General features: G+C 47.5%; 1 protein-coding gene across 1 annotated transcript; it reads left to right on the top strand.

Moving 5' to 3' along the window:
• The first annotated feature begins 25,847 nt into the window (after positions 1–25,847).
• On the top strand, positions 25,848–32,730 carry LOC144508743 (poly(A)-specific ribonuclease PNLDC1-like). Its single transcript, XM_078237052.1, has 5 exons — positions 25,848–26,002; positions 26,816–26,871; positions 28,389–28,453; positions 30,405–30,458; positions 32,684–32,730. The coding sequence occupies exons 1-5, from the start codon at positions 25,895–25,897 to the stop codon at positions 32,728–32,730; spliced, it is 330 nt and encodes a 109-aa protein (XP_078093178.1). The 5' UTR covers positions 25,848–25,894.
• Positions 32,731–72,089: the final 39,359 nt, after the last annotated feature.

A 72,089-nucleotide genomic window follows, 5' to 3' on the forward strand; every position in this document is an offset into this window, starting at 1 on the left:
AACCCCAGGCTTTTTACTCTTATGTGAGGAATAAAAGAATGATGTGGAGATGCCGGCGTTGGACTGGGGTAAACACAGTAAGAAGTTTAACAACACCAGGTTAAAGTCCAACAGGTTTATTTGATAGCAAAAGCCACACAAGCTTTCGGAGCTCCAAGCCCCTTCTTCACACCTGAAGAAGGGGCTTGGAGCTCCGAAAGCTTGTGTGGCTTTTGCTACCAAATAAACCTGTTGGACTTTAACCTGGTGTTGTTAAACTTCTTACTGAATAAAAGAATGACCAGGGTGAGGTTAGGGCCGGTCAAGGACAGTAGTGGGAATTTGTGTATGGAGTCAGTAGAGATAGGCGAGGTGATGAATGAATACTTTTCTTCAGTGTTCACCAAGGAGAGGGGCCATGTTTTTGAGGAAGATAAGGTGTTACAGGCTAATAGGCTGGAGGAAATAGATGTTCGGAGGGAGGATGTCCTGGCAGTTTTGAATAAACTGAAGGTCGATAAGTCCCCTGGGCCTGATGAAATATATCCTAGGATTCTTTGGGAGGCAAGGGATGAGATTGCAGAGCCTTTGGCTTTGATCTCTGGGTCCTCACTGTCCACGGGGATGGTAGTCACGATGTGGAGATGCCGGCGTTGGACTGGGGTAAACACAGTAAGAAGTTTATCAACACCAGGTTAAAGTCCAACAGGTTTATTTGGTAGCAAAAGCCACACAAGCTTTCGGAGCTCCAAGCCCCTTCTTCAGGTGAATCTGAAGAAGGGGCTTGGAGCTCCGAAAGCTTGTGTGGCTTTTGCTACCAAATAAACCTGTTGGACTTTAACCTGGTGTTGTCAAACTTCTTACTGAATAAAAGAATGACCAGGGTGAGGTTAGGGCCGGTCAAGGACAATAGTGGGAACTTGTGTATGGAGTCAGTAGAGATAGGCGAGGTGATGAATGAATACTTTTCTTCAGTGTTCACCAAGGAGAGGGGTCATGTTTTTGAGGAAGAGAAGGTGTTACAGGCTAATAGGCTGGATGAAATAGATGTTCGGAGGGAGGATGTCCTGGCAGTTTTGAATAAACTGAAGGTCGATAAGTCCCCTGGGCCTGATGAAATATATCCTAGGATTCTTTGGGAGGCAAGGGATGAGATTACAGAGCCTTTGGCTTTGAACTTTGGGTCCTCGCTGTCCACGGGGATGGTGCCAGAGGACTGGAGAATGGCGAATGTTGTTCCTCTGTTTAAGAAAGGGAATAGAAATGACCCTGGTAATTATAGACCGGTTAGTCTTACTTCAGTGGTTGGTAAATTGATGGAAAAGGTCCTGAGGGATGGGATTTACGACCATTTAGAAAGATGCGGATTAATCCGGGATAGTCAGCACGGATTCGTGAAGGGCAAGTCGTGCCTCACAAATTTGATAGAATTTTTTGAGGAGGTAACTAAGTGTGTTGATGAAGGTAGGGCAGTTGATGTCATATACATGGATTTTAGTAAGGCGTTTGATAAGGTCCCCCATGGTCGGCTTATGATGAAAGTGAGGAGGTGTGGGATAGAGGAAAAGTTGGCCGATTGGATAGGTAACTGGCTGTCTGATCGAAGACAGAGGGTGGTGGTGGATGGAAAATTTTCGGATTGGAGGCAGGTTGCTAGCGGAGTGCCACAGGGATCAGTGCTTGGTCCTCTGCTCTTTGTGATTTTTATTAATGACTAAGAGGAGGGGGCTGAAGGGTGGATCAGTAAATTTGCTGATGACACCAAGATTGGTGGAGTAGTGGATGAGGTGGAGGGCTGTTGTAAGCTGCAAAGAGACATTGATAGGATGCAGAGCTGGGCTGAAAAATGGCAAATGGAGTTTAACCCTGAAAAATGTGAGGTGATTCATTTTGGTAGGACGAATTTAAATGTGGATTACAGGGTCAAAGGTAGGGTTCTGAAGACTGTGGAGGAACAGAGAGATCTTGGGGTCCATATCCACAGATCTCTAAAGGTTGCCACTCAAGTGGATAGAGCTGTGAAGAAGGCCTACAGTGTGTTAGCTTTTATTAACAGGGGGTTGGAGTTTAAGAGCCGTGGGGTTATGCTGCAACTGTACAGGACCTTGGTGAGACCACATTTGGAATATTGTGTGCAGTTCTGGTCACCTCACTATAGGAAGGATGTGGAAGCGCTGGAAAGAGTGCAGAGGAGATTTACCAGGATGCTGCCTGGTTTGGAGGGTAGGTCTTATGAGGAAAGGTTGAGGGAGCTAGGGCTGTTCTCTCTGGAGCGGAGGAGGCTGAGGGGAGACTTAATAGAGGTTTATAAAATGATGAAGGGGATAGATAGAGTGAACGTTCAAAGACTATTTCCTCGGGTGGATGGAGCTATTACAAGGGGACATAACTATAGGGTTCATGGTGGGAGATATAGGAAGGATATCAGAGGTAGGTTCTTTATGCAGAGAGTGGTTGGGGTGTGGAATGGACTGCCTGCAGTGATAGTGGAGTCAGACACTTTAGGAACATTTAAGCGGTTATTGGATAGGCACATGGAGCACACCAGGATGATAGGGAGTGGGATAGCTTGATCTTGGTTTCAGATAAAGCTCGGCACAACATCGTGGGCCGAAGGGCCTGTTCTGTGCTGTACTGTTCTATGTTCTATGTACTGTCTCATAAACCTTGGGGATTAATGTGAAGGCTGAGGAGTGATCCCACCGAGGTCTTTAATACAATGAAGGGGTTTGATAGAGTAAACCTAGGGAAGGTGTTTCCTTTTATAGGTGAGATCAGAACCTGGCAGCCATAATAAAGGATAATCACTAAGGGATTCAGTAGGGTATTCAGGAGAAACGTCCTTACCCAGAAAGTGGAACTCGCTAGTGCAGGGAATGGTTGAGGTGCATAGTTGAGATACATTTAAGAAGAAGTTAGATAAACACGAGGGAAAAATAAATCGGAGTTGTTGTTGGGGTGAGTTGAGGAAGGGTGGGCAAAGGATTAAGTGGAAGGCACCAAAGCACCCAGAAGGAAAAACCAGTAAAACTTGTGAAATGATTGGTGCTGGTTCAAACTGGATGTCCAGTTCAAGGTTTACAAGACCAGTTCAGACAAATAGCATCCATTTCCAAAGTTTTGCTGATTTTCCATTCTGGGCTAGCAGGTACTAAGTGGGCCGAATGGCCTGTTTCAGTGCTGTAAATACTATGCATCACAGGATCTCCTCAAGGCTTATGAGACAGCACCTTCCAAACCCACAACCGCTACCATCTGGAAGGACCAGGGCAGCAGACACATGGGAACACAACCACCTGGAGGTTCCCCCCATGCCACTCACTGTGAAAAGCACAGTGATTTTAAATGCTTGGGTAATCCAAAACCCAGAAGGGAACTCGAGCTCCTGCCCTCAGTTGTATTTCGCAATTTGGTATAATGGGAGTAAAAATGTAAACGGCAATGAAAGCTGTCCCAGACTCTTTTGTGATAATTTTTTAAAAATAAGTGCTGATTAAATAGAAAAACACACAAGAAAGTCAACTAAAATACACATTCATGGTTATCCACAACATCTTTAAATTTACCCTGTTCCCACCCCCTCTATTTTCCCAGCCTCAGAGCTAAGCCTCCCCAAACAACATCCAAAAGGTTTTAAAACTATAAGCAAAATCCAGCAATTGATACCACACCAGGCACCAAGTATCTTTTGGTGTTGCTTCCAATTTAGGATGGAGACAATTTGCTTCTCAAAACAGGCTTTTTTCAGACATAGCCTGTTGGGGGTGGGCACAGTTTCCTCCTGCTGTGGGCTCAAAACAGCTCCCTTACATAGGGGTGAACTTGCCTCTGACTAGCTGTTTTTCTCTTTGGATCTTCCATTATCTGAACTAACTTTCTCAGAAATCCCTCTTGATTACCTTTATTACATGAGCTCAACTTTTGGAATATAAATGTGAATTTCAGCTCATCTTCTCTTTTGAAGTTTTACTATCTCTACTTTAACTTTTGACACTCCATACCTATTGTTACCAATTTGTCTTTGGTAAACATTGATTCACAGTGTTGCTAACCTAATCAGCACATCAAAGCCTTAGTTCCATCCATCCAGCTGATCTGTCTTTTTTCCCATTTCCATTTTGAAAAGAGCTTGTTTTTGCTTTAAAAAGACAACCACAAGAATACGTTGGATTTCTTAAATTTCTCATTTATCACAATGTCCGAACACTCACCATCCTGACTTGGAAATATATCAGCCGCGCCTTTACTGTTGCCAGGTCAAAATTCTGGAACTCCCTCCCCAGTAGCACTGTGGGTGTAGTTACATAGTAAGAAATCTCACAACACCAGGTTAAAGTCCAACAGGTTTATTTGGTAGCACAAGCTTTCAGAGTCTCGCTCATTCTTCAGGTGAGTGAGGAGTTGTGTTCACAAACAGGGCATATATAGACACAAACTCAAATTACAAGATAATGGTTGGAATGCGAGTCTTTACAGGTAATCAAGTCTTAAAGGTATAGACAATGTGAGTGGAGAGAGGGTTAAGCACAGGTTAAAGAGGTGTGTATTGTCTCCAGCCAGGACAGTTAGTGAGATTTTGCAAGCCCAGGCAAGTCGTGGGGGTTACAGATAGTGTGACATGAATCCAAGATCCCAGTTGAGGCCGTCCTCGTTTGTGCTATCAGTTTCTGCTCAGCGATTCTACGTTGTCGTATGTCATGAAGGCCGCCTTGGAGAACGCTTACCCGAAGATCAGGGACTGAATGCTCGTGACTGCTGAAGCGTTCCTCAATTGGAAGAGAACACTCCTGCCTGGTGATTGTTGAGTGGTGTTCATTCATCCGTTGTCGTAGCATCCGCATGGTCTCCCCAATGTACCATGCCTCGGGACATCCTTTCCTGCAGCATATCGTGTACCTGGTGGATGGTGTTCTCACGTGAGATGATGGCATCCGTGTCAATGATCCAGCATGTCTTGCAGAGGTTGCTGTGGCAGGGCTGTGTGGTGTCGTGGTCACTGTTCTCCTGAAGGCTGGGTAGTTTGCTGCGGACAATGGTCTGTTTGAGGTTGTGCGGTTGTTTGAAGGCAAGAAGTGGGGCTGTGGGGATGGCCTTGGCGAGATGTTCATCTTCATCGATGACATGTTGAAGGCTCCGGAGAACATGTCGTAGCGTCTCCGCTCCGGGGAAGTACTGGACGACGAAGGGTACTCTGTCCGCCGTGTCCTGTGTTTGTCTTCTGAGGAGGTCGATGCGATTTTTCACTGTGGCGCATCGGAACTGTTGATTGATGAGTTGAGCGCCATATCCTGTTCTTATGAGGGCGTCTTTCAGCGTCTGTAGGTGTCTGTTGCGATCCTCCTCATCTGAGCAGATCCTGTGTATACGGAAGGCTTGTCTGTAGGGGATGGCTTCTTTAACGTGTTTAGGGTGGAAGATGGAGTAGTGGAGCATTGTGAGGTTATCCGTGGGCTTGCGGTACAGTGAAGTGCTGAGGTGACCTTCCTTGATGGAGATGCGTGTGCCCAAGAATGCAACCGATTCCGGAGAGTAGTCCATGGTGAGTCTAATGGTGGGATGGAACTTGTTGGTGTCATCATATAGTTGTTTCAGTGATTGTTCACCATGAGTCCAAAGGAAGAAAATGTAATCGATGTATCTAGTGTATAGCATCAGTTGAAGGTCCTGTGCGGTGAAGAGGTTTGTTCAAACCTGTGCATGAAGATGTTGGCATATTGAGGTGCGAATTTGGTCCCCATGGCTGTTCCGTGTGTTTGGATGAAGAACCGGTTGTTGAAGGTGAAGACATTGTGGTCCAGGATGAAGCAGATGAGTTGTAGAATTGCATCTGGAGATTGGCAGTTGTCGGCGTTCCATCCCACCATCAGACTCACCATGGACTACTCTCCGGAATCGGTTGCATTCTTGGACACATGCATCTCCATCAAGGATGGTCACCTCAGCACTTCACTGTACCGCAAGCCCACGGATAACCTCACGATGCTCCATTTCTCCAGCTTCCACCCTAAACACGTTAAAGAAGCCATCCCCTACGGACAAGCCCTCCGTATACACAGGATCTGCTCAGATGAGGAGGATCGCAACAGACACCTACAGATGCTGAAAGACGTCCTCATAAGAACAGGATATGGCGCTCGACTCATCGATCAACAGTTCCGACGTGCCACAGTGAAAAACCGCACCGACCTCCTCAGAAGACAAACACGGGACACAGCGGACAGAGTACCCTTCGTCATCCAGTACTTCCCCGGAGCGGAGAAGCTACGGCATCTTCTCCGGAGCCTTCAACATGTCATTGATGAAGACGAACATCTCGCCAAGGCCATCCCCACACCCCCACTTCTTGCCTTCAAACAACCGCACAACCTCAAACAGACCATTGTCCGCAGCAAACTAGCCAGCCTTCAGGAGAACAGTGACCATGACACCACACAACCCTGCCACAGCAACCTCTGCAAGACGTGCCGGATCATCGACACAGATGCCATCATCTCATGTGAGAACATCATCCACCAGGTACACGGTACATACTCTTGCGACTCGGCCAATGTTGCCTACCTGATACGCTGCAGGAAAGGATGTCCCGAGGCATGGTACATTGGGGAGACCATGCAGACGCTACGACAATGGATGAATGAACACTGCTCGACAATCACCAGGCAGGAGTGTTCTCTTCCAGTCGGGGAACACTTCAGTAGTCACAGTAGGGTATTCAGCCTCTGATCTTTGGGTAAACGTTCTCCAAGGTGGCCTTCACGACATACGACAACGCAGAATCGCTGAGCAGAAACTGATAGCCAAGTTCCGCACACATAAGGACGGCCTCAACTGGGATCTTGGGTTCATGTCACCCCATCTGTAACCTCCACGACTTGCCTGGGTTTGTAAAATCTCATTAACTGTCCTGGCTGGAGACATTACACATCTCTTTAACCTATGCTTAACCCTCTCTCCACTCACAGTGTCTGTACCTTTAAGACTTGATTACCTGTAAAGAGTCGCATTCCAACCATTATCTTGTAAATTGAGTTTGTGTCTACATATGTTCTGTTTGTGAACAGAACGCCCACTCACCTGAAGAAGGAGTGAGACTCCGAAAGCTTGTTTTTTTTTTATTTTATACTTTTCCAATTCAATCAAATCAAGTCCAATTCAGAGTCTCAACAAGTTGAGACATTTCCGATCCAAGCTGCATGTTCTCCCTGAGTCTGTATTGGGTTTCCTCCGGGTGCTCCAATTTCATCCCACAGTCTGAAGATCTGCAGGTTAGGTTGATCAGTGGTGCTAAATTCTCCCTCAGTGTCCCCGAAGGGATGCCAGAGTGTGGCGACTGGGGGATTTTCACAGTAACTTCATTGCAGTTTTCACGTAAGCCTACTTCTGTCACGAATAAATAAACTTAAAACTTAGCCAGAGACGCCCACATTCCATGAATGTACAGAAACAAATGTGAAGCCTATCAGGGTCAAATGTCCCTTTGCATGGAGGAGGGGGCGTTCAGGGTGGTGCCTATTCCACCACAAGTGGGTCTGGTTGGAGAATGCTTCTGACAGACAGACGCCCCTTTAAATCCGCCTGTGGCTGACCCTGGCCTAAGCCCCGCCCTTTAGACTATGTTTGGGGGAGGAGGGCGGGGCCTGGGGAGTCGAGCGCTGATTGGCTGTTCCCGCGCGTGTCTCCATTCAGGGCAGGCCGTGACGTCTGAAAGGCGCGGCGGGACCACGTGGAAGGGCAGAGCCTGAGACAGAGTGAATTGGGAAAGTTACCATGTGTGAGGTGACAGCAGCAAATTTCCAGCTGATGTACCCTCAGATCAAGGAGGAGATTGCAAATTGTGACTTTGTAGGTGAGGATCCTGCAATTAAGCAGGAACAGGGGGAGAATTCATTCCCTAGCTACATTCCGGTTCTGTTTTCAACGAAGACACTTCCAAAGCTTGTCTGCAATAATTTTTCTCTCAGTTGTCTGTTGTATGACCGCACCACTGGTTCTCTCAAAACCAACAGGACTCTTACAGACCCGCCTGAAATGCTGCTCTGAATGAGAGTCATTTTCACTGTTAGGATCTGGTTAAATCAGACTTTAAACTTGTACAACAGGCAGGATAGCCAGAAGTGTTGTGTGTTGCAGCCACCAGACCAAGCTGGTGAGGGATAGGAAAACCTAATTTTGTTTTCCAGACCACACAACTGCAAAGAAAGCTTGGAGTCCAGATTCAGAGCTCTCTGTTTGGGAGTTATGAATGCAAGTCGCTGAGCTGCCACTTGCATGTGGTGTGGCTTTGTTTATTTCCTTCCAGGACTTGCAAGTTATTTAGGAAAACAAGCTCTAACAGTGCAGCACTCCCTCAGTACTGACCCTCAGACAGTGCAGCGCTCTCTCAGTACTGACCCTCTGACAGTGCAGCGCTCCCTCAGTACTGACCCTCTGACAGTGCAGCGCTCTCTCAGTACTGACCCTCTGACAGTGCAGCATTCCCTCAGTACTGACCCTCAGACAGTGCAGCGCTCTCTCAGTACTGACCCTCAGACAGTGCAGCGCTCCCTCAGTACTGACCCTCAGACAGTGCAGCGCTCTCTCAGTACTGACCCTCAGACAGTGCAGCGCTCTCTCAGTACTGACCCTCAGACAGTGCAGCGCTCTCTCAGTACTGACCCTCTGACAGTGCAGCATTCCCTCAGTACTGACTCTCTGACAGTGCAGCACTCCCTCAGTACTGACCCTCTGACAGTGCAGCGCTCCCTCAGTACTGACCCTCTGACAGTGCGGCGCTCCCTCAGTACTGACCCTCTGACAGTGCAGCGCTCCCTCAGTACTGACCCTCTGACAGTGCAGCGCTCCCTCAGTACTGACCCTCTGACAGTGCAGCGCTCCCTCAGTACTGACCCTCTGACAGTGCAGCGCTCCCTCAGTACTGACCCTCTGACAGTGCAGCGCTCCCTCAGTACTGACCCTCTGACAGTGCAGCGCTCCCTCAGTACTGACCCTCTGACAGTGCAGCACTCTCTCAGTACTGACCCTCTGACAGTGCAGCACTCCCTCAGTACTGACCCTCTGACAGTGCAGCACTCCCTTCGTGCTACACTGTAAGGAAGCTGCATTGAGCAATAGGTTGTGTGTCCTCGCTTTGCTGAACAGTTTAATGGCCAGGAAAAAATGTGAAATCAGTCATTGACTGACCAGCTTTACAACAGGAGACATTTCGACTATGTGCAGACCTTCTCTGATGAATGTTGTTGGGTTTGTTTAAACCTTGCGAAAGAAATGTTTAACTGATGTTATCTAACTGGAATGTGTGTCGTTTATATCTAGCGATCGACACGGAGTTGACAGGTTTGCATTCCAGCAGCTCCCCCACTGGACAGCTGAGGTAAGGACTGCTCTGGTCGTTCAAGCTCACTAACCTGGAAGGACTTATGGAAGCTGAGATTGTTTCCTTGAGAACATGATGGGAGATTTACCAGCACGGCGCCAAGAATGAGGGAGCATCAGTTCGTGCCGGAGAGAAGCTGGGATTGTTCTCCTCTGAGCAGAGAAAGTTAAGGAAGAGATTGAATTGAAGCGTTCAAATCTTGGGGCAGTTTTGGATAAAGTGAATGAGCAGAAAGTGTTTCCAGTGTCAGGAAGGTGGATAACCAGAGGGGACACAGATTAGAGAGAATCGGGAAAAGAACCAGAAGGGGAGATGAGGAGAATTTGTATTTAAACGCAGCGAGTTGTTGTGACCTGCAAGGCGCTGCCTGAAAGGGCGGTGGAAGCAGATTCAACAGGAACTTTCAAAAGAGGGATATACTTGAAAAGGAATAATTTACTGAGAAATAGGGAAGCGTGGGACTAACTGGGGCGATGTATCACAGAGCTGGCACAGGACACGATGACCAAATAGCCTCCCTTCTGTATAATTTGATGATTGTTTTGCTACTTCTGACTGACTTGAAAGAAATCAGTGACTTGTGTAACAACAAAATCAATAATTAACATTTGCACAGTGCTTTAACATTCTAATATGCTGTAGCATTAAAGCAGACAATGGAACAGAATTACAACATTGCCTTTCACCATCACAAAACAACTCAAATCACATTACAGCCAATGTAATTTCCATTGTAATGTTGGAAACGCAGCAGCTATTTCACACAAAGAAAACTCTCTCAAACAGCAATGTGATAGTCATCAAGAATATATTATAGTGATGTAGCCTGATGGAGAAATACTGAACCCCAGGCCTCCAAGGAGAATAGTGGAACTGGTGGCATCCTTTTTGTCCAACGGAGAGGGTGCAGAGAGTGCAGCACTCCCCCTGTGCTGACTGTCTGACAGTGCAGCGTGGCACATCCTCAGCGCTGACCCTCTGACAGTGCGGCGCATCCTCAGCGCTGACCCCCGGACAGTGCGGCGCATCCTCAGCGCTGACCCTCTGACAGTGCGGCGCATCCTCAGCGCTGACCCTCTGACAGTGCGGCACTCCCTCAGCGCTGACCCTCAGACAGTGCGGCACTCCCTCAGCGCTGACCCTCAGACAGTGCGGCGCTCCCTCAGCGCTGACCCTCTGACAGTGCGGCGCTCCCTCAGCGCTGACCCTCTGACGGTGCGGCGCTCCCTCAGCGCTGACCCCCTGATGGGGCGGCACTCCCTCAGCGCTGACCCTCTGACAGTGCGGCACTCCCTCAGCGCTGACCCCCGGACAGTGCAGCACTCCCTCAGCACTGACCCTCTGACAGTGCGGCACTCCCTCAGTACTGACTCTCTGACAGTGCAGCACTCCCTCAGTACTGACCCTCTGACAGTGCGGCACTCCCTCAGTACTGACTCTCTGACAGTGCGGCACTCCCTCAGTACTGACCCTCTGACAGTGCGGCACTCCCTCAGTACTGACTCTCTGACAGTGCAGCACTCCCTCAGTACTGACCCTCTGACAGTGCAGCACTCCCTCAGCGCTGACCCCCGGACAGTGCAGCACTCTCTCAGTACTGACCCTCTGACAGTGCAGCACTCCCTCAGTACTGACCCTCTGACAGTGCGGCACTCCCTCAGCACTGACCCCCAGACAGTGCGGCACTCCCTCAGCGCTGTCCCCCCTGACGGGGCGGCGCTCCCTCAGCGCTGACCCCCTGACGGGGCGGCGCTCCCTCAGCACTGACCCCCTGATGGGGCGGCGCTCCCTCAGCGCTGACCCCCAGACAGTGCAGCACTCCCTCAGTACTGACCCTCTGACAGTGCGGCACTCCCTCAGCACTGACCCTCTGACAGTGCGGCGCTCCCTCAGTACTGACCCCCAGACAGTGCAGCACTCCCTCAGTACTGACCCTCTGACAGTGCGGCACTCCCTCAGCGCTGACCCCCTGACGGGGCGGCGCTCCCTCAGCGCTGACCCCCTGACGGGGCGGCGCTCCCTCAGCGCTGTCCCCCCTGACGGGGCGGCGCTCCCTCAGCGCTGACCCCCAGACAGTGCGGCGCTCCCTCAGCGCTGACCCTGTGACTCCGAGCACAGGAATCATAAACAAATGGGTGTTGATGCCGGCAGGATTGGAAACTGCAAGGACTCAGATTAGATGTGGGTCGGAATAGGAATCTGGACAGGGGGGTTGAGAATAGTCGGGGGTAACAGTTACACGGATGTTACAAAGGCGGACAATGTAGTGTGTGTGGAAGTTAACGGTCATGGTTTTTGCGATGTGACCATCCCAGGATTGTATCTTGAGGTTCCGAATGGTTTGCCTCGGACGGTGAGGAGGATTTTCTGACGCGGTAGGTAAATACAACAGATGGAAATGGCTGGAAGTACAGAGCAGAATAAGTCATGTCTGTGGAGCGAGAAACTGAGTTAATGTTTCCGCCCATTTAATCTGCAGCAGAACTGGAACATGTCAGAGATGTAACAGGTTTTGACGAGTATAAGGCAGGGACAGTTGGAAAGAGGGAAACAGTGAATTTAATTGGAACAGAATAGGAGCTTGGGATAGTCTGTGTCCAAATGCAGCAAGACCTGGACAACGTACAGACTTGGACTGACAAGGAACAGTCACGCCACACAAGTGCCAGGAAATGACCATCTCCAACAAGAGAGGATCTCACCATTTCCTTCACATTCAATAGTATCACCATCACTGAGCCCCCCCACTATCAACACTCTGGCGTTACCACTGACCAGAAACTGAACTGGACTAGCCATATAAATACTGTGGCTACAACAGCAGGTCCAAGACTAGGAGTCCTGCAAGGAGTAACTCGCCTCCTGACTCCCCAAAGCCTGTCCACCATCTACAAGGCGCAAGTCAGGAGTGTGATGGAATACTCCCCACTTGCCTGGATGGGTGCAACTCCAACAACACTAAAATTCAATACCATCCAGGACAAAACAGCCCCACTTGATTGGCACCCCTTCCACAAACATTCACTCCCTCCACCACAGAAGCACAGTGACAGCCCTGTGTGTACCATCTACAGGATGCACTGCAGGAACTCACCAAAGCTCCTTAGGCAGCACCTTCCAAACCCACAACTGTTATCATCTAGAAGGACAAGATCAGCAGATACATGTGAACACCACCGCCTGGAGGTTCCCCTCCAAGACACTCACTTGGAGATATATCGACCATTCCTTCACTGTGGCTCGGTCAAAATCCTGGAACTCCCTCCCTAACAGCGCTGCAGGTGTACCTACGTCCCAGGGACTGCAGCAGTTCAAGAAGTCAGCTCAGCATCACCTTTTCAAGGGGCAATTAGGGGTGGGCAATAAATGCTGGGCCTAACCAGCGATGCCCACATCCCCCATTAAAGAATGGAGGGGGAAGGACGAGAATTGGTCAGGCTGGGAATGGAGTCAGGATGTGGGGAAGGTTGGAGAAGGAAGTTATTAACCAGAGTTTCCCTGACTGCAGCTTGTTTGACTCCCCGGAGGAACGCTACGGGAAACTGAGGCCAAGTGTGACGAGGTTCACCGTGTCCCAGATCGGTAAGCGGCTGGCAAATTGGACATAAACGGTGTGGAATCCGGACTGATTCTTGGAAAAGGAATCATTTTCTGGGATAGAACATAGAACAGTACAGCACAGAACAGGCCCTTCGGCCCACGATGTTGTGCCGAGCTTTATCTGAAACCAAGATCAAGCTATCCCACTCCCTACCATCCTGGTGTGCTCCATGTGCCTATCCAATAACCGCTTAAATGTTCCTAAAGTGTCTGACTCCACTATCACTGCAGGCAGTCCATTCCACACCCCAACCACTCTCTGCGTAAAGAACCTACCTCTGATATCCGTCCTGTATCTCCCACCACGAACCCTATAGTTATGCCCCCTTGTAATAGCTCCATCCACCCGAGGAAATAGTCTTTGAACGTTCACTCTATCTCTCCCCTTCATCATGGGGAGGGGACGACAGCGAGGGGACGGGAATGGGGTTGGTGGCACACCGGATGCTCTTTGGAAGGACTATCACAAGGATCACTGGGCCAAAGGGCCTCCTGAGCCGCAGTCTCTTGTCGCTCGAACAGCAGAAGTCAAAGTAACCCATGGGAGGAACGGGAAAGACTAAACCAACAGGGGGCAGATTTCCAAAGATGGGACCAGGTCGCGGGGGGCGGGGGGTGGGGGAATGGCTTTCGAAACGAGGAAAGGGGTTTTGCTAGGTCAGAAGTAGAGAAGATGGTTCTGTGTTTTTGGTGGGTGGAACCCGAACGAGAGACCTTCAGTATCAGAGAATCATGAACAGATGGGGAATTGAGAACTTCCTTTACCCAGGGAGTGGTGTAGAACTCTCTCCCGGGGGGGGGGGGGGGGGGAGTGGGGAGAATGCGGGGTCCCCCCCCCCCGAGGGGACTTGCCCCCCACGGGGAGCGGGGGGAATGCGGGACTCACCCCCCATGGGGGTAAGTGGGAGAAATGCGGGGACTCACCCACACTGAGGAGTAGGGAGAACGCAGAACTCTCTCCCAGGGGGGAGCGGGGAGACTGCGGGGACTCGCCCCCACGGGGGAGCAGGGAGACTGCGGGGACTCGCCCCCATGGGGGAGCGGGGAGACTGCGGGGACTAGCCCCCATGGGGGAGACTGCGGGGACTCGCCCCCATGGGGGAGACTGCGGGGACTCGCCCCCATGGGGGAGCGGGGAGACTGCGGGGACTCGCCCCCATGGGGGAGACTGCGGGGACGCGCCCCCATGGGGGAACGGGGAGACTGCGGGGACGCGCCCCCATGGGGGAGACTGCGGGGACTCGCTCCCACGGGGAATAGTTGAGGTGAAGCGTGTAGTTATATTTTGGGGGAAGCTGGATAAACATGTGAGGGAAAGGAATTGAAGGATATTGTAACGAGGTGAGATAAAGAGAGGATGTGAGGAGGCTCGATGGAACATAAACCCCAGCATGGAGCAGATGGGCCAAATGGTCTGTGCTGTGAAACCCCTGTAATGTCCCCTTTTAATAAATAATATACAAAATCTGCGATGAAGACAACACCCAGCCCGGGTGGATTTATCCAGATTTTCTGGTCACTGTCAGTCTTTAAATACCTTTTTTTTCTCTTTAAAGGCCTCTCCTTGTTTACCCAACAGTCTGATACAACCAATGCGTGAGTAGGTTCATCAGGGGTTGGGAGGTCAGGGTCTGACCCTTCACTTACTGCGACCTTTCTAACTTCCACAGCCCCTACAACTCTCCCTATCTCTGTAACCTCCTCCAGCCCCGACAACACTCCCTATCTCTGTAACCTCCTCCAGCCCCTACAACCCTCCCTATCTCTGTAACCTCCTCCAGCCCCTACAACCCTCCCTATCTCTGTAACCTCCTCCAGCCCCTACAACCCTCCCTATCTCTGTAACCTCCTCCAGCTCCTACAACCCTCCCTATCTCTGTAACCTCCTCCAGCCCCTACAACCCTCCCTATCTCTGTAACCTCCTCCAGCCCCTGCAACTCTCCTTATCTTTGTAACCTCCTCCAGCTCCTGCAACCCTCCCTATCTGTGTAACCTCCTCCAGCCCCTACAACCCTCCCTATCTCTGTAACCTCCTCCAGCCCGTACAACCCTCCCTATCTCTGTAACCTCCTACAGCCTCTACAACCCTCCCTATCTCTGTAACCTCCTCCAGCCCCTACAACCCTCCCTATCTCTGTAACCTCCTACAGCCTCTACAACCCTCCCTATCTCTGTAACCTCCTCCAGCCTCTACAACCCTCCCTATCTCTGTAACCTACTCCAATCCCTACAACCCTCCCTATCTCTGTAACCTCCTCCAGTCCCGGCAACCCTCCCAATCTCTGTGATCTCCTCCAGCCCCTACAACTCTCCCCATCTCTCTAACCTCCTCCAGCCCCTACAACCCTCCTTTTTTCTGTAACCTCCTCCAGCCCTACAACTCTCCCTATCTCTGTAACCTCCTCCAGTCCCGGCAACCCTCCCTATCTCTGTAACTTCCTTCAGCCCCTACAACCCTCCCTATCTCTGTGACCTCCACGAGCCTCTGAGATCTGAGGCTGCTGGGGGGGTCCTAAAGCGCTGGAATTCTGTCTCTAAATCTCTATACTGCCCTCCCTCTGTCCCACCCTCTCCCTCTTCCTCCTCCTCTCCCTCTCTCTGTCTCTCTCTTTAAGACACTTCATAAAGTCGATCGCTTTGACCAAGCTCTTTACCGCTGGTCCCTAACATCTCATTATGTGGCTCGGACTCAAATATTTGTCTCATTGCTATTCCTGTGAAACACTTTGGGACTTCATACCTGTTATTAGGTAAGTATAGATTCCTATATTCAGCTTTTAGGTTACGGTTGTTTAATTCCCCTTCACCGCCCAGGTTTTCTGCTCTCTGCTACAACTTCTACCTCTTCCCGCCGAGTTTCGGGCCTCTGGATGCCGAATTCACATTCCAGTCCTCAAGCTGCTCTTTCCTCACTAAATACGGGTTTGATTTCGAGAAGGTAGGTCGCTGGCCTGAGTGAGTAGAGACTGTGAGGCCGCCGCTGAGGGAGCAGGGCCCACGGGCTGTTGTTATGGGGACAGGGCCCTCTGGGTGTTGGTGGGAACTGAGGCCTGCGGGGGGTGCTGTTGTTAGGGAGCAAGGTCTGTGGAGGGGGGTGGGGGTGGTGTTTGCTCGGGGGGCTGTCAGTGGAATCGACGCCGGCGGGGAGTGAGGCCACGGGGAGTAGTGGGGGTGGGAGGAGGCTGTCGATGGGGTCGGGGAAGTGTGGGGCTGTTGCTAGGAGCTGAAGCCTTGGAGATTGTTGCTGGGGGAACAGGGCCTAGGCGGCCTGAAGGGTTCAGATGGCGGGGGGGTGGGGGGTGCAGGGTGGCTGCTATCAACAGGAATTGGGGCCCGTTGGGTGGGGAAAAGCTATCGCAAGGGGCACGGGGTGGAGTGTAAGGGAGCTGTTGGCTAGCGGTGGGTCTGAGCCCCGGCGGAGCTGTTAGGGAGTGGGGCCCGGGGGGGGGTCAATCAGTGGGGATGGGGTGCCTGTCATTGGGGAGCGAGCCTGGGGACTGTTGCGAGGGAGCAGGCCGGTTGGGGGGAGGCGGGTGTTATGGTCATTGTTGAGTGGGCCCGGGGGCTATTGCTAGGGATGGGGCTGGGAGATGGTGTGTCAGTGGGCTGGGTTTGGAGGGGCCGTTGCAAGGGAGAAGGGCCCAGGAGGGGGAGCCGTTGTTAGGGAGTGGGGTCCCGAGGGTCAGCCAGTGGGCTGCAGGGCTTGGGGGAGAGGGCTGTCGCTAGGAAGCAGGGTCCTTGGGGGGGGGGGGGTGCTGTTGCTGGGGAGTGGGACCTGGGGATGGGACCTCTTGCTGGGGAGTGGAGTTGGTGGGGGGGTAGTGTGTCAGTGGGCTGGGTTTGGTGGCGGGGGGCAGTTGTGAGGGAGCCGGGCCCAGGAGGGGGTGCTGTCGCTAGGGAGAGGGGCCTGTGGGAGGGGGATGTTGATAGCGAGTGGGGTCTGGGGGTCGTCACTAGGGAACAGGGCCTGGGGTAGACATTGTCAGGTTGTAGGGCTTGCTCCATGGTGGGGATTTGCTGTCAGGGAGTGCGGCTATCGCTTGGGAAAGATGAACTCCAGATTGTGATCTTCTCTCCCCCTCAGTTTTTCAGAGAGGGAATCCCGTACCTAAACAAGGAACAGGAATCGAGACTTCAAGACCTTCTCACCGCTGGAACCTGGTCTTTGAGCAAGTAAGGAGAGGGGGTGGCGACTCCTCGCGCGGGTCTTATCCGAACGGTACTGCAGGCTGTCTGACTGGGAGAGGCATCATGCCCTGCCATCATTTGAACCTCATTCTGCGCCAATGTGCAGGTTGCCTTCCGTCTCCAGGCCAGGGATTAGTCCAGAGTCCCTCTCCTGGGATTAGTCCAGAGTCCCCCACCTGGGAGCTAACCCGGGATTGACACGTGTCAGCGGTGGACTGGGATGAGGCTGCCAGAGCCTGGAGAATCCCAGCTCCACTCCCAGGCCCGACTCCGAACCTGGGCCGGGTCTCCTTGCAACTCCTCCTCTCCCCGCCCCCCCCCTCACCCCTCCACCTCCGCAACTCTCCCACCTTCTAAAATGTATGAATCAGTGTGTCTCAGCTCAGGAAGAGGCCATTCAGCCCATTTTGCCTTCGACTAGCCCTTTGAATGATCTATCCGACGCCTGCCCTGACCAATGTCATGCTTGGGACCGAGCAAGAAAGAGTAACGATGAGAGGGATTGTAGTAAACATCAACAACTTTAGTCAATAATTATGGTAATGACATTTTTTCATATTAGCAATTGTAATTGCAAAGAGAAATAAGGAAAAAAGGAAGTAATCACTTTATTGAAAGGGGGAAACACTTTATATCTCTCTAAAGAAAGTAAGACGGACTGATATTTGTTGAAACACAAATCACAACTGAGGGAGTGTCGCTCTGTCAGAGGGTCAGTGCTGAGGGAGTGCTGCACTGTCAGAGGGTCAGTACTGAGGGAGTACCGCACTGTCAGAGGGTCAGCGCTGAGAGAGCGCCGCACTGTCAGAGGGTCAACGCTGAGGGAGCGCCGCACTGTGAGAGGGTCAGTGCTGAGGGAGCGCCGCACTGTCAGGGCCAGTACTGAGGGAGCGCCGCACTGTGAGAGGGTCAGTGCTGAGGGGGGTGCTTTTGCAGAGTTAGTTAACGTGCTCTAACTCCTTGCAGGTCTCCAGGTGTTCGAGGTGCAGTTGATGTTGAGACGAGGGATATCCAATATCTGGACTGAGATTGAAGATCAGGACAAGGTGAATGCTGACATCTGGAGGCAAAATGGGGATTAGAAATCAACGAGGAAGTCTGCGTGAAGTGAGAGTATTTATCGTTGGGGCGAGGTGGGACGGTCTGGAGAGGGAGAGGGTGCAGATGGAAAGGACTCCGAGCTCGAGTGGTGCAGGTTTATGCAGGGGCGGGTTGTTGGTGGGAGATGGGGCAAATTGTTGGTGGGGGGGTGCTTTAGTGGGGATGGGATTCTGGTGCAGAGGGGGTGGTGGACAGCTGGGGTGGAGCACGGGTTGTGGGGATATAGAGGGCAGTGGGGTGGAAGGGAGGGAGGGGGTTGTGAAGAGTGGGGATTTCAGTGGGGATGGAATGGAGCTGGTGGGCGAGGGAAGCTGAGAATGTGAGGTTAGTGTGCAAGGGAGGGGGAGCTGGTGGCCGGAAATGCCATCAGTTCATAACGGTTACCGAGGAAAAGCACCACCAAATTTAATCATCTATTCCCTTCTAACACAAACTTGTCCCTTTCTCTGTCTGTGCCCCTCTATCCCGGATTCTCTCCCTCTGTTTCCCTCTGTCCCACGGTCTCTTTCTTCCCCCCCCACTCCCCCCTCTCCCACCCCTGCTTCCTGGCCCTCCCTCTTCCCCCCCCTCGCTCAGGTTGTGGTTCAGAAGGTCAGTTATTCCAAACGGACACAGTTGGAAAACTCGGTGACAGATGGTTGCCGTGTGGATCGGGTGCTAGAGGCAGCATTAGGATTTACCCAGGTGTTCCGTGATCTAGTTGGAGCCAACAAGGTAAGGAGCATGCAACCGGAGAAAATTTCAACCTAATATCAGGGATTGAGTGGGAGGCACATTGTCAGGGTGGAGAAGAGGGAACGTTACTCTGTATCTAGACCTGTGCTGTACCTGTCCTGGGAGTGTTTGATGGGGACAGCGTAGAGGGAGCTTTACTCTGTATCTAACCCCGTGCTGTACCTGTCCTGGGAGTGTTTGATGGGGGACAGCGTAGAGGGAGCTTTACTCTGTATCTAACCCTGTGCTGTACCTGTCCTGGGAGTGTTTGATGGGGACAGTGGAGAGGGAGCTTTACTCTATCTAACCCTGTGCTATACCTGTCCTGGGGACAGTGGACAGGGATATTTACTGTGGTGTCAGGAAACAAAGGCAGTTTTAACTAATCTAAATTTCTGTTTGTGGGTTTTAGTAGTAAGGTGTAGTGTTACATAGGTTTGATTTTGTGTTTCTGTGTCAGAAAGAGTAAAACATCAGTTAGCTTCATGTTAAACAAAGGTGCCTGTGTGTATGTGATTTTTTATTACATTTAAATATGTGCCTGCATTGAAATTAAACACGGCGCAAAAGCAATTATAAAAGTTTTTTTAAAAATAAGCTGTTGCTCAGCAACCAGGATCACCCTAGCTTAGAATACATTTTTGAGTTTAGTTTTAAACTGGAGCAGAAAGAGGTGGACAGGACAACAGAGCAGCAAAACTAAAACTTCCTGGTTTCTGGAATTTCATTTGGGGAGTTGGGACAAAGAGACTCTTCCTTCAACGTAACTGTCTTCCTGAGACAAAGAGCAAGATGTTGAATAAGGTACTGTTGGGTGAAGTTAAAGGGATAGCAGCAAGAACCAGATTTCAAGTGAGAAGCTAGACATCCGAGATAAATCAAAAGTTTAGTGACATCTGAATACAGCCTGTGAAGCAGTGGCATTCTGGATACCTGAGGGATTGTGTGGAAGCTCGAGTACATGAGACAATGCAGGGCAGAGGAATTCTGAAAGGAGAGCTGGAAATCCTGGAAGTGGATCCTTGGTGATGACATCCAAGAGAAAGCATTGTTATAGAGAAGATTCCAGAGCGTATTTTCTTTTCCCCCTGACAGTGGAGTTTGGAAACACTCGTGTGGAAGCCAAGAGTTCCAGTACAGTTGGTTCACAGTGTTGGTAGGTAGAGCTCATGAGGTGTATGTGTCTCTGTCCGAACAGGTGTCTTCAGAGTATGATGCAGTAAGGAAAGTTTTCCTTTGTGCATATGAGTTGATTCTTACAAGATAACAGCCTGGACACACCTGTGTTGATTTTGAGAGGGTAAAGCAAAGTAATTTTGATTATTGAATACGGGCAGTAAAGTTAGAGGGAACAGACAAAGCCTATAGATAAATGAATCATTTGGGAGAATTGGAAGATTCACTACCTCCGATGATGTGAACTAATTGGGGGAATGTAAAATTGAAACTGCTAGGCAGGTAGCAGAACTGACAGATGGCTACAAACTGGTCCATAGAACCAAATGTTTTTTTCTATCATCCTTATAAATCTGAGAAGGATAGAAGGTGGGAGGGTGAAAGGAAAATAAGTAGTCAGGGAAGAGGAGGAACAGTTGGGCACGGTTAGGAAATTTCACCTGGGATCAGAAAGGAAAGTGCCGAGGGTGGCAGTGACATTCAGAGGCCCAAGTGTTTCCATTGGAAGAAGGTGGGACATATTTGGGCAGATTGCTGGAAACTGAATGGGAGACCAGTTGCAGTAGCAGGGAAGGTAGCCTCTCAATAAGAAATGGCTGTGAACACTGCAGCAGTGAGGCAGGTGAAACGTGCTCCCTCAGAATCCATGAGAAAGGGGATAAGTCTTGAGATATTTGAGAATTGTTTGCGTACTGGTGAAGGAGGTAGGGCTATTAGAAGTTCTGGATGTTTTGTTTTGAAGGGAGAAGTTTTCCCTTACTCGTCTGACAATTTTGAGAGATGCAGGAGCGGATTAATCATTGGTGGCTCAGGATACAGTTTGTATTCCTGAAAGGTTTATGAAGGTGATAGTATTCATAAGGGATGAACCTGTTTCTTTGTGTAAAGTTAGTTTAAGAAATACGTTTGTAAATGGAATTTTTACAGTAGGAATTATTCTCAAAGTACCTATTGGAGGAATAGATTTCATTCTGGGTAATAATTTTCCTTCTGGGGTCAGCAATATATTTGCTTAATTCATTCGTGGGACATGGGCGTCGCTGGCTGGCCAGCATTTATTGCCCATCCCTAGTTGCCCTTGGAGGGTAGTTGAGAGTCAACCATATTGCTGTGGCTCTGGAGTCCCACCTGGGCCAGACCGGTTAAGGGCGGCAGATTTCCTCCCCTTAAAGAACATTAGTGAACCAAATGTCACAAATTAGTGAACCAAATGGGTTTTTCCGACAATTGGCAATGGTTTCAGGGTCATTGGCACATTCTTAATGCCAGGTATTTATTTATTGAATTCAAATTCCACCATCTGCCCTGGCAGGATTGGAAGCCCAGTCCCCAGATCATTAGCTGCGTTTTTGGATTAATAATCTAGCGATAATGCCACTAGGCCATCGCCTATGACAACTGCATTGCAACAGGCGTGTCAATCTCTAATCAATTTTCAGAAAATATCGTGGACAAAAATGAGACACATGTTACAGATAGCAAGCAACTGAAGGAAAATCCAATTAATGGAGAAAGATCAGGTTTCACATATGAAAGAGGGCTTTGCGAATGGAAAAAGGGAATCGGTGAGAAGAATTGAGAATCAGTCATGGAAGCTGGAACACGTGACTGAGGAATTGAACTGTCGAAATGATAAACTTGTAAAAGCAAACTTAGCAACGGTCAATTTTCAGTTAAAACTTGATGAACTTAAAGAAATCTCTGAAGTATTGTGGAAAAGGCCTTGACAGGATAAATCGGAATAATTGTTCGACCTTTGTCGTGAAAACAGCAACGAGATTCTTGACCCTGGAAGTTGAATAGATGTGTGGTAGGGAGTGTCGCAATTCTAACGTTGTTCCTCTGAATAAAAAGTCATTGTCGAATTGTGATCCAGTTGTCCAATGTTTTCATGTTTAATAAATGTTTTACTATTTTAAAAGTTAATTGGTAGTTGCAGGGATTCTGTTCATTCACATCTCTGAATGAAACAATAAAAATTAGGGTCTGTGAGTCAGGATTTGTTTTGAGAGCTGACTGCGCCAGCTGTGATGGTGTCGAAAACCATGATTAGATTGTTGGGTCTGATCATTTTCTGTCTCTTTGCAGCCTCTGGTTGGTCACAATATGCTATTGGACTTGATGTATATCCACGACAAGTTTTACAGATCACTGCCAGGTAACAAGATACCTGTCCATAAATAGAGCGTGAGGCTCATTTTCTGTTGTTCTGTCTCTGCCAAGCTCTGTCTCCATCCCCCCAACCCACCCCGAATGCCCCACCTGTGTGCCTACCCAACCTGCCTGCCTCACCTTCCTGTGCTGACTCTGTCGTTTCAATGCCCCCTTCCTGAATCTCTCTTTCTCTGGTTTGTTTTCAGAGAGTTTTGCTGAATTTAAGGCCAATATTCACAAACTCTTCCCCTCCGTCTTTGACACCAAACACATCAGCAAGCGGATGAAACAGGTAAACAATACATCCAACACCATCTCAAACGTTTGTGATAGTGCAACTTCCCCAGATACGGGAGTGTGTTGTCAGTGTGTGAGCAAGAGAGGAACGTCCCCTGATAGAGGTTTGTGTTTATGTTGTTTAGGTGTCTAATTACAACCTGTGCACTTCTATCTAATTATATCATCAAGCAAGTGTTTTTCTTTACTTATCGACCAACCTTCAGACATGACTATGATAGATATATGTCTGACAAATGTCCCATGTCCATTGTTGCCTGTTACAACAGATAGTTACAAGCTGGAGCTGCACATGATTCAGTGGAAGTCTTATATGTATATTGTGTGACTGAAGTCTGCCTGGAAACTGGGAGTTTCTATAGTCCTTGACACTTATCTGGGTCTGCATGAATGGTCTATTAGTTACTTCGTACGCAACTCATCTGCACACTTATGCAGGACTGCAATATCATACCAACACCACCTTGACTGTTAGGCGATCTTATCAAAAGATCTTGAAGTCTTTACTCATCTCTCCACACATTGTCGAAATGCTTCAAGTGGCAGTCAGAGTATCAAGTTTTGTTCTCTGAAAAAAAAAATTAACACGAACACAAATATTAGCAAGTGAAAGCTATCAATTTATTAGCCCCATTTATACTTTCCCTTCACTAGAATTTACATCAGTGCCAGATTGAAATAGTCCACTGAATTGAATTGCACTCATAAGAACATAAGAAATAGGAGCAGGAGTAGGCCATCTAGCCCCTCGAGCCTGCCCCGCCATTCAATAAGATCATGGCTGATCTGAAGTGGATCAGTTCCACTTACCCGCCTGATCCCTATAACCCCTAATTCCCTTACCGATCAGGAATCCATCTATCCGTGATTTAAACATATTCAATGAGGTAGCCTCCACCACTTCAGTGGCAGAGAATTCCACAGATTCACCACCCGCTGAGAGAAGAAGTTCCTCCTCAACTCTGTCCTAAACTGACCCCCCTTTATTTTGAGGCTGTGCCCTCTAGTTCTAGTTTCCTTTCTAAGTGGAAAGAATCTCTCCACCTCTACCCTATCCAGCCCCTTCATTATCTTATAGGTCTCTATAAGATCCCCCTCAGCCTTCTAAATTCCAACGGGTACAAACCCAATCTGCTCAGTCTCTCCTCATAATCAACACCCCTCATCTCTGGTATCAACCTGGTGAACCTTCGCTGCACTCCCTCCAAGGCCAATATATCCTTCCGCAAATAAGGGGACCAATACTGCACACAGTATTCCAGCTGCGGCCTCACCAATGCCCTGTACAGATGCAGCAAGACATCTCTGCTTTTATATTCTATCCCCCTTGCGATATAGGCCAACATCCCATTTGCCTTCTTGATCACCTGTTGCACCTGCAGACTGGGTTTTTGCGTCTCATGCACAAGGACTCCCAGGTCCCTCTGCACAGCAGCATGTTGTAATTTCTTTCCATTTAGATAATAATCCAATTTGCTATTATTTCTTCCAAAGTGAATAACCTCGCATTTGTTAACGTTATACTCCATCTGCCAGATCCTCGCCCACTCACTCAGCCTGTCCAAATCTCTCTGCAGACCTTCTACGCCCTCCACACGATTCACTTTTCCACTTACCTTTGTGTCGTCTGCAAACTTTGTTACCCTGCACTCAGTCCCCTCCTCCAGATCGTCTATATAAGTGGTAAATAGTTGAGGCCCCAGTGCCGATCCCTGCGGCACGCCACTAGTTATCATCTGCCAACCAGAAAAGCACCCATTTATTCCGACTCTCTGCTTCCTGTCGGATAGCCAATCCCCAATCCATGCTAACACCCTACCCCCAACTCCGTGTGACCCAATCTTCTTCAGCAACCTTTTGTGAGGCACCTTGTCAAACGCCTTTTGGAAATCCAAGAACACCGCATCCACCGGTTCCCCTCCGGCAACCGCACTAGTCACATCTTCATAAAAATCCAACAAGTTCGTCAAGCACGACTTTCCCCTCATGAATCCTCGATATTAAAACAATCTCATTCTTACCTGCATGAATTTGTGTCTGGATTAAAATTCCCACATGTTTAGCAAAACATCCTGGGATCCTGCCTCTGGCCAATAAACATGAATCCCGGTTAATAACTTTTGAAAAGAAAGCTTTATTAATTGCACTTCCTTTCTATTCGTTTGACTTAAACCCCCCTAAACTTTGATCGCAAAATCACAATATCAGACAGAAAACAGTACAAGCCACAAATATTATTATCCATCCACGAGCAGAGAAACATAGCACATGCTTTAAAACAACAATAATCAAAATTTAATTCTGCAAGCGTTTTCGTGGTTCTGTTTTAAACTTCCAAAAATGCCTGTAATTAAAAACTCAAGGATTGATAAAACAAAACTACGAACACCCACATAAAACAAGCAGAACACACGTTCTCACAGCTCGTAGATTTCAAACAGTTAATTCTCCGCATTCTCTCCAACTATAGATTGGACATATGGAAAAGATCTCCTGGTTCTCCAGCCTGTCCCACACTGTGGTTCCTTATTCATCACAAAACGTACATCCACCACCTCTCTTCCTTCGCCCAGAATCAAACAGGGCAAATGAAAAAGTCATAAAATAGATTTAATAAAACTCGGGCCAATTCGAGGGGAGAAAACTGGAAGATTCCCCCCTGACCCCCTTAAGCAATCAAAACTAGTCCAGGAGATAACGTTGGCTTTGTAAAGCGACGGAGCACTACAAGCTCTCAACCCCTTGATTAGAATAACAAACAAGATCCTTCATTACAACTTATTATGACATTCCTCATCTGAATCTGTTTGCACTGTGCATTCACCACCTTTGATACGGGGCCATCCATACCCGGGCTGGGGAAGAATTACGCAGAGATGGATGTTTCCTTTTCCCAAATTCTCTTTGTTCTTTGTATTTGGCTGCCTCTTTCTCTCTCTAAATTCCATGAGTTGGAGGTGCCGGCGTTGGACTAGGGTGGGCACAGTAAGAAGTCTCACAACACCAGGTTAAAGTCCAACAGGTTTATTTGGAATCACGAGCTTTCGGAGCACTGCAGCGCTTCAAAAGCTTGTGATTCCAAATAAACCTGTTGGACTTTAACCTGGGGTTGTGAGACTTCTTGCTCCAAATCCCAAACAGTTTTTGGGAGAAATTGGTCGGCTGCAGCAACCTGCATCGCAGCTAGAGGGAGCTGTCATCCCCATTGTACTCCTGAATGAGCACTTGATTCACTGTTACTGAAGCCGGCCTGGAAACTGGGAGTTTTGTGGCACACAGCGCCAGGGACCCAGGTTCAATTCTGGCCTCAGATGACTGTGTGGAGCTTGCACACTCTCCCCGTGTCTGCGTGGGTTTCCTCTGGGTGCTCCGGTTTCCTCCCACAATCCAAAGATGTGAGGGTTAGGTGGATTAGCAGGGTAAATACATGGGGTTACAGGGATAAAGCGTAGGTAAGTATTGTTGTTGATGCTGGCTCGATGGACCGAATGGCCGCCTCCTGCACAGTAGGGATTCTATTGTGGTCCTTGACTCTTATCTGGGTCTGATTCGAGTTGAAGCACTGGTTTGTCAGAGCCTCCCTGTGAGACCATATTTAACAGTGACCAACTTGTGTAATTTTTTTAAACTGGTAAGATTCTCAACCCTTTCACCGGGGAGTGTGAGGATGGGTATAGTGGGACCTCCCCAGATACAGGGGTGTGTGAGAGAGTGGGGTCATTGGGACCTCCCCAGATACAGGGGAGTGAGAGTGGGCTTTACTAAGACAACCCCAGATAGAGGGGTGTGTGAGGGTGGGTTTTAGTGAGACCTCCCCAGATAGAGGGGTGTGTGAAGGTGGGTTTTAGTAAGATCTCCCCAGATACAGGAGTGTGTGAGGGTGGGGTCAGAGGGACCTCCCCAGAAACAGGAGTGTGTGAGGGTGGGGTTAGTGAGACCTCCCCAGATACAGGAGTGTGTGAGGGTGGGGTCAGTGGGACCTCCCCAGATACAGGAGTGTGTGAGGGTGGGGTTAGTGAGACCTCCCCAGATACAGGAGTGTGTGAGGGTGGGGTCAGTGGGACCTCCCCAGATACAGGAGTGTGTGAGGGTGGGGTCAGTGGGACCTCCCCAGATACAGGAGTGTGTGAGGGTGGGGTTAGTGAGACCTCCCCAGATACAGGAGTGTGTGAGGGTGGGGTCAGTGGGTTTTTTCCCCCAGTAAGAGGTGATTTTTTTTTTGTATTTTTCAGGAATTTCAGTCCCTCCAAATTCATAATCTCTTTGCTCTTCATTCTGCTTTGGAAAGGTAAGTGGAGACGGGATTGAGAATAAACAAGGGCAGTGGGTCAAACACTGAGCTTTCACCTCCCTGTAGTTGGCATTACTGCAAGTAACCAAAAGTTAAGTTCAAGAGGTCGGAGTTATGGAGTCTTTTAAGCGGGAAAGAGGTGAACAGGTTCAGGGAGGGAAATCTGGAGACTGGAGCCCCAGGCACAGCCCCCAGTGGTGGAGTGAGGGAATGGGGAGGGACAACAGGCTGCAATTGCAAGAATGCAGAGACTAGGGGCTGGAGAAGGTTACAGAAATAGGGAGGGTTGTAGGGGCTGGAGGAGGTTACAGAGATAGGAAGGGTTGTAGGGGCTGGAGGAGGTTACAGAGATAGGAAGGGTTGTAGGGGCTGGAGGAGGTTACAGAGACAGGGAGGGTTGTCGGGGCTGGAGGAGGTTACAGAGATAGGGAGGGTTGTCGGGGCTGGAGGAGATTACAGAGATAGGGAGGGTTGTAGAGGCTGTAGAAGGTTACAGAGATAGGGAGGGTTGTCGGGGCTGGAGGAGGTTACAGAGATAGGGAGGGTTGTCGGGGCTGGAGGAGGTTACAGAGATAGGGAGGGTTGTCGGGGCTGGAGGAGATTACAGAGATAGGGAGGGTTGTAGAGGCTGTAGAAGGTTACAGAGATAGGGAGGGTTGTCGGGGCTGGAGGAGGTTACAGAGATGGGGAGAGTTGTAGGGATTAGAGGAGGTTAGAGAGATAGGGAGGATTGTCAGGGCTGGAGGAGGTTACAGAGATAGGGAGGGTTGTAGGGCTGGAGGAGGTTACAGAGATAGGGAGGGTTGTAGGGGCTGGAGGAGGTTACAGAGATAGGGAGGGTTGTAGAGGCTGTAGGAAGTTACAGAGATAGGGAGGGTTGTCGGGGCTCGAGGAGGTTACTGAGATGGGGAGAGTTGTAGGGATTGGAGGAGGTTACAGAGATAGGGAGGGTTGTCGGGGTTGGAGGAGGTTACAGAGATAGGGAGGGTTGTAGGGATTGGAGTAGGTTACAGAGATAGGGAGGGTTGTAGAGGCTGTAGGAGGTTACAGAGATAGGGAGGGTTGTCAGGGCTGGAGGAGGTTACAGAGATAGGGAGGGTTGTAGGGATTGGAGGAGGTTACAGAGATAGGGAGGGTTGTAGAGGCTGTAGGAGGTTACAGAGGTAGGAAGGGTTGTTGGGGCTGGAGGAGGTTATTGAGATGGGGAGAGTTGTAGGGATTGGAGGAGGTTACAGAGATAGGGAGGTTTGTAGGAGCTGGAGGAAGTTACGGAGATAGGGAGGGTTGTAGGGGCTGGAGGAGGTTAATAAGGTAAGTTTGTAGTGATTGGAGGAGGGAACAGCAATCACGAGAGGTGAGATGATGGTGGGAATTGAAAACTAGACTTCAGATGGAGGATGGAGGTGTTATTGGACTGGGAACTTGTGCAGGTCAGTGAGCAGAGTGGGTGCTGGGTTAACAGAGACTGACGCTGAAGATTGATCAGCTTCACCCTTCACCTTGTGTTCGTTCAGCAGGCTGGTCGACCTCGCACAGCACGGACCCTCAATGAAGCACATCACAGGCTGTGAAAAATACGGTGAGTGGGATCACTGACTAATCCTGTCCCCCTCCCACCCAGAGTCAGACAGATATTAGAGCTTGAAGGAGAGAGAATGGAAAGAAAAACGAAAGCGAGAGAATGGGAGACAATAGAAGGGAGAGAATCAGTCACGTAAAAAGAGATGAGGAGATGCAGAGATACAGATAATCAGAGCGGGGGTTTGCTGATAGGATGGCAGAGGCCTGAGGGAGGACAAAGCGAGAGATGGAAGAAATGCGGGAAGTGTACAAGAGAGGCAGAAAGGAGACGGGCTGAGTGGGAGGAGAGACAGAAGGAGAGAGAGAGAGACTGAGAGATGGAAGAAGAGCTAAAGACAGATAGGTTAGCAGGGGAAAGATGGAGAGATAAGGGGAGGGAGAGTCACGGGGTGGCGGTGGGGGGGGGGGGGGGGGGGACATGCTCAGAGAGACATCAGTGAGTTGCAACAGGACCACAGCAGACGCCATCTCCCTGGCCCTGCACTCAACTTTAGAACACCTAGATAATAAGGACACCAATGTCAGATTCCTATTTATTGACTGCAGCTCAGCCTTCAACACCATTATTCCCACGAAACTCATCTCCAAACTCTGTGGCCTGGGCCTCGGCACCGTCCTCTGTGACTGGATCCTGAACTTCCTAACTCTCAGACCACAATCAGTAAGGATAGGCAACAACACCTCCTCCACTATCATCCTCAACAACAGTGCCCCTCAAGGCTCTGTTCTCAGCTCCCTACTATATTCCTTATACACCTATGACTGTGTGGCCAAATTTTCAAGTTTGCTGATGATACCACCATAATGGGTCGGATCTCAAACAATGCTGAGACAGAGTACAGGAATGTGATAGAGAATCTGGTGAACTGGTGCGGCAACAATAATCTCTCCCTCAATGTCAACAAAACGAAGGAGATTGTCATCAACCTCAGGAAGCCCCTGTCTACATTAAAGGGGATGAAGTAGAAAGGGTTGAGAGCTTCATGTTTTTAGGTGTCCAGATCGCCCAAAAACTTGTCCTGGTCCCCCCATGCTGACACTATAGTTAAGAAAGCCCACCAACGCCTCTACTTTCTCAGAAGACTAAGGAAATTTGGATGTCAGCTACGACTCTCACCAACTTTTACAGATGCACCATGGAAAGCATTCTTTCTGGTTGCATCACAGCTTGGTATGGCTCCTGCTCTGACCAAGACTGCAAGGAACTACAAAAGGTCGTGAATATAGCCCGATTCATCACGCAAACCGGCCTCCCATCCATTGACTCTGTCTACACTTCCCGCTGCCTCAGCAAAGCAGCCAGCAGAATTAACGACCACACGCACCCCGGATATTTTCTCTTCCACCTTCTTCCATCGGGAAAAATATACAAAAGTCTGAGGTCACGTACTAACCGACTCAAGAACAGCTTCTTCCCTGCTGCTGTCAGACTTTTGAATGGACTTACTTTGCATTAAGTTGATCTTTCTCTACACCCTAGCTATGACTGTAACACGTTCTGCACTCTCGTTTCCTTCTCTATGAACGGTGTGCTTTGTCTGTATAGGCACAAGAAACAATACTTTTCACTGTAAATACATGTGACAATAATAACTCAAATCAAAAATCATCAGTCAGTGTAGATATACCTTTCAGAGAGAGAGAGAGCGAGGACTGAGAGACACTAGTCAGTGTACAAACATCTCCCTGAGAGAGAGGGACTAAGAGACACAGTCAATGTACAGATATCTCCCTGAGAGAGGAACTGAGAGAAACCAGTGGGTGTACAGATATTATCCTGAGAGAGAGAGGGACTGAGAGACACCAGTGAATGTACAGATATCACCCTGAGAGACACCAGCGAGCGTACAGATATCACCCTGAGAGAGAGAGGGGACTGAGAGACACCAGTCAGGTAGATGAACATTGTTGCAAATGAATTAACCTCCAACTCTCCTGTTGTGTTTTAGCTGAAGGAGGCTATCCTCATGAAGCCGGATTTGACGCCTTTGTCTGTGGTACAGGTCTGTTGATCAGATTAGGATTGTTCAGTTTCTTGATAATGTGGCATTTACAGCCATTTGGTCTATCTATCTCCTCCATGCTGCTGTTTATTGTCCTCCAAAGACTCCTCCCACCTCCTCTTCATCTCACTCCCCACCACCATATCCTTCCATTCCTTTCCCACTCGTGTGTTTACCCAGCTCCCCCCTCCCTCCCTTTAAATATATCCATACTCAACCGCTCCCTTTGAATACATTCCACGTTTTAACCACTCTCTGGGTAAAGGAATTTCTCCTGAATTCCCATTTGGTTATATTAGTGATTATCTGATATTGACGTTCCCTAGCTCAAGTCAAAATATCCTTCTCACATCTACTCTAATCCAGTGCTCCAGGTGTGGTCTAACCAAGGTATATGGAGACCAGAACTGTGCACACTGCTCCAAGTGTGATCTAACCAAAGGTATATTAAGATCAGAACTGTGCACTGTGCTCCAGGTGTGGTTTAGAGTCATAGAGGTTTACAGCATGGGAAACAGGCCCTTCAGCCTAACTTGTCCATGCCGCCCTTTTTTTTTAAACCTTTCAGCTAGTCCCAATTGCCCGCATTTGGCTCATATCCCTCTATACCCATCTTACCCATATAACTGTCTAAATGCTTTTTAAAAGACAAAATTGTACCTGCCTCTACTACTACCTCTGGCAGCTCGTTCCAGACACTCACCACCCTCTGTGTGAAGAAATTGCCTCTCTGGACACTTTTGTATCTCTCCCCTCTCACCTTAAACCTATGCCCTCTAGTTTTAGACTCCCTTACCTTTGGGAAAAGATATTGATTATCTCGCTGATCTGTGCCCCTCATTATTTTATAGATCTCTAAAAGATCACCCCTCAGCTTTCTATGCCCCAGAGAAAAAATGTCCCAGTCTATCCAGCCTCTCCTTATAACTCAAACCATCAAGTCCTGGTAGCAACCTAGTAAATCTTTTCTGCACTCTTTCTAGTTTAGTAATATCTTTTCTATAATAGGGTGGCCAGAACTGTACACAGTATTCCACGTGTGGCCTTACCAATGTCTTGTACAACTTCAACAAGACATCCCAATTCCTGTATTCAATGTTCTGACCAATGAAACCAAGCAAGCAGATCTAACTAAGTATATGGAGACCGGACTGTATACCGTGCTCCAAGTGTGGTCTCACCAAGGGATATAGAGACCAGAACTGTGCACACTGCTCCAAATGTGGTCTTACAAGGTATATGGAGACTGGTACTTTGTACAGTCTAATCAACATCTGAAACCAGTTTAATGAAGCATCTCTGCTTCAATGAAAGATCCTTCTGAAAATGGGCCCCAGTTCTCTTTTTATGATCTTATTAACTTGACCCCCACCTAGTTTTTAATGATTTGCGTACTGTATCCCAAGATTCCTCAGTTCCTCTACTCCTGTTAATGCTCCTATTTTCCAAGTAACGTTTGGGCTTCTCAATCCTTCCGACAAAAATGCAGCACCTCCCACTTGCTGAAATGAGTTTCTGGAGTGGGATTGTCCTGGTCAGCTGGGCCCATCTCTTAGGTTCTGTGGGGCCCAATGGCAAATAGCCCACACTAGAGCCTGGAGCTCAATTTGGAGGCGATTCCTGTAGCAGGTGGAAGGTTTCCCTTCCCCCACCGCCCAGACTCACCTATTCTCCTGGGAAATGGGGATGGTCTCAGAAAACCTGGTCGGAAGTCACAGAATCTCGGCAGTGCAGAAGGAGTCCATTCAGCCCATCAGGTTTACACTGGCTTTCTGAGGGATCAGTGGACTTAATCCCACTCCCCTGCCGTACCCCGGTAACCGCGCACATACTTGAAGAGAGTAAGACTTCAATTGAACCTGCCTCTGCCACCCTCTGAGGCAAGCACAGCACTAATCTTCCCTCCTCCTGCCCCTTTCCAGAGTTGCTCAGGTTAAGATGTTATTTGGTCCAGAATGGGGAGAGCGGGCCGCATGTTTTCGGGAGAAACAGGTTGTATTGCGTTAGACGAGTGTAGGAAAATGGCACATTGTGGCACTACAATGTGTGAGTTAATCAGTCTTTGTGCTATCTAATGTGGGAAGGCGTCCCTCCTCCCGACTCTCATTGAGTGGGGGTGCGGGGGGGGGGGGCATTGTGGATGACTTCAGGAGCGGGTGAGAGGCGGGCTTTGAAAGTTATAACAGGAACACTAACTTATGTTTTCATTCCCATTCATTTTGCAGTGTTGCTGCAATTGGCTCAACTGCTGCTGACCAATCAGCGAAGGTAAGTCCAGTGGTCAACAGCAAACATGATTGGTTCTCTCACACATGTGGACCCTCCCCTCCCCCGTGCCTGCGTAGAGGGCGGACCCTCCCCCGTGCCCGCGTGGGGGGGGGGCGGACCCTTCCCCTGTGCCCGCGTTGGGGGGGTGGACCCTCCCCCGTGGCCGCGTGGGGGGGGCGGACCCCCTGTGCCCGCGTTGGGGGCGGACCCTCCCCCATGCCCACGTGGGGGGGGCGGACCCCCTGTGCCCGCGTGAGGGGGGGGGGAGGACCCTCCCCTGTGCACAGGTGGGGGCGGGGGGGGGGGGGGGGGCGGCGGGGCAGACCCTCCCCCATGTTTGTCTGTCTGTCTTTTGTGACCATTGACACAGCAGTTACTGCCTTGCCTCCAATGAAGGGTGATGACCGGCATGTCAGTCTGTGACTAACATAATGAAACCAACCAGGCAATTCAGGCACAGTAAGATCCCACAAAGTGATCAATGACCAGATTTTGCAGTGATTATATTTTTCTAATGTTTCTCTCTCTGTCTCCTCCCCCGCCCCCTCTCCCCCGGCCCCTTTCTCTCCGTCCCCCCCTCCTCTCTCTCTCTCACCTCACTCTTCCCCCCCCCCCCCCACCCCCTCCACACACAAGTGTCTATGAGTCCCAGATGCCACTGATTGTGGAGTACCTGGCTGCAGTTGAACCGCACAAGAACAATGTCAATCTGATCCGGGCTCGCGTTTCTTTCACAGTGAGTCCAGGGCGGGTGTGAGGGGGATTGGGGCGTGTGGTGCGTTACTGAGGAGTGAAAGTCACATTGCTGTTGGTGGAAAGCTCCGAGATCCCATCTGGAGTAACTGGGTGGGGGCACCTTATCTCGGAAAGGATAGAGATTGACATCGGAGTACGTATAACACACGTTCACCAGGTGATCCTGCGGGGTTGAAGAGTTCAAATCGGAGGGCAGCTCACACAGATTAGTCTGTATTCTCTCGAGTCTCGAAGATGAAGGGGATCTAATCGAGGGCTTTGAGGATTCAATAAGGTCCATCGATACAAATTATTTCAATTTCTCTCAGAGAGAGTCCAGAACAAGGGGGCACAACCTTAAAATTTGAGCCACGCCATTTAGAGAGTGATGTCAGAATCAATTGGCAACATGAAGGGGAATGGAAATTGGGAACTTGATCTGTCACCCTACACAATCCTAAACATGGGGGTTAATTAAAATGTCAGAACTGGGATTGATTTCTGTTGGTTAATGGATATGGGACAGTAAGTTTTATTCTGTTTCTAGCCCCGTGCTGGACCTATCCTGGGAGTGTTTGATGGGGACAGTGTAGAGGGAGCTTTACTCTGTATCTAACCCCGTGCTGTACCTGTCCTGGGAGTATTTGATGGGGACAGTGTAGAGGGAGCTTTACTCTGTATCTAACCCCGTGCTGTACCTGTGTTGTGAGTCTGACTCTGAATGTGAATCTTGTGTTTCCCAGTCTCTGTCAGGAGCTGATCCACAGGCTGAGCGGCCTCCCATTCTGCTGGTGAAGGTGCGTCGTGGCTGGAGTTCCAGCCCTGCCGAGATTGCCAAGGAGTTTGCGACATTCTGTTCCCTCGACATCAGGAAGGAGAGTCCAAGGCACTACCTGATCGCTACGAACGAGTGGAAAGGGTGAGTGATCCATAAGCTAAAGGCAGGAATGTTCCTGACAGAGTGACCCCCTCTTTAAACAGGGTGTCTGACGGAGAGACCCCCCTCTTTAAATGGGGTCCCTGACAGAGAGACCCCCCTCTTTAAATGGGGTCCCTGACAGAGAGACCCCCTCTGTAAATGGGGTCCCTGACAGAGAGACCCCCTCTTTAAATGGGGTCCCTGACAGAGAGACCCCCCCTCTTTAAATGGGGTCCCTGACAGAGAGACCCCCTCTTTAAATGGGGTCCCTGACAGAGAGACCCCCTCTTTAACCGGGGTCCCTGGCAGAGTGTCCCCCCTTTTAAAGCGGGGTCCCTGGCGGAGTGAGACTCCTTTGAAGCGTGGGCTTTGCCGCTCACAAGTCCGGTTAGTGAAGGAATGAGTAATAATTCATGCATGTTGTTTTCCTGCCTTTTGACCCACGTTCTGACCCTGTGACCTCCTATTCCAGGGCAAGGAAGATCTTGAGGACTTATAAGACACACCCGGTTTTCCAAGTGGAACCTTATCGCTATTGGACACACTCGACGACTGTGACTAGTGCATTCCGGCAAGTTCTGGGGGAGGGGTCCTGACATGCCTCCCACCTTCTTGTTACATTCTTCCTCTCCCCCCCCCCCTCACCTGACCATGTGGATTGTACTGACTCCTGGGGCGGAATCTAATTCCCTCCCTGATGGCTGGTTGGGTTTGGGGGGGATGGGGAAGGCGCATTGATTGCTGCCTTGATTAATGCAGTGCTGGGTTGGCATGTGGGCAGCCTGCCCACCCCACTCCCACCTTCAGCCTTTCAGGGCAATTAATGCCCCATCAGAGCTTCATCCCTCAGCTGCTGACAGGGGGAGATCTCTGGGTACTGACAATCTGACAGTACGGCACACCGTCAGGACTGATCCTCTGACAGTACGGCACGTCCTCAGCACTGACCCTCTGACAGAGCAGTTCTTCCTCTGTACTGACCCTCTGACAGTGCAGCACTCCCTCAGCAGTGACCTTCTGACAGTGCGGCACTCCCTCAGCAGTGACCTTCTGACAGTGCGGCACTCCCTCAGTACTGACCCTCTGACAGTGCAGCACTCCCTCAGCACTGGCCCTCTGACTGTGCGGCACTCCCTCAGTACTGACCCTCTGACAGTGCAGCACTCCCTCAGTACTGACCCTCTGACAGTGCAGCACTCCCTCAGTCCTGACCCTCTGACAGTGCAGCGCTCCCTCAGTACTGACCCTCTCACAGTGCAGCGTTCCCTCAGTACTGACTCTCTGACAGTGCAGCATTCCCTCAGTACTGATCCTCTGACAGTGCAGCACGCCCTCAGCACTGACCCTCTGACAGTGCAGCACTCCCTCAGTACTGACCCTCTGACAGTGCAGCACTCCCTCAGTACTGACCCTCTGACAGTGCAGCACTCCCTCAGTACTGACCCTCTGACAGTGCAGCACTCCCTCAGTACTGACCCTCTGACAGTGCAGCATTCCTTCAGTACTGACCCTCTGACAGTGCAGCACTCCCTCAGTACTGACCCTCTGACAGTGCAGCACTCCCTCAGTACTGACCCTCTGACAGTGCAGCTCTCCCTCAGTATTGACCCTCTGACAGTGCAGCACTCCCTCAGTACTGACCCTCTGACAGTGCAGCACTCCCTCAGTACTGACCCTCTGACAGTGCAGCACTCCCTCAGCACTGACCCTATATTAAATTGCTGTTTCATTAATTTCTGTCTCCGTAGACTCTGCTGTTCGCTTGCTGCCGCGTCACTGCTGGTCTTTTTCCTGGGGAAACCCGTTTAGGAAGGAAACTCGATTTGCGATTGGAATCTGCTGAGGATGACTGCAAGATGAAGATTCTATATGCAGCGTGCGATCCCAATAAAAATGACCTTTAGTCTTGCCAGTTGATTTGTGTCTCAGACCGCTGATGGAAGGATAAGGGGCGGGTTGGGTCTCTCACAGATCCAGCGCAGTCCATACTGCCTCGGGATCTCTGACTATTGCGCAGGTTAAAAGGAGACTCCCTGACTTATGGGGTTGGGGTTGGAGGGCTCACACTGTGAAGGTATTTTCGTACCTTGTGACCTCCATTTCCTCCATCTTCCATTCTACGCCCCCAACCCAGGCAGCAACAGGATTATTTGCTTCCTATCACTAATATTAAATAGTTGTATAAATTTACAGCAATAGTGGTAGGACATTCAGATCCTCAAGTGCATTTCATCATTCATTGAGATCCTGGCTGATCCACTGCCAAGGTTAAGTTGCCTTCAGAAGATGGTGGTGGACATCACTTTGATCCGATCACCCCCAGGAAAGTTGCTCAGCCTCTGATCAGAGCTAAGATACTAAATGGATCAGAAAAGGATAATTCACAACAGTACTTCTATTATCAGGAACTGAATTTGGTTTTTTTTCATTCATGGGAGGTGGGCATTGCAGGCCAGGCCAACATTTATTGCCCATCCCTAATAGTCATCTAGTGGTCTGGTAGTGTAACCAAAAAAAAATGAAATAATTCAGCAGGTAGGTAGGTATATTGTGAATAAGGGCAACTCAAGTTTCCCCTGGGGCCAGTTAGATGGACCAAATGGTCTCACAAATCCAGATTAATGTTGTGATCATATTAAAACACTTGGAAACTCACCTCCTGACAGTTTTAATGTGACTGACCAGCTGAATCTTCTCCATTCCAAGTTGTAATCAATGCATGGACCCAATATTTTCTTTGCGGTTTCCATTTTAACTCTCCCATGATCTTACCCCTCAGATTTTCTCTGCTCAGACAAGGCTCTTGACCCTTACGTATCAGCCCTGTCACTTTGAGTTTTACCCATCCTTTCCTGAGGTCGGACACCTCATTTACTCAACTTTTCTCTTGAATTTTTATGCCTTTATCTTTCCCTCAATCTTCTCAATGATTATGTCCCAATGATGGGAGGGTTTCCTCCCATCTTTGGACTGTTCCACAGGTTAAGATGAAATCCGATCTCAGTTTTCTTTATTCCTTTCTCCGAGTTATGAAGCCAATGCTCAGAGTGAATGAGGCAAGTCCCGAATGCACCTCCTTGCTTGCTCCACAAACTCATTCAAATTCAGACTGTATCCAATTCATGGTCCCCACTAGAGACATACTAGACCAAGTTGGCAGGAACAGGCATTGAACCTGATCTCACACTTGATCCTACGCTTAACCTTAGCCACTTAAAAAATGTTTTTACTCCATCCTTAAAGTTACAAAGCCAATGCTCAGAATGGACCAGGCAAACCCAAATCCATTTCTTGCTTCTTCAAAAAGCCAAATTCCAATTGAATCCACTTCAAGGTCCCCACAAGAGAGACAAACAAGATCCAAGCTGACAAGATAAGGCATTGCACCCCATCGTGAGCTTGATCTGACACTTGATCTTAGCCAGAAGCCCAAGAAGCAGTAGCCACAAGGACATCATATTTATTTGAACCTGTCTTTTCTTCTGACTTTTCCATCAGACTAACATCACCTCAGTCCATTTCTCACCATAGGTTACTGTGCCCGCTCCTGTTTCCCACTCGGGATATTTTGTTCCCTTTCTTTACAGCAAGAAGTCAAAACAATTTCAAAAAGTAGAAATAAATCTTGTGAACTGCAATTTCCCGAACCGATTCAAGGGTTTTTAATTCCTCTCAATATAACATTATTCAAAAGTGACTTTCCTGTTTTGAAGATCAGGAATATAATTTGTGATTTGGATGATCTTTTCCCTAATTATGGAATTTAGCTTAGAATTACTTCAAAAGCTCAATTTCTGAATAACAATTTAATGAAACCATATGATTTTTTTTCTCTGGTCCAGGTTTTCTCTGACACGTTTTATTTCCCTGACTTACTGAGGTGTTAATTCTGGTTACAACTACCCTGACTATCTTTTACCACCAGATCCTCAACATTGCATCTCAAAGTTTAAATAGACTCTGGCACTCGTGCAGCTCTCTGACGGTTGGCCGCCTGTATTTATAACACTGGCACCGCCCCTGTCCCCACCCAACCACCCAGCGGCCATTGAAAGAGCGACACCGTCTCTCGGACTCCTCCACCGCCAACTCCCCCCTCACCCGCCAAATTTCCCCCGCTAGTTCCCCCCCACCTCCTCCCCCTACAACAGCCCCGCAACGAGAGACTGATTTCGGCGCTTTTCGTTTTCAAATCCCTCGCCCTCCGCCTCGGTGCAGCATGTGTGGCGCGCGATCTCCACTCACAGCGGCGCTCGCGACCCCCGACCGTTAATGGCAACGGTCTTACGATTGTCTAACGGTCAATGAGGGTGGGGTAGATCGGCTATAAATAGAGGCGGCGTAGCCAGGCGACGAACAGAAGCGGGAGGGTGCGGATGGGAGAGGGTGAAGCTGGGAGGGAAACGCTGATGTGGAGATGCCGGCGTTGGACTGGGGTAAACACAGTAAGAAGTTTAACAACACCAGGTTAAAGTCCAACAGGTTTATTTGGTAGCAAAAGCCACACAAGGTTTCGGAGCTCTAAGCCCCTTCTTCAGGTGAGTGGGAATTCTGTTCACAAACAGAGCATATAAAGACACAGACTCAATTTACATGAATAATGGTTGGAATGCGAATACTTACAACTAATCAAGTCTTTAAGAAACAAAACAGCATGAGTGAAGAGAGCATCAAGACAGGCTAAAAAGATGTGTATTGTCTCCAGACAAGACAGCCAGTGAAACTCTGTGGGAGTTGCAAATAGTGTGCCATGAACCCAATATCCCGGTTGAGGCCGTCCTCGTGTGTGCGGAACTTGGCTATCAGTTTCTGCTCAGCGACTCTGCGCCGTCGTGTGTCGCGAAGGCCGCCTTGGAGAACGCTTACCCGAATATCAGAGGCCGAATGCCCGTGACCGCTGAAGTGCTCCCCAACAGGAAGAGAACAGTCTTGCCTGGTGATTGTCGAGCGGTGTTCATTCATCCGTTGTCGCAGCGTCTGCATAGTTTCCCCAATGTACCATACCTCGGGACATCCTTTCCTGCAGCGTATCAGGTAGACAACACATCAGGGAAACGCTGGACAGGGGTTTTCTATTGAGAATAAAATATGTTTTTAAATTAAAAACTTTCAGATCATATACTGAGAAATTGGACCTGAAATAAATAAATGAGAGTTTCAGCCTGAATTAAAACCTGAAGTGAAGTGTTTTAACTGTGTGAAGGAAAAAAATAATAATTTCATTAATTTGTGAGTAAATTGAAAGAAAATTTTGATGAATAAAATTGAAACTCCAACATCATAAATTGCAGTTAAAATGTCAGTTGGATAAATTGATGAGAAAATAAAAATACAATTCATAATTTGCAATCCTGAGTTTTACAATATGCAAATATGTTTTAAATAATTCTAATTGTACAATAATAAACCTGGTTTATAAATTTTATTTCAGATGCTCAAAATGTTTCACAGATGAGTGATCGGATCGAGGTGACACCCACCACATCATCTGAAGCCAACTTGACATGGGCATTGAAGCTGGTCTCTCCAGCATTGTCCATGTCCTCAGTGTCAATACAAAATGGAATTGGCAATATTGGTATTCCAAGGGGTGTAATGGGCATGTATTTGCAATATGAACTAAGCCATTGAAATACTAGGCCAGGGCAAAGAAAATCTTCATGGAAAATGTGATGAAATAGTCACTAGTAGAGAACTTCAGTGTTGCTGAAAAAAGACATTCTGTCAAAGCTTTTGGTCTTACACTCATCAGGACAATTGCAAGAATACCAATGTCAGGGGAAACAACAACTTTATATTGTATGAGATCAGATTGCTGGTTGGTTAACAAGTGGACTCTGATGGGGTATTACCCAATCTACCTCAAATTATGCTGGAATGGCAAGGTATCACAAAAAATTGAGCAACAGATGAAACTGGCTGTTTCATGCTATTATGCAGTAGAAACACATTGGTATTCACCACCAAGAGGATACTGCCATCAAGTCAAAAAGACATTCTGCCCATCACACAAAAAGAGAATGTGATGTAGGAATTTCAGTGCCAATGTGATGCTAGATATGTAGACTGTACATCCTAAAGACTGGCGGTTGCATGAAATAGAACATAGAACATTACAGCGCAGAACAGGCCCTTCGGCCCACGATGTTGCACCGACCAGTTAAAAAAAAACTGTGACCCTCCAACCTAAACCAATTTCTTTTCGTCCATGAACCTATCTACGGATCTCTTAAACGCCCCCAAACTAGGCGCATTTACTACTGATGCTGGCAGGGCATTCCAATCCCTCACCACCCTCTGGGTAAAGAACCTACCCCTGACATCGGTTCTATAACTACCCCCCCTCAATTTAAAGCCATGCCCCCTCGTGCTGGATTTCTCCATCAGAGGAAAAAGGCTATCACTATCCACCCTATCTAAACCTCTAATCATCTTATATGTTTCAATAAGATCCCCTCTTAGCCGCCGCCTTTCCAGCGAAAACAATCCCAAATCCCTCAGCCTCTCCTCATAGGATCTCCCCTCCATACCAGGCAACATCCTGGTAAACCTCCTCTGCACCCTCTCCAAAGCCTCCACATCCTTCCTGTAATGTGGGGACCAGAACTGCACACAGTACTCCAAGTGCGGCCGCACCAGAGTTGTGTACAGTTGCAACATAACGCTACGACTCCTAAATTCAATCCCCCTACCAATAAACGCCAAGACACCATATGCCTTCTTAACAACCTTATCTACTTGATTCCCAACTTTCAGGGATCTATGCACACATACACCTAGATCCCTCTGCTCCTCCACACTATTCAAAGTCCTCCCGTTAGCCCTATACTCAACACATCTGTTATTCCTACCAAAGTGAATTACCTCACACTTCTCCGCATTAAACTCCATCCGCCACCTCTCGGCCCAACTTTGCAACCTGTCTAAGTCTTCCTGCAAACTACGACACCCTTCCTCACTGTCTACCACACCACCGACTTTGGTGTCATCAGCAAATTTGCTAATCCACCCAACTATACCCTCATCCAGATCATTAATAAATATTACAAACAGCAGTGGCCCCAAAACAGATCCCTGAGGTACACCACTTGTAACCGCACTCCATGATGAATATTTACTATCAACCACCACCCTCTGTTTCCTATCCGCTAGCCAATTCCTGATCCAATTTCCTAGATCACCCCCAAACCCATACATCTGCATTTTCTGCAGAAGCCTACCATGGTGAACCTTATCAAACGCCTTACTAAAATCCATATATACCACATGCTCTTTCCACATTTGGCAATGGGCAATGCTTGCAAAACACAGTTCTAACATGAGATGCAATTTTGTGTTTGGGCAACCTTTGCTAAATAATCCTCAGTGTGCTAAAAATTACGCTGCCAACCAATTTACAATTATCAAGCTCACAGAGCTTGATAGAAGCTATATGTATATTAATACACAATGCCCTGTTCTTTGCCGGCAGAAAAAACATGTATATTAAGTATATTTTGCCTGTTTCAGCGAAACAAAATAAGTGATAACCATTTGCTGGTTCATTCCTCAGAAGAATGCCTTGATCAACCAGAGTCAAGCTGCTTCGGTTAAATTTTCAAACAATGCTTGACAGTTAACTGTCAGTTACCATCAACTGGTGCATTGTCTATGACAATTTTATGACCAATCATAGTCAACTTGCCGACCAATCAGCACCCTTTTCTCATACAGTTGTTGTTTCCCCTGACATTGCTTTTCTTGATAGTGATAAAACATGTGACAACAGTGTGAAGTGAACTACTACAGAAGGCCATTGATAAAGATTTCATTCACTATTTGGAAGAAGATAAAGACCTTCAGTTGTAAGGATATTAAGTGACTGGAGAAAATACCTTAAAATGATTGAGGTTGAGAAGATCGCCAACAAAATGACAGAGCTTTGTCAATGGCTTATGCCTGTCATTGTTGCAGTACCAGGCTGAATTTGATCACAATGTTTAGGTGAGTGTGAATAATGTTACTCCGAGAGGAAGAGGAATCGGAGGTTTTCATTCTGGGTGTCCTTGAACAACTGACTCAAAAACAACTGAAGCAAAACCTGCTTTGAGCTAATTGACTGCAATTTGTAATGGGGCAATTTTAAAATGTTACCTTTTATCACCCATAACCATCATATTTGCATATGAATGTGTGCATTTCCTTACCTGGGAGTGACTGAGTCAATTTTAAATAATCCAGCAGCCAGACTTTTGCACTTAAAATGGCAAAAAAAGGCTAGTTTATCTTTCACACCCTTGCCACAGTGGTTTCTAAAGAAACTACAAATCACTCGCTCTCTCACTCACTCTACCTCATGCACACCAAAACTGGGTTCAGATGAAGATAAAAACATTACTTACAAAAGTGGAATGGATCGCAGACCCTGATTCGATGGAAGCCTATTATTTCGTAGTCACATTGTTACATTGTCTGGAGTGAAGCCTTTGAAATTGAAGGATATCTCTGTCGTTGCGATGGGTTCTGCAGTCTATCTGCAGGAGGTCGATTTTCTCAGGTGAGTTTTGAAGATGGAACCAGGTTGTTGGGTGTTTGCTGATGGAAGTGGGAAAGGGGGTTCTTTTATCTCTTTTCGGGAACTGCAGTGTGGTCCTTTTTTATCTTTGTAGATTACAGCAGGTCGATGGCTGTGTTTATTGGTTCCTCTCTCTTTGTGCTGAGGTTTCTATTGAGTCAAAGGGGGTGAAAGGATATCGGGGAAGGTGGGATCAGGCTATTGAGTTGAATGATCAGCCATGATCAGCAATGATCAAAGTGAATGGCGGAGCAAGCTCGAAGGGCCGAATGGCCTCCTCCTGCTCCTATTTTCTATGTTTTTGTGAGGTTCTGTTGGAGTTCTGGTTGTTTGTCGCAGCTTGCTATATTGTTAACGGAGAGTAAACATTGTGTGCTGTATCATGTGATCATGTAACAAATGTCAAGCCATTATCCGAATACTGGGAATACTCTCATTACAACCTGAATTCTTAACCCATCCTCTGTGGTGGCTTTTCAAACTTTGAAGTTTCTTATCAGTGAAAGTATTTCGTATTTGGAGGAAGACCATCAAAGCCGATGGCTTCTATTTACACCTCATAGAACCATAGAAATCCTACAGTGCAGAAGGAGGCCATTCAGCCCTAACAACAATCCCACCCAAGCCCTATCCCTGGAACCCCACATATTAACCCTGCTAATCCTTCTTAACTACTTATCCTGGGACACTAAGGGGCAATTTAGCATAGCCAATGTACCTAACCCACACATCTTTGAACTGTGGGAGGAAACCGGAGCACCCGGAGGAAACCAATGCAGACATGGGGAGAACACGCAGACTCCACACAGACAGTGACCCAAGCCAGGAATCAAACCCGGGTAAAAAGTTAGAAGTAATGCATAGTTTTAGGTAGGTTAATTTAATGGCTGGCATTTTCCAACCATTTACACCAGCAGAATTTTCCCATCCCACTGCAGCGAATGGAGATTTGGCTTGGCGTCGAATTCTCCAGCTTCGCTGCAGTGGGAGCAAGGCATAAACAGACGGTAAGATCGTGCCCAATATTTCTGTGCCTGGAGGGGACTGTGGATAGATTTCATGTTGAACAATGTCTGGCTATTTAGCGATTAACTTCAGTTCCTGCTGAAATCCAAAGCGATCTGCCCAATTAATGCCAATTTTGCAAGGACTTCTTGATGCTAGTGTTGCAGTTGTCGTAGAGCAAGTGGACCAAAAGAGTAGCTAGTACCCGAATACAAGTCTTCAGTGTCTTTAGTCGTTTCTTGATATCATGTTGAGTGAATTGAATTGGCTGAAAACTGCCACCTGTGATGCAGGAGGAGGCGGAGATTAATAATCCAATTCGCACAACTGGCTGAAGATGCTGGCAAATGATTTAGCCTTATGTTTTGCCCCATAACTGAGGATGGAGATATTTGAGAAACCTCTTCCTCTGATCAGCTCTTTAGCTGTTCACCACCATTCATGACTTGAATATTGGACAGCACGGTGGCACAATGGTTAGCACTGCTGCCTCACAGCACCAGGGACCCGGGTTTGATTCCCGGCCTGGGTCACTGTGCGGAGTGTACACGTTCTCCTTGTGTCTGGATGGATTTCCTCCGGGTGCACCGGTTTCTTCCCTCATGATAGACATGCTAATTAGGTGCATTGGGTCATGCTAAATTCTCCCTCAGTGTACCCAAACAGGTGCCGGAGTGTGGTGACTAGGGAATTTTCACAGTAACTTCTTTGCAATATTAATGAAAGCCTACTTGTGACACTAATAAATAAACTAAAGCTTGAACATTTCCAAGCCGCCAAAATGCAGGCCAGGAACAGCAAGTGCTGTCAATGTTGCCCCGTCTACAACCTATGGGAGAGACCTCAACAGCCACCACACTGACTGAAGCTACACAGCACCAGACAGTGGTGGTGAAACAACCCCTGGAATAGGCCTCAAGAAATGACTTCACCCTGACAAATGACTCTGAGCAACAAAGAACTTTGTATTCTGCTAGTTGGGGTCAAAATTACTCACCTAAGTTGTGTTGCGCCAGTTCCATTGATGTCCATCCCTGACCAGCACAATGCATAGTTCTGGATGATTTCCCACAGAGTAAACACAGGCCATCCCTGATTCACATTGGCCTTCGCCTTCCAGTCATCAACAGTGCAAAGAAGGTGCGATGGAATTTCCCAAAGTATAGCAAGACCTAGACTGCACCATTGTAAGTGTATCTATTAAATGCTTTCATAGTGCCATTTGGAAAGTTGTGTGTACAGCCATCCTTTGTGACTGTCGACCCATCTACATCCCATACCTTGATGCAGAGAGTGCAGCACTCATCTGGTGACCCTGACAGAGCAGGCCACGTCATTGAATCTCCTAGTGCTGCACGTCATGTCAGATGGGAGGAAACAGCAGGGCTCAATTTCACTCAATCTAGTCAGAAGTGCGAGAGCCTGCTTTGCCGCCTTGGAGTAGCCCAAAAATTGCCTTCATTAAATCGCTATCCGTCACCGTGAACAAAGTTTCCAGTCATCTGCTCCATGTAGCAAAGACACTTTTGGAAAATAAAACACATCACCTATAAAAACTGAAAAAAAATGCCAGCAAAATGCAGAAACCGCAGTCCTGAACCCTTCACGATCACAGAATGAGGGAAAGCATTAAATGGCTTGAAATGTGGGAAAGCAGCAGGATCTGATGATATCACAACAGAATTCCTGAAATAACTTGATCCCCATGCTCGTGCTTGGCTGACTTAAGTTCTACACCAGAATCATCACATCAAGCTCACTCCCTAAGGTGTGACACATGACAAAAATAATTGCCTTTCCAAGTCCTCGAAAAGATCTCACATTGGTGGCTAGCTGTCGGCCAATTTGATTATGGCTTTAAGATCTTTGAGCATTTTATCTTGCAATGCATGGCCCTCAGAAGTAGAGGTCATCTTTGAAATTGGCCGTACTGGCTTCCGTAAGGGGCACAGCAAACATGATCAAGTTCTGGCACTCACACACAAAAAGACCCTGAAGACAGGCATTGGCTGCTGGTGCTGTTTGGGGTGGAGTTAAACTAGATTGGCAGGGGAATGGGAACCTGAGAGGGAGCTCAGATTGGATGAAAGCAAAACTTGTAACAGAATGTCAAAATTAGAAGGCAGATGAAGCAAAGACAAGCATCAAAGAGGATCAGAATGTGAAATAATGTGGAAAAAAACAAAGTTAAGACCACAATCCGAAAGACGTGCTGGTTAGGTGCATTGGCCATGCTAAATTCTCCCTCAGTGTACCTGAACAGATGCCGGAGTGTGGCGACTCGGGGATTTTCACAGTAACTTCACTGCAGTGTTATTGTAAGCCTATTTGTGACAATAATAAGTAAACTTTATTGCAAGGGGAAAGAAATATCAAATTAAGAAAGTGCTGTTATAGATATATGGTGGGACCACAGCTGGAGTACTGTGAACAGTATTGTTTAAAGTTTCTTTATTATTAGTGTCACAAGTAGGCTTACAGAAAGACTGCAATGAAGATGCTGTGAAAAACTATGGTCTCCTTACTTGAAAAATACATAACTGTGTCAGAAGCAGTTCTGAGAAGATCCACTCTACTCATTCCTGGATGAAGGCTTCTCTTATGAAGAAAAGTTAAACAAGTTGGGCCTATGCCCACTGGAGTTCCGAAGCATGAGAAGTGATTTTATCGAAACATGTCAGATCCTGGAAGGGACTTGATAGAATGGATACGGGAGGGATGTTTCCTGTCATGCGGGAGTCTAGAAATACAGGACACAGTTTAAAAAGAGATGGAGATGAAAGGAACCTTTTTTCTCTCAGCGGGCAGTTAGCCTGTGGAACTTTACCCCCCCAGAAAGCTGTGGAAGATGGACCATTGAATTAATTCAAGACTCAGATAGACAGATATTTGATAGATATGGGAACCAAGGCTTATGCGGGGCAGATGGGAAAGTGGAGTTGAGGCCACAGTCAGATCAGCTGAGATCTGATTCACTGGTGGAGCAGGCTCAAGGGCTGAATGGCCTAATTCTACTCCTATCTTCGCATATGCTTACAGATGGGATGTTCACGGGGAAAGCAAACTACTGACTTCCCCAGGAAGTTCCCATCACAGGATCTCAAATAGTTCCTGAAAGCTAGCCTAGCCTATCCACAAATTAAACGGGGAAGGATGGGAAAATAACAAAAGGGATGATCTGTGATAGGGTGGAAAACAAGAGTAATGAAATGACTACAGGCTTGATGCTCAGGTGAGGGTAATGGCACAAGAAACAAAAGATATGTCCACTTGTTTTGTTGACCTCTCAAAGCCCTCAGGAGTATTTAACTGGAGTTTTCTTGCAGAGTTCTTTTCCACCAGCTGCCCCACTGACTGTTCTACAGTCTCCTATTTTATATTTGTTTTAAGGGGTGGAGACTTAGACTGATGATTGACACTCCTCACTTATGTTATTTAAAAATAACCTATAAAACAGTGGTGTTGTTTGTTTATGTCAGGTGAACACCCAACTCTAACGTTATCTTTAACTCCTGGAGCCTTTGCATGTATCTACTGGACAGGTGCATCTTTTCCTGATCTTGTCTCAACTTGTTCTTCCTGATCAGTTGTATGCTGACCAGAAACATTCCATCTGCAGCCATCAAAGCTACATTTCAGGAGTTCTGTTATTTGTATCTGCTGCGCAATCAGTTGTTCATGCCTAAGGCTATCCTGTTAAAGAGCTGTTCACAATGGCCCCTCAGTTGAGCTGTTCATCTTTTTGGGCTGTTGAAACCTCAGGTGATTCACTGAAGTATTCTTTTCTATTTCCACAGACATTAACTTCCACATTCCAGTATATAAAGTAAGCACAGCAGGTCTGACAGCGTCTGTGGAGAGAGAGTAGGGCCAATGTTTCGAGTCTGGATGACCCTTCGTCAGGGCTGAGAATAACCCTTTGTCCTCAGCTCTGAAGAAGGTCATCCAGACTAGAAATGTTGACTCTATTCTCTCTCCACAAATGCTGTCAGACCTGCTGAGATCTTCCAGCATTTTCTGTTTCTGTTTCAGATTCCAACATCTGCAGTATTTTGCTTTTATAAACGAAGCACAGCTGATTGAAACTTCTAACCACTGATTATTTGTTGTACGTGTCTATTCAGTTATGCTGCTGATGTGGGAAAAATAAACAGATGAGTACACTTTAAAAAATAACTGCCTGGCACATAAACAGTCACCTGGGAAAAAGACATTAAACAGGCACTGACTTTTAGTACAGACAGACACCTGAGATTAAAACATAAAGGACAGACAGCTATTTAAAATTAAACATGCAGGAATCAGATCCTGCAGGAAGCCAGCCAGGGCTTGAGGCACTCTTTAGGATAAGGACAATAGGGTTGGGTAAAGAGATTAGCTACAGGTGGGATCAGGAATACATAAATGCGGGAAAGCCAATTACTGTACAAATGGACCAAAACTAAAACCATTGATGGTCACTGACATAGGAAATGTATCCATTCATAGAACAATGCGATGTTAACATGCTTATGTCTGTATCTGTCTGTATTTGTCTATAATGATCTGTTGACGATTGATCACCTACTTGATTACAACTATGTGATAATGGCTAGATGTCCGGTCCATCTATTGTGTAAAGAGTATAAAGATGGTCCGCTCCTATTGTCTCATTGAGAGAAAGTTTGCTGCTTGTTAGTGCCTTGTCTCCACGAAGCTTCGTTAAAATAAAACTGTATTCTTGAAACCTTCAAGCCTGACTCAGAGGTACATTTCCCACAACAATTGGCGTAGTCGGCACGGATCCTATTACTGGTGTGATCGATTGGCCACGATCAGAGCCAGGGTAGAGATTACTGAATCTGTGAGAGTCGGACAAGGTCAAGAATACAGTTTGCAAGGGGTTAAACTTAAGGGGTTAAACTTAAGGGGTATTTGTAGTAATAACTATTGTTGTATATGGTATAGTGATAAGTACTAACTGCTGATAGTGATAAGTAACTGTTGCTTGTGCTGACCGACAAGAGGACAAGGTAGTGCCTGTCTCAAAACCCTGCCTCAGACCGGCTGTTAAGAGGAGAAACCTCCCACGCGAAGGCCAGGAGATTGAAGTGGGTAAAGAGACACCAAGGGCACTTAGGATTGTGAAGCACAAGTGGCAGAGGTCGGTGAACATCAAACTCTGCAGTGGCGAACAAAGTCATGATGTGGAGATGCCGGCGTTGGACTGGGGTAAACACAGCAAGGATTTTAACAACACCAGGTTAAAGTCCAACAGGTTTATTTGGTAACAAATGCCATTAGCTTTCGGAGCGCTGCTCCTTCGTCAGATGGAGTGGATATCTGCTCTCAAACAGGGCATACAGAGACACAAAATCAAGTTACAGAATGCTGATTAGAATGTGAATCTCTACAGCCAACCAGGTCTTAAAGATACAGACAATGTGAGTGGAGGGAGCATTCAGCACAGGTTAAAGAGATGTGTATTGTCTCCAGACAGGACAGCCAGTGAGATTCTGCAAGTCCAGGAAGCAAGCTGTGGGGGTTACTGATAGTGTGACATAAACCCAAGATCCTGGTTTAGGCCATCCTCATGTGTGCAGAACTTGGCTATCAGTTTCTGCTCAGCGACTCTGCGCTGTCGTGCGTCGTGAAGGCTGCCTTGGAGAACGCTTACCTAAAGCTCCAAGGCTGAATGCCCATGACCGCTGAAGTGCTCCCCCACAGGAAGAGAACAGTCTTGCCTGGTGAGTCGAGTGGTGTTCATTCATCCATTGTCGTAGCGTCTGCATGGTTTCCCCAATGTACCATGCCTCGAGACATCCTTTTCTGCAGTGTATCAGGTAGACAATGTTGGCCGAGTTGCAAGAATAGGTACCATGTACCTGGTAGATGGTGTTCTCACGTGAGATGATGGCATCCATGTCGATGACCCGGCATGTCTTGCAGAGGTTGCTGTGCCAGGGTTGTGTGGTGTCGTGGTCACTCTTCTGAAGGCTGGGTAGTTTGCTGCGGACAATGGTCTGTTTGAGGTTGTGCGGTTGTTTGAAGGCAAGAAGTGGGCGTGTGGGGATGGCCTTGGCGAGATGTCTGTCTTCATCAATGACATGTTGAAGGCTCCGGAGGAGATGCCGTAGCTTCTCCACTGCGGGGAAGTACTGGACGACGAAGGGTACTCTCTCCTGCATGAAGGGGTGGCACAGTGGTTAGCACTGCTGCTTCACGGCGCCAGGGACCCGGGTTCGATTGGGTGACTGTGTGGAGTTTGTACATTTTTCCCATGTCTGCATGGGTTTCCTCCGTGTGCCCTAGTTTCCTTCCACAGTCCAAAGATGTGTAGGTTAGGTACATTGGCCGTGGTAAATATGCGGGGTTATGGGTATGGGTTGGAGGGGAGAGCCTGGTTGGGATGCTCTTTCAGAGAGTTGGTGCAGACTTGATAGGCCAAATGGCCTCTTTCTGCACCAGAGGGGTTCTATGGGAGTTGCTCGACAACTAACTGAATTGTGGCTTTCCTCACCAGCGGATGAGGAACTTTACATTGGATCTCCCCAACGTATAGCTGTGCTCGATAAACATCTGCATTTCATTAGGCCGTCAAGTGTTGGAGCAAGGTCCCCAAGGCTATTAATTGAAAGGAAATACTGGAAGGCCTTTGAATGATATATGTGGTTATTGTTCTATAACTTGCCATGTTTAAGCAGGATACTTTCAGCTATTTATCTCAATCACTGGGTGGTGCTCGTGCAGGTTTCTCTCCTCCTGTTCCAAAAATCAACTTCTCCAGATGAGATAAGCAAATATGATTGATTAATTTATTCACTTCTTGGCAGGATGTAAATCCTGTAATGTGATGATGCCATGACTTTCAATGTGCATTTGCTGACACACCTCCCAAAAAGTGCAGTGTTGTGGGCCCCTTGTGGAACTCATGCTTCCCCTTCAAAGCATGTAATTGGAGGGTGAAGCAACAACTCAAAGGGTATAGGGGAATTATCTCCCAAGTTTCTCTTCATTCAAAATCTGCCACTCGCGATGGGTGAGTTTGTAAGCGCAATTTTAATTTTAAAATTATGTTTTAAGCCATAAGGAGCAAGCAGACAGTGCCTGTGAAACCATGGGGGTGGTAGAACTTTTTGGCAAAGGTTTTACGCAGGCCTTTAATCCTCAAGGAGTAACAACAGTTTCAGCTAGAAAGGACTACACCATTTGGAATGAAATGGTTTACGTATATCATAGAATGCGCGAGGATTGGGTGTTCTTTTGTACAATGCAGTAGAGAGCTGAAACATTGCAAAGAAATAACTCCATTGTTTTATTTGTTAAATTTGGGAGCTACAGATAATCTTAACGTTTCAAGGTCATTGCCTTATGGTTATCTAATAACTACGTTACACACAGTCGAGCCAGGAAGTTCCAGCTCTTTTCAAAGGGTCATCTCGACTCGAAACATCAGCTCTTTTCTGTCCTCACAGATGCTGCCAGATCTGCTGAGATTTTCCAACATTTTCTCTTTTGGTTGGAGGAAGTTCCTGTGTCTGAATATGAACAGTGTAAGAAGTTTAACAACACCAGGTTAAAGTCCAACAGGTTTATTTGGTAGCAAAAGCCACACAAGCTTTCGGAGCTCTAAGCCCCTTCTTCAGGTGAGTGGGAATTCTGTTCACAAACAGAGCATATAAAGACACAGACTCAATTTACATGAATAATGGTTGGAATGCGAATACTTACAACTAATCAAGTCTTTAAGAAACAAAACAATGTGAGTGGAGAGAGCATCAAGACAGGCTAAAAAGATGTGTATTGTCTCCAGACAAGACAGCCAGTGAAACTCTGCAGGTCCACGCAACTGTGGGAGTTACAAATAGTGTGACATGAACCCAATATCCCGGTTGAGGCCGTCCTCGTGTGTGCGGAACTTGGCTATCAGTTTCTGCTCAGCGACTCTGCGATGTCGTGTGTCGCGAAGGCCGCCTTGGAGAACGCTTACCCGAATATCAGAGGCCGAATGCCCGTGACTGCTGAAGTGCTCCCCAACAGGAAGAGAACAGTCTTGCCTGGTGATTGTCGAGCGGTGTTCATTCATCCGTTGTCGCAGCGTCTGCATAGTTTCCCCAATGTACCATGCCTCGGGACATCCTTTCTTGCAGCGTATCAGGTAGACAACGTTGGCCGAATTGCAAGAGTATGTACCGTGTACCTGGTGGATGGTGTTCTCAAGTGAGATGATGGCATCTGTGTCGATGATCCGGCACGTCTTGCAGAGGTTGCTGTGGCAGGGTTGTGTGGTGTCCTGCAGAATTTCACTGGCTGTCTTGTCTGGAGACAATACACATCTTTTTAGCCTGTCTTGATGCTCTCTCCACTCACATTGTTTTGTTTCTTAAAGACTTGATTAGTTGTAAGTATTCGCATTCCAACCATTATTCATGTAAATTGAGTCTGTGTCTTTATATGCTCTGTTTGTGAACAGAATTCCCACTCACCTGAAGAAGGGGCTTAGAGCTCCGAAAGCTTGTGTGGCTTTTGCGACCAAATAAACCTGTTGGACTTTAACCTGGTGTTGTTAAACTTCTTACTGTGTTTACCCCAGTCCAACGCCGGCATCTCCACATTCTGAATATGAAGGCATCTCAATTAGATATCCACATGGACAAACAACCACCTGAAAATTAATGAAATTAAAATGAATTACAAAGTCAGTGATCGAGATCCTTACATAAAGACAGATAGGAGAGGTGTTCGATGTTCAGCACAGTAAAATTGGCAGTACAATGAGGTAGCGTTTGAAGCTGGCTGATAAGTACTTGTGCCTATATGAGTGACCACTTGGAAAATGGAAGCACCTACTGGATTTCATAGAATCATCAAATCCCTACAGTGCAGAAGAAAGCCAATCAGTCCATCGAGTTTGCATCCACTCTCCGAAAAAACATTTTACTGAGGCCCACATCCTGACCTATCCCCATAACCCTGCACATTTACCGTGGCTGACCCACTTAACCTATGTATCTTTGGACACTAAGGGGTAATTTAGCATGGCCAATCCATCCAACGTGCACATCTTTGGACTGTGGGAGGAAACCAGAGCACCCGGAGGAAACCCGCGCAGACCCGGGAGAATGTGCAAACTACACAGACAGTCACTCAATTGACTGGAATTGAACCTGGGTCCCGAGCACTGTGAGGCAGCAATGTTAACCAATGTGCCACCATTCCACCCAATTTCTGAAGAATCCTGTAGAAAGAGCAGTTTATTCATCACTCCCCATTAAAATCCAGTTATGATCAGTAAAGCACCACACAAAGAATTTGTAGAATTTGTAAAATGCGTACAGGAGGGTTCTTTGGAACAAGATGTAGATAGCCCGACTAGAGAGGGGGCTATACTGGACCTAGTACTGGGGAATGAGCCCGGTCAGGTCTTCAAAGTTTCGGTAGGGGAACATGTAGCAAATAGTGACCACAATTCTGTTAGCTTTAGGATAGTGATGGAAAAGGATGAGTGGTGTCCCAAGGGTAAGGTGTTGGATTGGGGGAAGGCTAACTTTAGTGGAATTAGGCAGAAATTGGCAGCTCTTGATTGGGAGAGGCTGTTTGAAGGTAAATCCACATCTGGCATGTGGGAGTCTTTTAAGGAACAGTTGTTAGGGCTGCAGGACTGGCATGTGCCTGTAAAAAAGAAGGATAGGAAGGGTAGGATTCGAGAACGGTGGATAACCAAGGAAATTGAGGGACTGGTCAAAAAGAAAAGAGAGGCGTATGTTAGGTCCAGGCAGCTAAAAACGGAGGGAGCTCTGGAGGAGTACAAAGAAAGTAGGAAAGAACTCAAACGGGGAATTAGAAGGGCAAAAAGGGGTCACGAAATGTCCTTGGCAGACAGGATTAAGGAGAATCCCAAGGCATTTTATTCATACGTTAGGAACAAAAGGGTTGTCAGGGAAAAAATCGGACCTCTCAGGGACAAAAGTGGGGAATTATGCTTGGAGCCCAAAGAAGTAGGGGAGATCCTAAATGAATACTTGGAGAGGGATGTGTTGACTGGGAGTGTCTCGGAGGGGAGTGTTGAACCGCTGGAGAAAATCTCCATTACAAGGGAGGAAGTGTTAGGTTTGTTAGAGAATATAAAGACTGACAAATCCCCAGGGCCTGATGGAATCTATCCAAGGCTGCTCAGGGAGATGAAAGATGAAATCGCTGGGCCTCTGACGCAAATCTTTGTCTCGTCACTGGACGCAGGTGAGGTCCCAGAGGATTGGAGGATAGCTAATGTGGTCCCGTTATTTAAGAAGGGTAGGAAGGATAACCCGGGTAATTATAGGCCGGTGAGCTTGACGTCCGTGGTGGGGAAGTTGTTGGAGAAGATTATTAGAGATAGGATGTATGCACATTTAGAAAGGAATAAACTCATTAACGATAGTCAGCATGGTTTTGTGAGAGGGAGGTCATGCCTCACTAACCTGGTGGAGTTTTTTGAAGAAGTGACCAGAATGGTTGACGAGGGAAGGGCCGTGGATGTCGTCTATATGGACTTTAGTAAAGCGTTTGACAAAGTCCCTCATGATAGGCTGGTGAAAAAGGTTGGATCTCATGGGATAAAGGGGGAGGTGGCTAGATGGGTGGAGAACTGGCTTGGTCACAGAAAACAGAGGGTGGTAGTGGAAGGGTCTTTTTCCGGCTGGAGGCCTGTGACTAGTGGTGTTCCGCAGGGTTCTGCTGTTTCTGATTTATATAAACGATCTGGAAGAAGGTGTAACTGGGGTGATCAGTAAGTTTGCGGACGACACAAAATTGGCAGGACTTGCAGATAGTGAGGAGCATTGTCAGAAGCTGCAGAAGGATATAGATAGGCTGGAAATTTGGGCAAAGAAATGGCAGATGGAGTTCAATCCTGATCAATGCGAAGTGATGCATTTTGGTAGAAATAATGTAGGGAGGAGCTATATGATAAATGGCAGAACCATAAAGGGTGTAGACATGCAGAGGGACCTGGGTGTGCAAGTCCACAAATCCTTGAAGGTGACGTCACAGGTGGAGAAGGTGGTGAAGAAGGCATATGGCATGCTTGCCTTTATAGGACGGGGCATAGAGTATAAAAGTTGGGGTCTGATGTTGCAGATGTATAGAACGTTGGTTCGGCCGCATTTGGAATACTGCGTCCAGTTCTGGTCGCCACACTACCAGAAGGACGTGGAGGCTTTGGAGAGAGTACAGAGGAGGTTTACCAGGATGTTGCCTGGTGTGGAGGGGCTTAGTTATGAGGAGAGATTGGGTAAACGGGTTGTTCTCCCTGGAAAGACGGAGGATGAGGGGAGACTTAATAGAGGTGTATAAAATTATGAAAGGCATGGATAGCGTGAACGGTGGGAAGCTTTTCCCCAGGTCGGTGGTGACGTTCATGAGGGGTCATAGGTTCAAGGTGAAGGGGGGGAGGTTTAACACAGATATCAGAAGGACATATTTTACACAGAGGGTGGTGGGGGCCTGGAATGCGCTGCCAGGCAAGGTGGTGGAGGCGGACACACTGGGAACGTTTAAGACTTATCTCGATAGCCATATGAACGGAGTGGGAATGGAGGGATACAAAAGAATGGTCTAGTTTGGACCAGGGAGCGGCACGGGCTTGGAGGGCCGAAGAGCCTGTTCCTGTGCTGTATTGTTCTTTGTTCTTAACAAAGCTCCTGCAGGCCAGTTCAGGATTCAACTGGCCTGAACTGTTTTTCCCTTTTGGGCACTGCATTAACTAAAGAAGCTACTCTGAGGAGACAAATCAGAAAAGCAACTCCTTTCAGGTGAATAAAGCCACAGAGATAACAGCAAAATACTGTGGATGCTGGAATCTGAAACAAAAACACAAAAATGCTGGAAAATCTCAGCAGGTCTGATGACAGCATCTGTGGAGAGAGAACAGAATCAATATTTCAAGCCGAGATGACCCTTCGCCAGAGCTGCGAGGAAAGAGAGTCAGCAGAGATTTATACGATGAGGGTAGGGAGGATGGTGGAAGTGGACAGAGGGAATGTAAATGAGCATGCAGAAAGCTGAGAAGGTGTTGAAAGTGTCCATTAAGTGATCAGAATGCATGAATGGCTGTCTCTTTATGGGTTGTGTGGAGCATTCCCTGTTCCAGTCCAACTCTGGCCCCCTCCCACAACTCCTTTATTGGTACATCGATGACTATTTCGGTGCCACTTCATGGTCCCATCTGGACCTGGAAAAATTTATCAATTTTGCTTCCAATTTCCACCCCTCTATCATCTTCACATGGTCCAGCTTTGACAATTCTCTTCCCTTCCTTGACCTCACTGTCTCCATTTCTGGTGACAAACTGTCCACTAGTATCCATTACAAACCCACCGACTCCCACAACTACCTTGACTAGCTCTTCACTCCCGACATCCTGTAAGGACTCCATTCCATTCTCTCAGTTCCTTTGCCTCCGCCGTATCTGTTCTGATGATGCCACTTTCCAAACTAGCGTGGCTCATATGTCTTCTTTCTTCCTCAGTCGTGGTTTTCCACCCACTGTGGTTGACAGGGTCTTCAACCGCGTCTAGCCATCCCCCTGACCACTGCTTTCACTCCTCCCCGCCCTTCCAGAACCAGGATAGGGTCCCCCTTCTCCTCACTTTTCACCCCACCAGACTCCACATTCAAAGGATCATCCTTGGTCATTTCCATCAACTCCAGCACAATGCCACTACTCAACACGTCTTCCCCTTCACGCCGCCCCCCCCCCCCCCCCCCCCACCTCACCCCACCCCTGTCAGCATTCCGCAGGGACCATTCTCTTTGGGACACCCTGGTCCACTCCTCCATCACACCCAACCCCTCACCCCCCGCCCATGGCACCTTCCCATGCATCGTAGTAGGTGCAACACCTGCCCCTTTACCTCCTCCCTGCTCACTGTCCAAGGATCTAAACAGCCCTTTCAGATGAAGCAGCAGTTCACCTGCACCTCCTTCAATCTGGTCTACTGCATTCACTGTTCCCAATGCGGTCTACTCTACATCGGCGAGACTAAACGCAGACTGGGTGACTGCTGAACACCTTCAGTCTGTCCCCAAGCAAGACCCAGACCTTTCTGTCGCTTGCTGCTTCAACACCACCCCGCTCTCCTGCCCACATATCTGTCCTTGGCCTTTTGCAATGTTCCAGTGAACCCCAACGCTATCTGGTGGAAAAGCACCTCATCTTCCGAATGGACACTTTACAGCCTTCCGGACTGAACATTGAGTTCAGCAACCTCAGAGCATGAACTCTCCCCTCCACCCCATTTACATTTATTTTATTTCATACACTAACGATTTGGAGGAAGGAACTGAAGGCACTATTGCTAAGTTTGCAGATGATACAAAGATATGTAGAAGGACAAGTAGTATTGAGAAAACAGGAAGGCTGCAGAAGGACTTGGACAGGTTAAGAAAGTGGGCAAAGAAGTGGCAGATGGAATACAATGTAGAAAGGTGTGAGGTTATGCACTTTGGAAGGAGGAATGGAGGCATAGACTATTTTCTAAATGGGGAATTGCTTAGGAAATCAGAAACACAAAGGGACTTGGGAGCCCTTGTTCAAGATTCTCTTAAAGTTAACGTGCAGGTTCAGTCGGCAGTTAGGAAGGCAAATGCAATGTTAGCATTCAGGTCGCGAGGGCTGGAATACAGGAGCAGGGATGCATTTTTGAGGCTGTATAAGGCTCTGTCAGACCCCATTTGGAGTACTGTGAGCAGTTTTAGGCCCCGTATCTAAGGAAGGATGTGCTGGCCTTGGAAAGGGTCCAGAGGAGGTCCAGAATGATCCCTGGAATGAAAAGCTTGTCATATAAGGAATGGTTAAGGACTCTGGGTCTGTACTTGTTGGAGTTTAGGAGAATGATGGGGGATCTTATTGAAACTTACAGGATACTGCGAGGCCTCACTCGAGTGGATGTGGAGAGGATGTTTCCACTAGTAGGAAAAACTAGCACCAGAGGACAACCTCAGGCTGAAGGGACGATCCTTTAAAACAAAGATAAGGGAGAATTTCTTCAGCCAGAGTGGTGAATCTGTGGAACTCATTGCCGCGGAGGACTGTGGAGGCCAGGTCATTGAGTGTCTTTAAGACAGAGATAGATAGGTTCTTGAAGGGATCAGGGATTATGGGGAAAAGATTTACCAGGATGTTGCCTGGTATGAAGGACATTAGCTATGAGGAGACGTTGGAGAAACTTGGTTTGTTCTCACTGGAATGACGGAGGTTGAGGCGTGACTTGAGAGATGTTTACAAGATTGAGGGGTATGGACAAAGTGGATGGTCAGAAGCTTTTTCCCAGGGTGGAAGAATCAATTACGAGTGGGCATAGATTTAAGGTGCGAGGGGCAAGGTTTAAAGGAGATGTACGAGGCAAGTTTTTTTACACAGAGGGTGGTGGGTGCCTGGAACTCGCTGCTGGGGGAGGTAGTGAAGCAAATACGGTAGTGATTTTCAAGGGGCATCTTACAATTACATGAATAGAATGGAAATAGAGGGATATGGTCCCCAGAAGAGTAGTGGGTTTTAGTTTGATCAAGCAGCATGCTTGGTGCAGGTTTGGAGGGCCGAAGGGCCTGTTCCTGTGCTCTAATTTTCTTTGTTCTTTGCTCTAACTTAGATCTGACCTGTTGGTTGTGGGATTGCTATGAGTATCTGACAGTGTTGGATTGAACAGAGTGTGGGTCACTAACTGGAGTGAATCAAGCTAGTTTTATTCTGAAACATTATTTTGAATAAATGAACTTTCCACTCAATGGAGCTGCTTCCATATTCTCTCCATATTTCACCCACTTTGGTATATCTATCCCCAGATTCCCATCTACTGAAAAACACCAGGAATTATCACAGATCTGAAATTACCCCCAATGGCAGGGAGAATGGAGGGGGTAGGAGGAGAACGAGAGGACCTCCTGTAGTTCAGGATAAAAAATAGCAGAAATTGTGGGTATAGGAGGCAGAAGAGTCAGAGCTCCCCTACAAGACAGGAGGAGAAACATCAAACACTGCAAGTAGTCTCACAACACCAGGTTAACGTCCAACAGGTTTATTTGGTAGCACAAGCTTTCGGAGCGTTGCCCCTTCATCAGGTGAGTGAAGAGTTCGGTTCACAAAAAGGGATAAAGATACAAACTCAATTACAAGATAATGGTTGGAATGTGAGTCTTAACAGATAATCAAGTCTTTTCAGGTGCAGACAATGTGAGTGGAGAGAGGGTTAAGCACAGGTTAGAGGTATGAATTGTCTCCAGCCAGATCAGTTAGTGAGATTTTGCAAGCCCAGGCAAGTCGTAGGGGTTATAGATAGTGTGACATGAACACAAGATCCGGTTGAGGCCATCCTTATATGTGCTGAACTTGGCTATGAGGAGGATCGCAACAAACACCTACAGATGCTGAAAGACGCTCTCATAAGAACAGGATATGGCACTCAACTCATCGATCGACAGTTCCGACGCGCCACAGTGAAAAACCGCACAGACCTCCTCAGAAGACAAACACGGTACACGGCGGACAGAGTACCCTTCGTCATCCAGTACTTCCCCGGAGCGGAGAAGCTATGACATCTTCTCGGAGCCTTCAACATTGATGAAGACAAACATCTCGCCAAGGCCATCCCCACACCTCCACTACTTCCCTTCAAACAACCGCGCAACCTCAAACAGACCATTGTCCTCAGCAACCTACCCAGCCTTTAGGAGAACAGTGACCACGAAACCCCACAACCCTGCCACAGCAACCTCTGCAAGACGTGCCAGATCATCGACACGATGCCATCATCTCACGTGAGAACACCATTCACCAGGTACACGGTACATACACTTGCAACTCGGCCAATGTTGTCTACCTGATACGCTGCAGGAAAGGATGTCCCAAGGCATGGTACATTGGGGGAGACCATGCAGACGCTATGACAACGGATGATGAACACACTCGACAATCACCAGGCGTGTTCTCTTCCTGTTGGGGAACACATCAGCGGTCACGGGCATTCAGCCTCTGATCTTTGGGTAAGCGTTCTCCAAGGTGGCCTTCACGACACACAAGAACGCAGAATCACTGAGCAGAAACTGATAGCCAAGTTCCGCACACATGAGGACGGCCTCAACCGGGATCTTGGGTTCATGTCGCACTATCTGTAACCCCCACGACATGGCTGGGCTTGCAAAATCTCACTAAGAACAAAGAACAATACAGCACAGGAACAGGCCCTTCAGCCCTCCAAGCCGCTCCCTGGTCCAAGCTAGACCATTCTTTTGTATCCCTCCCTTCCCACTCCGTTCATGTGGCTATCTAGATAAGTCTTAAACATTCCCAGTGTGTCCACCTCCACCACTTTGCCCGGCAGCGCATTCCAGGCCCCCACCACCCTCTGTGTAAAATATGTCCTTCTGATATCTGTGTTAAACCTCCCCCCCACCCCGCCCCTCACCTTGAACCTATGACCCCTCGTGAACGTCACCACCGATCTGGGAAAAAGCTTCCCACCGCTCACCCTATCTATGCCTTTCATAATTTTATACACCTCTGTTAGGTCACCCCTCATCTTCCGTCTTTCCAGGGAGAACAACCCCAGTTTACCTAATCTCTCCTCATAACTAAGCCCCTCCATACCAGGCAACATCCTGGTAAACCTCCTCTGTACTCTCTCCAAAGCCTCCACGTCCTTCTGGCAGTGTGGCGACCAGAACTGGACGCAGTATTCCAAATGCGGCCGAACCAACGTTCTATACAGCTGCAACATCAGACCCCAACTTTTATACTCTATGCCCCATCCTATAAAGGCAAGCATGCCATATGCCTTATTCACTACCTTCTCCACCTGTGACGTCACCTTCAAGGATCTATGGACTTGCACACCCAGGTCCCTCTGCGTGTCTACACCCTTTATGGTTCTGCCATTTATCGTATAGCTCCCCCCTACGTTAGTTCTACCAAAATGCATCACTTCGCATTTATCTGGATTGAACTCCATCTGCCATTTCTTTGCCCAAATTTCCAGCCTATCTATATCCTTCTGTAACCTCTGATAATGTTCCTATCTGCAAGTCCAGCCATTTTCGTGTCATCCGCAAACTTACTGATCACCCCAGTTACACCTTCTTCCAGATCGTTTATATAAATCACAAACAGATCTGGCTGTTTATATGAATCACTAACTGATCTGGCTGGAGACAATTCACACCTCTTTAACCTGTGCTTAACCCTTTTTCCACTCACATTGGCTGCACCTGAGAAGACTTGATTCCTTGTAAAGACTCGCATTCCAACTATTTTCTTGTAATTGAGTTTGTATCTTTATGCCCTGTTTGTGAACCAAACTCTTCACTCACCTGATGAAGGGACAATGCTCCGAAAGCTTGTGCCACCAAATAAACCTGTTGGTCTTTAACCTGGTGAGACTACTTACTGTGCTTACCCCAGTCCAACGCCAGCAACTCCACATCATCAAACACTGCAGGAGGAGAGGAGAAACAGGAGGGGAGTTAGAGCGCTGGCTATAGACCAGGAAGAGAAAGAGCAGTCACAGGACAGACAGGAGGAGAGTCAGAGAGAAACAACAGTCACAGTGAGAGGTAAAAAGCAAAGTCAGAGCTCCTTCGCAGTGATTGTCGGGAAGCGGGAACCGCTGGAAGGGAGTCAGAGTGCCCTCATGGATCAGGAGGAAAAAGCAGTCACAAAGAGATCAGGAGGCGAGTCAGAGCGGCTTCTATGGATCAGGAGAAGAAAGAGCAGTCTCAGTGAGTAGTCATTGAGAGCAGGAGAGTCAGAGAGCCCCTGTAGGAAGTGAAACACCAGCCACTAACTCCACCTTCACTAATTTGGTTCCCAGCTCCTCACATCTCAAAGAGAAAACCTATTTTACAACATCCAAAATGTTGCAGCTGGTCTAAGTCATCTTGTGAGAATAGGCTGTTCTATTTTTATTTCTGGATGCACTTTATTGAATTAATTTGCCTCTGAATTCCCTGTTCATTACACTTCTCCCTCTCCTCCTAACTCAGAGCGTGTTGGTGGGAATAATGTGCTTGTGGCTGGACAAACAGTGGGACTGGGTGATGGGACCTGGGAAGAAGAAGAGGGGCTGGATTCAGCACAGGAGCCATCAGCCCTGAATCCTCAGATTGGTGGCTGCTCAGGTGGACAGGACTGGATGATTTCCTGATCCATTTAAATCAATATTGTTAATGGTTTTTCTTCTCCGGCAGTGTCCCTCTCTCTACGATCATTTCCACTGTAAGTAAATTTTGAAGGTAAATTTTAATACGAATCAATTATTTTTTTAAATTTTTATTCCATCCAAAAAAAAACAAATTTCAAGGTTCCCAGGGAGATAGAAACAAGATCCAAGCTGACAAAAAGAGGCATTGCACCCCATCTGGGGCTTTTGATCTGACGCTTCATCTTAGCCAAAAGGCCGCGATGGCTTTTAAAAATTGCATCAGGCGACGTCTCGGTTTAAGCTCATCGGCTACTCTATCCTAGCCTGGGAGATCAACCTGCCTGATCATTGACTCTCCCCTGTCAGGTAGGTATATCATTCTCAGATCAAACTTACTAAATAAACTAACGTGGCTGATAAAAGCCATCCCAGAATTACCACAAGATTCCTTGACCACTTTTTATATCGTTTTCCTGACGATGATTGGAAAACCCAACAACAGATCATTTCAAGATAATGAACATCAATTCACTTAAATTAAAGACATTAGATACATCATATTTTAAAATACTTTGATATATTAATAACCCTTTAAAAATAATCTTTTCATAAAATACATGACACTGTAACCTTGATAAACTTCTATTAAATTCAACATAATTACTGCATATATCTGACACTGATACAAAATATTTTAACTATGCATTGGAACATGCGCCAGTAACATGAAAATAATAAGTAGCATGCCTTTTCAATCACAGTCACAGATTTAACCCTTGATCATCAAAAGAATTGACATCATTAATTCACCTTTTCATTCTTGGGATGCGGGTTTCACTAGCTGGCCAGCATTTATTACCTAATTGCCCTTTGAGAAGGTGGTGGTGAGCTGACTTTGTGAACTGCTGCAGTCCCTGAGCTGTAGGTACATCCACAGTGCTGTTAGGGAGGGAGCTCTAGGATTTTGACCCAACCACAGTGAAGGAACGACTGATATATTTCCAAGTCAGGATGGGGAGTGGCTTGGAGGAAACTTTCAGGTGGTGGTGTTCCCAGGTATCTGCTGCCCTTGTCCTTCTTGATGGTAGTGGTCGTGGGTTTGGAAGGTGCTGCCTCAGGCGCTTTGGTGAGTTCCTGCAGTGCATCTTGTAGGTGGTACACACGGCTGCCACTGTATGTCGGTGGTGAAGGGAAAGAAAGTGTGGATGGGGTACAGGCCATAATTTCAGGATGTGTGGATGATTAAAACTTGAAAGCGTTGGGAGCTTTGAGGGTGGTAGAGGGTAATGTAGAACATTAGAAAGACATGGACAATTTGGTGGAATGGAGGGAAAAGTAGATGAAATCCAATGTGGAGCGAAATGAAGTGATTCATTTTGATAGGAAGAACATAGACAATGTGAATAGAGACTATAACTGGAAAGGGAAGCTGGAACAGAGGGACCTGGGTTTATATGTTCATTCGTTATTGAAAATGGCAGAGCACATTGAAAGAGTGATTAATGATGCACACAGTATTCTAGGCTTTATTAATAGGGGCATGGAGTACAAGAGCAAGGAGGTTATGCTGAATTTGTATCTAGTTCTGGGAGACACACAGGAAAAATGTGAAGGCATTAGAGTCGGTGCAGAAACGTTTCATAAGAATAGTTCCAGGGATGAGGAACTTCAGCTATGAAGACAGATTGGAGCAGGTGGGACTGTTTTCCTTGCAGAAGAGAAGGCTGAGAAGAGACTCAATAGAGATATTCAATGTCATTAGGCTTCTGGACAGAGTAGATAGGGAGAAACTGTTCCCATTTATGGAAGGATCGAGAATGAAATGAATTAGCAGAAGAAACAAAAATAACATCAGGAGACACCTTTCCAGGCAGTGGGTAGATAGGGTCTGGAGTGCGCTGCCTGAGAGTGTGGTAAAGGCAGGTTCATTGAGGTGTTCAAAAGGGAATTAGGCTGTCATCTGAAAAGGAAGAATGTGCAGGGTTACTGGGGGGAATGGCACCAATTGCACATTCAGAAAGCCAGTGCAGACACAATGGGCTGAATGGTCTCCTTCTGCACTGTATCAGTTCTGTGAATGCATTATTGTGTAAGAGGATGAGGCCATTCATTGCAGGATAAGGAATAGGAGGAGGCCCTTCGTTGCAGGATAAGGAGGAAAAGGGGGGCATTCATTAAGGCTATGGAACAGGAGGTTGGTTTAGTTTTGTAAAGTCTTGAAGTGCTGTTATTTTATTCACTTTATCTTACTGTGAAAATGAAAAAGCACATTGATTTAGCAAGGTTGCAATCTACTTATCATCTGTTACTGTACCAGCTGTAACTGTCTTTAAGTGGGCCATAGCTCTCTTTGTAACTTTATTGTTCCTCATTTACTGATTAACAGCTTTTGAAGTTATCTTTGGACTCCAGTTCTCGTTTTAATCATGATTCCTTCTATATCTTTTTATTACTTTCAATATATCTGGCCGTTCCTTTTAATAACACCCACAGTTTTGTGGACTTTGACTTTTTTAAAAATTCTGTGACCCCTTTAAGCTGAACACTCTCTCTTACACTTACCTTAGTTAAGGCACAAGTGGAGTGTTTATTTCTTTGGGGAAAACTTCCCATGCTACCATTGAAAAGCGAGAACAAAGTTTCTGCACGCATGGGATAACTGAAGTCTTGGTCTTTGACAATAACACTGCCTTTGAGTACCGAGTTTCACACAACCATGCTTTCAAACACATTTGAACAACACCCTATCACTGTCATTGAACGGGCTGGCTCAACAATTTTTCAGCTCGGCATGAGGAATCGACCTGCAGCGTCAATGGACTCCAAACTCCTGTGATTTTTATTCGACTACAGGACTACCTCTCACACAACAACAGGAATTGGCCCAGCTAAATTATTAATGGGACAGAGGCTTTGGACAAGATTAAGCTTATTCTTCCCAAAACTGACGGGGAGGGTGGAGTCCCAATGGGAGATCCAATCGAACAATGATTGCATAAAAAGAGACAAAAAATTTAAAACCCGCAGCCCAGTCCACGTAAGCAACTTCAGGGACAGCCTCAGGTGGGTCCCCAGGATCATAACAGAAAACCAGACCTGTGTCTTATAAGGTCCAAGTGCAGGGCAAAATTGTCAAGAAACATTTGGGCCATCTCAGAAGTAGGGAACCCGTGACAGTACAGGTCTCATTAAAAGCCCTGGGGACGACCACTGCCAGCACTGAGTCTCGAATAGAAATCGACCCTTCGCCTGCCCCTCCGGGTAATGAGGACTGGATTCCAAAATGGTAGCAGAAGAGACTGGCACCACCACTGAACTGAGACCTCAAGAAGAGCCATAGTCGGTGGCTTTACGGCAGTCCCTTCGGAAGCGAAGAACTCTGGTCCACTTCACATCCCCTGATCCGGTCCTGCTTCCCATTGGCCACAAGCTCATCGCCAAGCGGCAGAGAAGACTCGCCCCATGGCATGATTACAAGGATAGAAATGGACTTGAGAAGGTATGTCCACAGGAGATCTTCAATAAATCTTCCTGTTAGGCAAGTACAGTCTCATCCAAAAGGGAAGGAGCAGCGGTGGGGGTTAAAACTAATTGGCTCCACTCAGGCTGGCAGTCGATAGACCTGGGACTGATCTGCACTTTGTAGTCACTGGATGGTGTTTAGGTACCACTGTAAGGAAATGGGTGATTGGTGATGGAAGACTGTCTTCAGTGTGATTATTACAACAAGGAGCAGGAAGAGGCCATTCATTGCAGGATAAGGAACAGAGGGAGATTGATTTAGTTTTAGAAAGTCTTGAAGCGTGTGATTTTATTTTCTTCATCTTACTGTGAAAATGAGTAAATCAGCCCTTGACATTGATTTAGCAAGGTTGTAATTTAGAACATCGAACAGTGCAGCACAGTACAGGCACTTTGGCCCTCGATGTTCTGCCGAGCTTTGTCCGAAACCAAGATCAAGCTATCCCACTCACTATCATTCTAGTGTGCTCCATGTGCCTAGCCAATAACCGTTTGAAAATTCCTAAAGTGTCCGACTCCACTATCACAGCAGGCAGTCCATTCCACACCCCAACCACTCTCTGAGTAAAGAACCTACCTCGGACATCCCTCCTATATCTCCCACCATGAACCTTATAGTTATGCCCCCTAGTAACAGCTACATCCACCCGAGGAAATAGTCTCTGAACGTCCACTCTATCTATCTCCCTCATCATCTTATAAACCTCTATTAAGTCGCCTCTCATCCTCCTCCGCTCTGAAGAGAAAAGCCCTCGCTCCCTCAACCTTTCCTCATAAGACCTACCCTCCAAACCAGGCAGCATCCTGGTAAATCTCCTTTGCACTCTTTCCAATGCTTCCACGTCCTTCTTATAGTGAGATGACCAGAACTGCACACAATAGTCCAATGTGGTCTCACCAAGGTCCTGTACAGTTTCAGCATAACCCCACGGCTCTTAAACTCAAACCCCCTGTTAATAAACGCTAACACATTATAGGCCTTCTTCACGGCTCTATCCACTTGAGTGGCAACCTTCAGAGATCTGTGGATATGAACCCCATCTCTCTGTTCCTCCATGTTCCTCAGAACCCTGCCGTTGACCCTGTAATCCGCATTTAAATTTGTCCTCCCAAAATGAATCACCTCGCACTTATCAGGGTTAAACTTCATCTGCCATTTTTCGGCCCAGCTCTGCATCCTATCAATGTCTCTTTGCAGCCTACAACAGCCCTCCACCTCATCCACTACTCCACCAATCTTGGTGTCATCAGCAAATTTACTGACCCACCCTTCAGCCCCCTCCTCCAAGTGATTGATAAAAATCACAAATAGCAGAGGACCCAGCACTGATCCCTGTGGTACACCGCTGGTAACTGGTCTCCAGTCTGAAAATTTTCCATCCACCACCACCCTCTGTCGTCTATGAGATATGATGTGGAGATGCCGGCGTTGGACTGAGGTAAACACAGTAAGAAGTTTAACAACACCAGGTTAAAGTCCAACAGGTTTATTTGGTAGCAAAAGCCACACGCTTTCGGAGCTGCAAGCCCCTTCAGGTGAGTGGGAATTCTGTTCACAAACAGAGCATATAAAGACACAGACTCAGTGTGGCTTTTGCTACCAAATAAACCTGTTGGACTTTAACCTGGTGTTGTTAAACTTCTTACTGTCTATGAGATAACCAGTTACTTATCCAATCGGCCAAATTTCCCTTTATACCACACCTCCTTACTTTCTTCATGAGCTGACCATGGGGAACCTTATCAAACGCCTTACTAAAATTCATGTATATGACGTCAACTGCTCTACCTTTATCTACACACTTAGCTACCTCCTCAAAGAATTCAGTCAAATGTACTTATAATCTGTTACTGTACCAGCTGTAACTGTCTTTAATTGGGCCATAATTCTCTTTGTAACTTTATTGTTCCCAATATACCAATAAAATAAACTTCTACGGTTAGCTTTGGTATCCAGTCTTAGAGATGGAAGCATGATTAAACTATCTCTATATTATTTTCATTATGTCTGTTTGTTCCTGTTAATAACATCCACAGTTTTCTGGATTTAAACTTTTTAAAATCCTGTGAACCATTTCACCTGAGCCCTCTCTCTCTCACTTACTTATTTAACACAAGTGGAATGTTTGTTTCTTTGGGGAATAAACTAGTTTTGCTGTAGCAAATGCTGAGTGAAATATATCCCACTGAATGTTTGTGGGTTTACCCATTAACAGTACAGGGCTATATACTGGCTCAATGGAGATCTTAGCACTTCATGTTAATTAAGTTTATAAAACAATGTTTTGATGTGCCCTCATTCTCTCAGACCCAATGATCATCCAATTATGTATTGGTCACTGTTTCCTTACCGTATGATTGATATGTCTGGGTCATTACCAATCACTAAAATTAAAATGGCCTTACCACTTGCCTGTCATTTGTTATTTATTTAGAGAACTGTCCCAAACATGTTACAGGAATTCATCATCTTCACAACTTGAACTATTCATAGCTCAAGTGGATAGTGAAGAAAGTTATCTCCAATTGCAATGGGATCTTGATCAATTGGGCCAGTGGGCTGACAAATGGTGGAGTTTAATTTAGATAAATGCGAGGTGATGCATTTTGGTAGATTGAACCAGGGCAGGATTTACTCCATTAATGGTAGGACGTTGGAGAGAGTTACAGAACAAAGAGATCTAGGGCTACATGTTCATAGCTCCTTGAAAGTGGAGTCACAGGTGGACAGAGTGGTGAAGAAGGCATTCGGCATGCTTGGTTTCATTGGTCGAACATTGAATACAGGAGTTGGGAAAGATGCTAAATCAATATTTTGGTTCAGTTTTTACGGCGGAAGACACAAGTACCATTCCTATAGGAACAGGCAAGTCAGAGGTAATATAAAGTGTATAACTCAGAACAATCAACATCGATAGGGAAAAGGTACTTAGCAAATTGTTGGAATTGAGGGCAGAAAAGACCTAGGATGTAGGCCAGATGGCCTACATCCTAGGGTATTAAAGGAAGTGGCAGCAGAGATAGTGGATTCATTGGTTGTAATATTCCAAAATTCCCTGGACACGGGAAAGGTTCCAATGGATTGGAAAAATGCTAATGTAACACCCTTATTCAAAAAGGGAGGGAGTCAAAATGTGGGAAATTATAGAACAGTTAGTTTAACATCTGTTCTTGGGAAAGTGTTAGAATCAATTATCAGGGAAGCAATATCAGGAATTTGAAAAGTCAAAACCCTATCCATCAGAATCAGCATGGTTTTATGAAGGGTAAATCATGTTTGGCTAATTTACTAGAGTTCTTCGAGGATGTAACAAGCAAAGTGGATAATGGGAATCCTGTAGATATAGTATATCTGGATTTCCAGAGGGCATTTGATAAGGTGCCGCACAAAAGGTTAATTCATAAGGTTAGATCACATGGAATTCGGGGTAATTTATTATCTTGGATAGGTGACTGGCTGATGGACATAAGACTGAGAGTCGGGATGCATTTGGATGCATTTAAATCGACTTAATGAACGGCGCACCCAACTCTACCGCCAAATCCCACTTTACCGTCTTCTGGCCCGATCCGCGTCCGCGCTGTAACCAACTTGCGAAATAAAAGTTCGAAGTCACCGCTGCAGCCTCCGAAGAGCGGGGTCAGAGACTGCAACGGCTCTCTGACCCAGCTCCTCTGGTTGGGGCGGGAGGGGGCTGGGAGGAGAAGAGGGGATGTGACATATCATCCCCTGGTTGGAAGGGGGGGGGGTGTGACATCTCAGCCTCTGGGGGGAGGGGCGGGTGGGAGGAGAGGGGGTGTGACCGATCATCCCCTGCGGGGGGAGGAGAGGGGGTGTAACGTCTCATCCTCTGGGCGGGGGGGGGGGGGGGGGGGGGAGGGGGGGGGGCGGTGGTGGGAGGGGAGGGGGTGTGATGTCGCATCCTCTGGTCGGGGAGGGGTCAGCTGCCAGTCTGCAGCCGATCCCTCCTGCCGGAGTGGACGTGAGGCCATGCCATTCCACAAAACCTTCAGGATGAAGCGATTCCTCGCTAAGAAGATGAAGCAGAACCGGCCGATTCCACAGTGGATCCGCATGAAAACCGGCTACAAGATCAGTACAAGTCCAAGAGGAGAGACTGGAGAAGGACCAATCTGGGCCTGTAAAGGGATACACCATCACTGGTACACTACCAGCCACAGATTACTCTTCCCTGCAGGTGCGAGAGAGCGGGAGAGATGGCTGTGGCTGGTAGTGTACCAGTGATGGTGGCAGGAAGGATCGGCCACAGACTGGCAGTGGAAACCCCCCAACCAGAGGATGATTGGTCACACCCCCTCTCCTCCCCCCCACCCTCCCCCCCCCCCCCCCCCCCCCCCACCAGGGGATGATCGGTCACACTCCCTCTCTCCCCCCTCCCCGGGGATGATCGGTCACACCCCCTCCCACCAGCCCCCCTCACCCCCATCGACCAGAGGATGATCGTCAGAGAGCCGCTCTCTCCGCTTTCTGCATTCTTTTCGTGCCCGGGCGCTCTGTCAGATTTTTTTCGAACTGCGCATGCGCAGTTCAGAGCTCCGATCAGTCCACCAGCACTAAGCCCCGCCCACAGCGCGGATCAGGCCGGAGCCGGCAAAACGGGTATGGGCGCGCTGGTAAGAGGATTCCAGGCGCGGAACTATTTGATGCCCAGATCCGGCACTTAGACTCAAAATGGTAAAATCAGGCCCTGAGACTCAAAATGGTAAAATTCCCCCTATATCTTTTGAACTTATGAACATGCTTGGGGATGCGCACTGGATCACCAGCTGATCCTGGCACTTCCTGCATCTTAAGAAAGATGCTCATGTGGAAGCAGTGGAAACTTCTAACTTATCCTATCAGAATATCACACAGCCTGGCAGGTTGTCAGATTTGGACAGCACAGCTTCTTTGGCTAAATTTGCGTATTTAAAGTTTTTTTCTAAAGCTTATTTATTTATTAGTGTCAGAAGTAGGCTTACATTGCAATGAAGTTACTGTGAAAGTCCCCCAGTTGCCACACTCCGGTGCCTGTTTGGGTACACTGAGGGAGAATTTAGCATGGCCCAATGCACCTAACCAGCACATCTTTCAGACTGTGGGAGGGAACTGGTGCACCCGGAGGAAACCAACTTCGACACAGGGGAAATGTGCAACCTCCACATATGCAGTGACCCAAGCCCAGAATTGAACCCTGGTCCCTGACACTGTGAGGCAACAGTGCTAACCAGTGTGCCACTGTGCCACCCTCAGCATGCCCCATTCCCAAGGGTGGCATGGCGGCACAGTGGTTAGCCTCACAGCTCCAGAGACCCGGGTTCAATTACGTCTTTGGATGACTGCATGGAGTTTGCACGTTCTCCCCATGTCTCCAGGTACTCCAGTTTTGATTTGATTTATTATTGTCACATGTATTAGTATACAGTGAAAAGTATTGTTTCCTGCGTGCTATACTGACAAAGTTCATTCATAGAGAAGGAAAGGAGAGAGTGCAGAATGTAGTGTTACAGTCATAGCTGGGGTGTAGAGAAAGATCAATTTAACGCGAGGTAGGTCCAATCAAAAGTCTGATGGCAACAGGGAAGAAGCTGTTCTTGAGTTGGTTGGTTGTGAACTCAGACTTTTGTATCTTTTACCCGAAGGAAGGAGGTGAAAGAGAGAATGTCTGGGGTGCGATTCCTCCCACAGTCCAAAGATGTGCAGGTTTGGTGGATTTGCAATGGTAAATTGCCCCTTAGTGTTCAAAGATGTGTATGTTAAGTGGATTAACGGGGTAATAAGTAGGGTTATGGGGATAGGACAGAGGGAAAGGGCCTGGGTAAGATGCTCCATCAGAGAGTTGGTGCAGACTTGATGAGCCGAATGGCCTCTTTTTGCACTGTCGGGATTCTATGATTCTAAGGTCGAGCTTTCACATGTGAGTGGGGCCTAGCATTAGCCTTACTTAAAATGTCAAGCAAACAACTTTCAGACAAATCTGAATAACTGCTGCAGTTGATTTTTCGAAGGTCTTTGGAAGGATGAGTTCCTGCTTTAGGCGCAGGGTTCAGCCTTACAGTGGGATCTGAGGTTTTGGTGATTTCAACAAGTTTGGGAGCTGAGGTTGCTGCACCTCTGGGTCTGCAGAAGAGCAGGGAGATGGACAAGAGGCTGTGGAGAGGAAAAGATCTGTATAATGTCCTCTGCTGGCTTTGAGCCGATTCTCCTCTGCTCCTTTACAGTGACAGGAGTCTGACAGGCAGCCAACGAATCTACTATCTCAGAATACATTTCTATCAATCTTCCTCTTGGTACCATCCCTTTAAGATCCCCAATAGTGGGGGCCATGCTCCCACCCCGCCATGCTCATTTTCTAGCACAATGTGGTGGGAGAATCTCGCACCCGGGCATGCATGAGATTCGCGTTCCCGCCACGTATGCATCTCCCATCGCCAGATTTCCGGCGCCACCTGAATTGTGCTGGAAACCGACGGGA

The sequence above is a fragment of the Mustelus asterias genome, chromosome 20 (assembly GCF_964213995.1).
Source record: "Mustelus asterias chromosome 20, sMusAst1.hap1.1, whole genome shotgun sequence".
Taxonomy (NCBI): domain Eukaryota; kingdom Metazoa; phylum Chordata; class Chondrichthyes; order Carcharhiniformes; family Triakidae; genus Mustelus; species Mustelus asterias.

Excerpts from the sequence above, each read along its gene's own strand:
- LOC144508743 (XM_078237052.1), top strand. The coding sequence starts at position 25,895 with ATGACTGTGTGGAGCTTGCACACTCTCCCCGTGTCTGCGTGGGTTTCC. Across the intron at positions 28,454-30,404 it reads CACAGGCTGTGAAAAATACG|CTGAAGGAGGCTATCCTCAT; the intron begins GTGAGTGGGATC and ends GTTGTGTTTTAG. Across the intron at positions 30,459-32,683 it reads CGCCTTTGTCTGTGGTACAG|TGTTGCTGCAATTGGCTCAA; the intron begins GTCTGTTGATCA and ends TTCATTTTGCAG.